Source organism: Bidens hawaiensis, unplaced genomic scaffold (genome assembly GCF_021521415.1).
Source record: "Bidens hawaiensis isolate Kalapana, Puna unplaced genomic scaffold, B.hawaiensis_p1.1 tig00000001_1, whole genome shotgun sequence".
Classification (NCBI taxonomy): Eukaryota; Viridiplantae; Streptophyta; class Magnoliopsida; order Asterales; family Asteraceae; genus Bidens; species Bidens hawaiensis.
In genome coordinates this window covers 718,991-791,079 of record NW_027491014.1, presented here as the reverse complement: position 1 = coordinate 791,079, position 72,089 = coordinate 718,991, and the positions used below count along the sequence as shown (strand labels likewise).

The 72,089-nt window shown below is 38.3% G+C and overlaps 2 protein-coding genes and 2 pseudogenes across 4 annotated transcripts; 3 read left to right on the top strand and 1 right to left on the bottom strand.

Moving 5' to 3' along the window:
- Positions 1-1,189: 1,189 nt before the first annotated feature.
- Positions 1,190-2,023, top strand: LOC143538546 (uncharacterized). Its single transcript, XM_077034494.1, has one exon. The coding sequence runs from the start codon at positions 1,190-1,192 to the stop codon at positions 2,021-2,023; it is 834 nt and encodes a 277-aa protein (XP_076890609.1).
- Positions 2,024-21,018: 18,995 nt separating this feature from the next.
- Positions 21,019-35,362, top strand: LOC143619138 (tropinone reductase homolog At5g06060 pseudogene; annotated as a pseudogene). The gene is made up of 3 exons (XR_013151670.1): positions 21,019-21,440; positions 34,488-34,766; positions 35,033-35,362. The product of XR_013151670.1 is annotated as a tropinone reductase homolog At5g06060 pseudogene (transcript).
- Positions 35,363-40,775: 5,413 nt separating this feature from the next.
- LOC143562457 (putative F-box/FBD/LRR-repeat protein At4g03220) lies at positions 40,776-44,099 on the bottom strand (annotated as a pseudogene). The gene is made up of 4 exons (XR_013140553.1): positions 43,154-44,099; positions 42,827-43,018; positions 41,569-41,892; positions 40,776-40,941 (listed from the first exon to the last, which is right to left on the bottom strand). The product of XR_013140553.1 is annotated as a putative F-box/FBD/LRR-repeat protein At4g03220 (transcript).
- A 2,194-nt stretch (positions 44,100-46,293) lies between these two features.
- LOC143561497 (FBD-associated F-box protein At3g49020-like) lies at positions 46,294-53,376 on the top strand. Its single transcript, XM_077049794.1, has 4 exons — positions 46,294-46,310; positions 51,608-52,595; positions 52,785-52,976; positions 53,218-53,376. Exons 2-4 carry the CDS (start codon positions 51,720-51,722, stop codon positions 53,278-53,280), a joined length of 1,131 nt encoding a protein of 376 aa, XP_076905909.1. The 5' UTR covers positions 46,294-46,310; positions 51,608-51,719; the 3' UTR covers positions 53,281-53,376.
- The last annotated feature ends 18,713 nt before the right edge of the window (positions 53,377-72,089 follow it).

The following is a 72,089-nucleotide window of genomic DNA, read 5'->3' as shown; positions in this document are numbered from 1 at the left end:
GAAATACTTTCCATCAGACAAAACCGCAAAGTACCGAGCCAGCATCACCGGATTCAGAACCGACGAAGACGAGTCGCTGCACGCAGCCTGGGAGAGATACAAGGGCTTGCTAAGAAGATGCCCACACCATGGGTTGAACAAATGGATCCAAGTTCAAACATTCTTCGATGCCCAATCTAGCCAAAACAAGCAGGCAATTGATCAAATCGCCGGTGGAGATCTTGGAACCAAATCTCCCAACGATGCATTCGAGGTTCTAGAGAAAGCAGCAAAGAAAAGCTTTGCATACAACCTACCACGATCAACCCCATCACACAAGGGTATGCACCATGTTGACTCCAACACTCTTGTTACTACACAACTCGAAGCACTCTCAAAGAAGTTTTAGCAACTACAAACAGAGTTAGTGAAAGAAAAGATTAAGTGAGACACTTGTGGGGGTGAACACAAAACGGAATATTGCCAGCAAAGCATGATGTTTGAAGATGTTAATTACGTGAGCCGACAAAACAACACCTTCGGGAACACATATAACCCTGGTTGGAGGAATCATCCTAATTTCAGTTGAAAGGACGGAGCAAACAATCAAACACCACCTGGGTTTGACAAGCATCCTTTTAACCAAACTCATCCAGCCCAACCAAAGCGTCAATACCACAACCAACGGCCAAGAACTAGTCAAAACCTAAACACTGGGGATACTGTGGAGATTCTTTTAACACGGCTCTTAGCCAGTACTGAAACTTCAAACAAATTGACCGAAGAAAGGTTCCAGAAGAATGAGGCAGAGTTAAGGAATCAGAAGGCGTCTTTACAAAATATCGAAAATCAAGTGGGTCAACTAGCCCAGTTGCTCTCTAAAAGACAACCCGGTGATCTTCCAAGCAACACAATAACAAACCCAAATGCGCAGGTTAATGCCATAACATTAAGAAATGGCAAGACCACTCAAGATGTGGTAACCCCATCGCAGCCAGTTGATGATGAGACTGAGATTCCTAACAAGGTGCATGATCGGCAAGTCCCAGCAAGTACCGCACAAGTCAGAGAACCAGTAAAACCATATGTCCCACCTATTTCTTACCCAAACCGTCTTAAGAAAGAAAAGATGGAGGCCTAGTATGGAAAATTCCTTGAGCTCTTCAAACAGTTGCATATCAATCTTCCTTTCATCGAGGCCATCTCACAAATGCCAAAATATGCAAAGTTCCTGAAAGATATGTTGACAAACAAGAGAAAGTTGGAAGAGTTGTCACACGTAACTCTGAATGAAGAATGTTCTGTTGTCCTTCAAAACAAGCTACCGACAAAGAAAACCGATCCAAGGAGTTTTACCATTCCTTGCTTGATAGGAGATCTATTTGTCAGCAATTCCCTAGCTGATCTCGGAGCTAGCATTAACTTGATGCCTTATGCGGTTTTTTCTAAATTAGGATTAGGAGAACCAAAACCAACCCGCATGAGCATCCAGCTAGCCGATCGATCAGTGAAGTATCCTAGGAGCATAGTTGAAAACATGTTAGTTAAAATTGATAAATTTGTTATTTCGGTAGAATTTGTAATCCTCGATATGGACGAGGACAAATCTGTACCCCTCATCTTAGGAAGACCATTTATAGCCACCGCTAGGGCTCTCATTGATGTTTGCACAGGCAAACTCACAATAAGGGTTGAAGATGAGGAGGTAACATTCGATATAGGCAGATCCATGAAACACCCACAACACACTGATGATTCAGTTTATTATATTGACGTGTGTGAGTCTATAGTGAGTTGTCACCTTCGTGAAACTATTGAAAAGGAAGCGTGCAACACTCAGATGATTGAGAAAAAGGCATACGCCATCCTCCATGAGGAGCAATCCATTGAGGATCAGGAGGCAAGTGAACATCAAGAGACGTACGAGACCATTGACCGCAAATTGGAACCAAAGGCGAAACCTTCAGTTGAAGACCTGCCAGTTCTTGAACTTAAGGAACTTCCCTCCCATCTCGAGTACGCCTTTCTCGATGGTGAATCTTAATTACATGTTATCATCTCTTCCTGTTTATCAAATGAGGAAAAGAAAAGATTGCTTGAAGTTCTCAAACTCCACAAGAAAGCAATTGCTTGGAAAATCATGGACATCAAAGGAATCAGTCCATCATTTTGCACTCACAAAATCTTGATGGAAGAGGACTTCAAATCAGTCGTGCAGCATCAAAGGCGTCTCAATCCAAACAAGCAAGACGTTGTAAAGAAAGAAGTCATTAAGTTTCTCGATGCTGGATTGATATACCCTTGGGTAATCTCAGTACAGGTGGTACCAAAAAAGGGTGGTATGACGGTTGTAACAAATGATAAGAATGAATTAATTCCTATGAGAACCGTCACAGGCTGGAGAGTTTGCATTGATTATCGCAAAATGAACGACGCCACAAGAAAGATCACTTCCCCCTTCCTTTCATTGCTCAGATGCTTGAGCGTCTATCAGGTAAGATGTATTATTGTTTTCTTGATGGTTTTTTTGGATACTTCCAAATTCCTATCTCCCCTGAAGATCAGGAGAAAATGACATTCACATGCCCTTATGGCACATTTGCCTACCGGGGAATGCCCTTTGGACTGTGTAATGCCCCGGCCACTTTTCAACGTTGTATGGTGGCTATTTTTCATGACATGATCGAGGACTCTATGGAAGTATTCATGGATGATTTCTCTGTTTTTGGAAATTCTTTTGATCACTGTCTTGAGAATTTGAGAAAAATGTTAACAAGATGTGAAGAAGCCAATCTTGTATTGAACTGGGAAAAATGTCACTTTATGGTCAAAGATGGCATTGTCTTGGGACACAAGATATCCCAGGCATGACTTGAGGCCGATAAAGCAAAGAGACCATTTCAAAGCTCCCGCCACCCACATCTGTCAAATCCATTCGAAGTTTTCTTGGCCATGCTGGGTTTTATCGCCGTTTCATAAAAGACTTTTCAAAAATAGCTCGGCCAATGACACTTCTAGAAAAAGATGCTCCCTTCGTGTTCTCCGAGGAATGTCTAAAAGCATTTCAATTTTTAAAGTATAAGCTTGTTGATGCCACAATCATGGTAGCTCCGGACTGGACACTCCCGTTTGAAATCATGTGTGATGCAAATGATTTCGCAGTTGGGGCAGTGTTGGGCCAAAGGAAAGATAAGCACTTTCATCCTATTTACTACGCCAGCAAGACTCTCAATGATGCTAGGATTTAAAGATTCAACCAACCGAAAGCGATAAACACATAGACATATAGCATAGAACACCAAATCAAGCAAGTATTTAAGTAATGTATACAATCACGTTTGTGGGTTTAAGATTCAAGTAAATAAAGCATTTAGTTTGATAAGTATGAAATGTCACCTCAAAACGGAAGATGGAAAAAGGGGTATGAAAGTACTCACCTTGATTGATGAATTGAGAACTAATTAATGATGGGCATATAGAAAGCTTGTGAACAAAACGAACGAATCCGACTTGAAACGATAAACGCCTTAGCTAAAAATAAATAATGTAATATATTAATGAACTTGAAACCATAATGAAACTATAATGGAAACATTGAGTGAGAAGGTTCGGTTGTTAATCAGATTACCGATTAGTTTGTTAATGATTATGGACTCGTACTTAATTGGTAATTTAAAATAAAATATTATTATTTTATTAGGCTTTTAAATAGCTAAACTAATATTAAAAGAGACAATACGGGTTTTAAATCAAGGGTTTGATTTTATAAAAATGAATTGATAATAAAGTTTATACTAATATTATTACTGATAAGATAGTAATGATAACAATAATGCTAAAAGATATGTTGGATATATATATATATATATAGGATAATGATGTTAATAATAATAACAATAATCATTTTTAATAATACTAATATAGTATAATAATTATAACAATAATTATTGTTAATAATACTAATATTAATAGTTATAGAATAGAAATCTTGGTATTAATATAATGTTGTTGATAAAAAAAAATGGTAATAATAGTAAATAATATTGATAGTAATAATGATATCATACTTGATACGGGTTCGATTTTTAAACGAGTTCACTAAATAAATATAATAATATCATTGCTAATAATAAATGATAAAAATATAATTTTTTTATAAATAATAATATGATCTTTAAATAAGAATATTAACAACTTTAATATTTATAATAATAATAATAATAATAATAATAATAATAATGATAATACTAATAATTATCTTGTTACTAATAATAATGATAATAATAGTAATAATAATCTAGTTAATAATAATAATTTGTTATGAGGTTTATAATAATAATATTCCCAAAAAAATACTCTCCAAAGTCGGTTTAGGGTGAAAACGAACTCGCGACTCGATTACTAGTTAAGAGTTAAACACAAAAACGATTAAAACTATAAATCTCCTTACCATGATGTTTGGCCGAGAACAAATGTCGGAGCCGAGCAACGGTCGTCGGAGAATGTTCCCACTAGAGAGAGAGATCGAGAGGGATAGAGACTGTGAGAGAGAGAGAGAGAGGCCGAGGGAGGTAGAGAGACCAGAGAGAATGAGAGGGAGACGGAGAGCAGAGAGAGCTGTGGATGGAGCGACCATGGCGGCCGGAATTTCGGTCGCCGGAAAAACGAAAAAGAAGAGGGAGCCCGCCGGAAGTCGCGTTGGAGGTAGGGGAGGGTGTTGGCGGAGTTATGGACCAAATGGGAGGTGGAAAGTGGTGGCTGGGGGTGCGTCGGATTTACGGGACTCGCCGGAAATGGAGGTTCGCCGGAAAACGGCAGAGGGGTGGGTGGCGGCTGGGTGAAGGTGTTCGTTGGTGGTGTTGGCCGGCAGGGGTGGCGTCGGCTGTGGCGGCGGCGGCCGGAAAATAATGAGAGGAAGAAGATGATGAAGGTTGTATGTTAATGTGGGTAGGGTTAGGGTTTTGGGTTGGGACATATGTTACATAATTACAGAAATGGCCCTCCAAGTTTCAATAATGGTTTAATACAAGTTTAAAGGTTCTAAAAGCTTATAACAACTTCATGAAAATTAGTTTGAACCCTTAATGTTTTTCTTAACGATACTATAATGTGACAAAACATCGTTTTATTTATGATCGAGGTCTAAAATATTATTATATAATAATTTAAATAAAGTTCTAAAAATGTTGTGTCGGTTTTACATAATTAAAGTTTACAACACAAATACTACTCGAGGCTCAAATTTGACGGATGTCACAGTATCCCTAACTTTTAGAAATTTCGTTCCGAAATTAAAATAAACTTAAAGAAAAAATAATTATTAATGAATATTGTCTTTGGTAAGATAATTGTATGAACAAATTTTTTAAGCAAAGAATAACGTCAAATCCTTGCATGATTTGAAAAACGCTACAAATGAGAAACATAATAAAGGCATTTATATATAGGATGTACCAGCGGCGTATCCACCATGCCCTTATCAAGATATCGCATTTTTATCGTTTTTCTGCCATCATCCTTACCATGACTTTCATACGGGGGATTTCAATAATTAAGTGTGCACCCATAATTATTTCGATCGTCGTATGGTCCACATGGTTCGTTCCATTGCGTGGTTTAAGAGGCATATTTATTTTGAAATCTTTAACTCTTAAATGTGTAAATAAATTTGTTGAATTTTACCAATATTGGTAAAACAGTGCAAGCGGTTGAAATTTTTTTTTTGGGATTGACTTTTTAATAGGTAATAAGATGGGATACATAGATGAAACAGTTAAAAATATTAGAGTATAATCAAGGTGAAAATAACTATTTTGGTTTAAATAAGTAAAGACGATCAAATAAATAAAATCCATGGTAAACAATTACGAAACGCGATTTAAAGTCAAATGTCATTAAGATAGTTACTAAAGTCTATAAGTCAAGGTACTAAATAAGCTTTATAAGATGAAACCTGATAAATAGAAATGAAAGGCCCAATAAATGATCACGTAAAGTTGGGATAAACGATTGTACAACTTGAAATAACGTCGTACGATGTGTTACATACGTGAACAAACTTGAGGTTATAAGTAATTCAGAATACGATTTCGTGAAATCACGAGGATGAGGTGAGTTTCTTTGGGGTGACACATACGTGCATCAATATAATTAAAATAGTATTTAGTTAACAACCAAAACAATCAATGAAATGTGATAAAACATGAATACGACCACTATTGTGAAACCATTTATATAATCGTCATTATAATAACGGTTTCTAAAAGTGCCAAAACTTGTAGACAACCACACATAGGCCGTTAATAGATTTGATGAAATGATATAGAATAATGTATAGAATCGCTTTGCATAAATGCGCAAATATAATAACATAGTCACAAAAATATCGTTTAAAAGATAGACGAGATTGTTATTGAATAGTTTGCATTCGGTCACAAAAATCAAAACACAAAAATGAAATCTCATGTGCATAATATTCTCATCGAAACATCTCATCAAATGAAAGTAAAATCGCAATAATTGTGAGACCCGAATTTAATGTCGAAATATGTAAATTGCGTAGCGTATAATAGACTAAAACTGAAAATGAGGTCCTAAGTAAGGCCGTTTTTATTGTTTCTAAGAAATGTACATAATAACAAAGCATCGCGGGTAACACATTGCTAGGGAAAAATATTTAAATTGTTATTGAATGTAAATCTTGTAACCCAAATTGTTAAAGGAGTTTGCATACATAAAGTTTTTTTGTGATGAAAGATAAATTATATAAAGTGATGATGCTTGCGATAATAAGAGGTAATAGTCGTGTAAATCGTTATTGAGCAAAAATTTGTGTAACCATATAAAATATTTATAAACGCGTCCCAAAAGATTTGTAAAACCATGGTCATTTAGTTTATGCAAAATGATGAAAGTTGTAATCTGTTACTAAATAAATTTTCGTATTCAACATTCAAAATGAAACCTCGATTTATAAAGTTATTAAGAGATTTATCACCTTAGGTGACAATATTTAAAATTTTGAAATCATACTCATAATCGTTTAACAACCTTTGAAAGCAATTCCTCATAATCAAATTTTGTTGTCATGGCGATACCATATATATGTATATATATTTTTTTAAAAAATGCTTCATAAAATACGAGCATGGCACGTAAACCATTATTATCACTTTTATTATTATTATTTTTATATAATTTAAGAGTGATTATTTGAACACATGAGGCCAATATAAATACATTAGTTGTATATATATAAATAAAAAAATTTAGGGAAAAGCGAAGCTTGCATGCGTAGGGGGGATCTTAGGCTTCGTACGGTAAATGGGTTGGAAATTTAGTAGTAAGTGAGGGTGTTTAGGTCGGCTTGGGTAGTTGAGTTTTCTTGAGTTGAATCGATGGGGTTTGTTGAGTTTAGGTCTTTTGAGTGGGTTAGGTTTGGATGATTTGTGTGAGTAGTGGTTGGGCTAATAGGTGAGGTTTGGCTTATTTGAGCTCGGGTTAAGTTGATAAGTTGGATAATTTGATATTGACTAGTTTGGGTTGAGACTCAGTTCATACATGTATTTGGTAAGGAGTGTTTGGGTTTGCTATTTTGATATCGAACTCTATGGTTAGATGGGAATGGTGTGGCGATATGGTTTGGTGAATCGACATAGCATGGGTCGAAAGATTTGAGTCATAGTTGGGTAAGCTTTGGTTATCGTATGTTCAAGGTATTTTGTGGGTGTGTTTGTCGGTGTCCTTGAAGTATTTGGATAGTGAGTTTGATAGGTTTTCGTGGCGTAGAAGTGTCGGTAGTCAGGGCCTTTTGTTGGGTTGATTTTTTTTTGTATATCTTGGACTTGCATGGGGTTTGGGTAGATGAGGGTATACTTTTGGATGTTTAGGTTTCGTTCATATTGAGGAAAGATTTGAGTGTGCGGGAAAATTTTGAAGTGTAAGGATGGTTCGATTTAAGGCGGTAGTTTGAGACGGGATACGGGTGTTTGGAAACTTGTGGTTGCGTTTAGGGAAATTTTGACTAATAGTAGGTATTAAATTGAAAATATCATAATTTATAAATAATGTTTGAAATGTCCATGAAAATTTTGATAATTAAAATTACATAATATATATATATATATATTAATATATATTTTATATAAAAAGAAATATTTTTTTTAGATCCGAGCGTGTGAATCATACAAAATTTTTTTTTATAAAGATTAAATAAATTTATTTATTTATTGCTTATGAGGAAATTTAAAATACGTAAATTGAATGTTAAAATTTGTTATGAGGTTTCAATATTAAATGATGAATGTCGTCTTTGGGAAAACAAAGTTGCGAAATGAAATTTTTTATCAAGTTCGTTATTTAATCTACTGTAATAAAAATATCATGGTAAGTTAAATGACCGGCATTGTAAATCGAGAAATAAATAAGTAAACGATTTTGATCTTTAAAATAAAATTTCTATGAAGTTTTGCATGAGAGTTTCAAGAAGATTACAAACTATAAGTTTGTGACTTTCTTGAAAGATCATGGCAAAACTATCATAAGAATTTTAAAACGCGTAAAGTCGTATGATGTAAATTTTTTTTATTTGCGAAAATTTATAACGAACCAAATATTGCATGATGAAAGTTGTTATGAAAATAAATTTGGATAGTGAAGATTTTACCACGTGTATTATATAATATAGTAAAATTAAAAAAAAATGTCGTGAGAAGTTTAAACAATTAAAATTTTGAAATGATCGTCCGAAATAAACGGAATAGTTATAAATAATTTTTTTATAAACTTTTTGTACCAGGACTTTAAAGACAATTTAAAGTTTATACAAAGGAAAATTTACTTAAAAAGTTGAGGTGAAATTTATTATACAACCTTCTTAATATGATGAAATTTATATAATAAGATTTTTGTTTGTAAATCGTCTTAATGAAAATAAATGGCATATTAAAAATTATTATGAATAGATCCAACTCTATATATACATATATTTATTTATTTATTTTCCTTTTTATAACGAATAGATTTTAATGAACGAAATTGCAATAAAAATCCTTGTGAAATCAAAAAGGAAAAATTGGTGTAAAACTTTACCATATAAAATCGTGATATAAAAGAGTTATTAACAATAAGAAAAAATATAACATTTATAAATGAAGACTTATGATAAGAATTTATAACAAAATAAAGGAAAATTGGTTTAAATTCTTGAAACGTAATAATAATATTTTAAGATTTAAAGGCAGAAAATCGTGCATGCACCACCATGACTTGATATTCCGACACTAAAAACCTTTATTACATAAAAACCATATTGGAGTCTAAACATGTGCACGTACCACCGCGACTTTTTCATGTTTTAGACTCAAATAACAATGATAACACAATAAATCGAGATACAACGTCATGCCAAAACACTAGTCCACGAAATCACCGTAGTCCTATTGTTTTAACACCAAATATTAGGATGGCGAGCGGAACGCTCGCATTCGACTACTTAAAGTGGTTATCTCATATGATACAATCTTTAAGGAGATTTGAAACAACGGGATCCAAGTTAAGTTCGTGAACCATAAAACACAATAAAAATCTAATGTTTTTGCGTTTTAAGGTAAGGATACCTTGGAGTTCTATGAAAGTGTATGTATGTGTATATTTATGATTGATAAAATAAATAAGTATATAAATAAACAAGTGCATTGAACAATCAAGTAGGGTAAACTCGTATAGGCAACACGTATAAGGACCCTAAAGTAAAGACTATGCTAGGTCGTTACGTCTAACCACCTATCCTATAGTCTTGTGGCTCTGATACCAATCTGTCACACCCCGATCAAAGACGGCAGAACATGCCGGTGTGCAACGTGATTGGACAAATACACAAGATACTATTTAAAGTGACAATATTTAATCAACTCATTTATTTCATAAATCAATAATCAACACATCTCGTTCACACAAACAATTTGAATACACGTAACATTTATATTGTTCGTTTTACTAATATCCTAAAGGTCTTGGTAACGTTTTCATCAACTCCTCGAGTCAAGTCAAACCTGTAACATTTCATAAAATAAAGTTTGTCAACACAAAGGTTGGTGAGCAATTTATAAGTTTGAGCATATAAGTTATATAGTAATAAAAAGCCACAAAACTTGTATACAAAACAATAAATAAAAGCAACAACTTGGATAAATTGACAATCACTAATAAAATTACGTTAGCGCCACCTAGCTACAATGGGTTGCCAAGTAGTCTAGGATTTAATAGAATATCGTTAATTGCATTACGTTAAAGACACCTTGCTACCAGGGGATGCCAAGTAGTCTAGGATTTAAAGATTCAACCAACCGAAAGCGATAAACACATAGACATATAGCATAGAACACCAAATCAAGCAAGTATTTAAGTAATGTATACAATCACGTTTGTGGGTTTAAGATTCAAGTAAATAAAGCATTTAGTTTGATAAGTATGAAATGTCACCCTAAAACGGAAGATGGAAAAAGGGGTATGAAAGTACTCACCTTGATTGATGAATTGAGAACTAATTAATGATGGACATATGGAAAGCTTGTGAACAAAACGAACGAATCCGACTTGAAACGATAAACGCCTTAGCTAAAGTAAATAATGTAATATATTAATGAACTTGAAACCATAATTAAACTATAATGGAAACATTGAGTGAGAAGGTTCGGTTGTTAATCGGATTACCGGTTAGTTTGTTAATGATTATGGACTCGTACTTAATTGGTAATTTAAAATAAAATATTATTATTTTATTGGGCTTTTAAATAGCTAAACTAATATTAAAAGAGACAAGACGGGTTTTAAATCAAGGGTTTGATTTTATAAAAATGAATTGATAATAAAGTTTATAATAATATTATTACTGATAAGATAGTAATGATAATAATAATGCTAAAAGATATGTTGGATATATATATATATATGATAATGATGTTAATAATAATAACAATAATCATTTTTAATAATACTAATATAGTATAATAATTATAACAATAATTATTGTTAATAATACTAATATTAATAGTTATAGAATAGAAATCTTGGTATTAATATAATATTGTTGATAAAAAAATGGTAATAATAGTAAATAATATTGATAGTAATAATGATATCATACTCAATACGGGTTCGATTTTTAAACGAGTTCACTAAATAAATATAATAATATCATTGCTAATAATAAATGATAAAAATATAATTTTTTATAAATAATAATAATATGATCTTTAAATAAGAATATTAACAACTTTAATATTTATAATAATAATAATGATAGTATAATAATAATAATAATAATAATAATAATAATAATAATGTTAATAATAATAATGATAATACTAATAATTATCTTGTTAATAATAATAATGATAATAATAGTAATAATAATCTAGTTAATAATAATAATAATTTGTTATGAGGTTTATAATAATAATAATCTCAACAAAATACTCTCCAAAGTCGGTTTAGGGGGAAAACGAACTCGCGACTCAATTACTAGTTAAGTGTTAAACACAAAAACGATTAAAACTATAAATCTCCTTACCATGATGTTTGGGCGAGAACAAATGTCGGAGCCGTGCAACGTTCGTCAGAGAATGTTCCCACTAGAGAGAGAGACCGAGAGAGATAGAGATTGTGAGAGAGAGAGAGAGAGAGGTCGAGGGAGGTAGAGAGACCAGAGAGAATGAGAGGGAGACGGAGAGCAGAGAGAGCTGTGGATGGAGCGACCACGGCGGCCGGAATTTCGGTCGCCGGAAAAACGAAAAAGAAGAGGGAGCTCGTTGGAAGTCGCGTCGGAGGTAGGGGAGGGTGTTGGCGGACTTATGGACCAAAGGGGAGGTGGAAAGTGGTGGCTGGGGGTGCGTCGGATTTACGGGACTCGCCGGAAATGGAGGTTCGCCGGAAAACGGCAAGGGGGTGGGTGGCGGCTGGGTGAAGGTGTTCGTTGGTGGTGTTGGCCGGCAGGGGTGGCGTTGGCTGTGGCGGCGGCGGCAGGAAAATAATGAGAGGAAGAAGATGATGAAGGTTGTATGTTAATGTGGGTAGGGTTAGGGTTTTGGGTTGGGATATATGTTACATAATTACAGAAATGGCCCTCCAAGTTTCAATAATGGTTTAATACAAGTTTAAAGGTTCTAAAAGCTTATAACAACTTCACGAAAATTAGTTTGAACCCTTAATGTTTTTCTTAACGATACTATAATGTGACAAAACATCGTTTTATTTATGATCGAGGTCTAAAATATTATTATATAATAATTTAAATAAAGTTCTAAAAATGTTGTGTCGGTTTTACATAATAAAAGTTTACAATACAAATACTACTCGAGGCTCAAATTTGACGGATGTCACAACTTCCCCCAAAACTTCTTATGTATATCCAAACAAACGAAGAGGAATGTCCATGGTTTGCTGACATTGCCAACTATCTCGCAAGTGGGGTCATGATTAAAGGGTTGACACATCAACAAAGAAGAAAATTATTTTCCGATGTCAAACATTATTTTTGGGAGGATCCACACTTGTTCAGAATCGGAGCCGATCAAGTCGTTCGTCGATGTGTGCTCGGAGATGAAGAGACAAAAATCCTCCAACATTGTCATGAAGGACCCATAAGAGGACATCATGGGGTCACGTCCACCGCAAAGAAGGTGTTTAATGCTGGTTTCTTCTGGCCCACCATCTTTCGAGATGCTCATGACCTTGTAAAATCTTGTGATGCATGCCAACGGGCAAGCAACATTTCTGCACGAGATGAAATGCCTCAAAAGGGCATACAAGTTTGTGAAGTTTTTGATGTTTGGGGGATTGACTTTATGGGACCATTCCCGACTTCGTTTGGAAATCGGTACATCCTAGTTGCAGTCGATTATGTTTCAAAATGGGTAGAAGCTCAAGCTTTACCCACCAACGATGCTAGGGTAGTTGTTAAATTCCTAAAAAAATTGTTCTCGCGCTTTGGTGTCCCGAAAGCACTCATTAGTGACCGTGGAACACGTTTCCGCAATGCCTAGATGGAAAAGGCATTATCTCGCTATGGTGTCCACCACAGATTTTCAACACCATACCACCCGCAAACCAGTGGGCAAGTTGAAGTCACTAACCGGGGCATTAAGCGAGTTCTTGAGAAAACAGTCGGACAAAATCGTAAGATTTGGCCTGAAAAGTTAGATGACGCATTATGGGTTTTGTGGACCGCTCATAAAACTCCTATCGGTTCCACACCATTTAGGTTGATTTATGGAAAAGCTTGTCATCTTCCTGTGGAATTGGTGCACCGAGCTTACTGGGCGTTGAAAGCCGTTAATCTCGACTTAGTCGATGCGAGCAAGACTCGGTTCATGCAAATTCTTGAGCTAGAGGAATTGAGAAATCAAGCTTATGCGAATTCCACAATATACAAGGAACACACTAAGTTGTTACATGATAAAAGTTTGAAAGAAAACAAGGAATTCAAAACGGGTGATCGTGTTCTACTTTACAACTCTAGGTTGCGTTTATTTCCCGGAAAGTTGAAGTCTCGGTGGTCGGGTCCATACACGGTTCAAAAAGTCTTTCCGTACGGAACCGTGGAGGTAGAACATGATGACGGTAGCAATTTCAAGGTTAACGGCCACCGCCTAAAACAATATCTCGACAGACCGGTCGAGCTAACTTTGGAGGTTGTTCACCTCCACCCCAAAAACGAATAAATATTGCTCGGGTCCCGCCAAGACCCAAATCAAAACTAGGCAATTGTAAGTAGTTATTTTAAGTTAAAAAGAAAAAAAAAATCTATCTAATTAGTTATTTAATTTTCATATTATATAAAAAATCAATCTAATTAGTTGATTTAATTTTCGTATTTTAAATTAAAAAAAAAAAGAAGAATCAATCTAATTAGTTGTTTTAAGTTCTGCGTAACAATTAAAAAAAATAAATAAAAAAGGTAAATTATTATTATTAATAATAAATAAATAAATAAATAAATAAGTAAGAAAGAAAAGACAAAGGTGCCTAGGCATAGGCTTGGTCTTATGTTTCAGAAGATCATTTTCCTTGATATGTGCTTCACTTGTTGCTTTTTCATCAATGCACACAACAGTGGAGCAGGCTTGGGGCATGCCTCGTCCAGGCATGAGGTTATGCCTACATGCATTTTTGGCTATAAAGAGCCATTTTCACATTCTGTTTATGCACACATTTCCCATTCTCTAAATCATGTCATCCAAAGCTAGCATTAACAGCCCAATTCCAAAGAAGTCCAGTTCCGAAATGAAAGAAGCAACTCAGACAGCAATGTTGCTTTGTCTGCAGGAACTCGTTAAGGAGCTCAGCTGCTTGGTGATGATGAATGGCCAAAAGCTCATCGAAGTGGGCAAGACAGCCAACGATGTCAAAAACGAGATCACTTTTGCTAATGCTCAAATCATAGAGCTCGGTTGTTCGGCTATCAAGAACGAGAAGAAGGTGGTGGAGATGATCGACACCATCAATGACCTCAAGAACGAGCTCCTGGCTGTGAAAGATCAAGTCAAGGAACTTGAAAGCCGCACCTTGCACTACCCGATTCCGTCGTTCCCAACCGACCCGTTCAGCGGAAACCTTTTTTAGGAATTTCGTTTTTATACTAGTATGTACTTATGTTTTGTGAGCCGTATTTTCCCGTGTTCGGCTCACCCAGATATGTAACCGTTATCTTTGAATGAAATTTTAGTTTCGAATTAATTTTTAATTTTGTTTTTATATTTAGGCTTCAAATTTTTATTGTTATTTTTATTTTTTATTTTTTAGCGATTAAGTTAATTTATTTATTTTGCATAATCGGGTTTACTTTCGAACTCAAAAGGTGTTAACTACTTTAGGATAAATATGAACAGGTTTGAATTTTGTCATATAAAGGCAAGCTTTGGGCATGCCTTATCCAAAGCATGTGGCTTGGTCAAATTGGAATCTTTTCTTTGATCATCGCTGAATGCCAAATCGTCCTTGTCTGAATCTGTGATATTATGCATCAGCATGGGGCATGCCTCTGACACACTTGGGTCATGCCTGAAGCCAATGTTTCATTATAAATTCATGCTGCTTCTTTTAGTTTTACTCACACCTTCAAGCACTTCTAAAAAAAACTGTCTGAGAGAGAGAATGGAGTGGCGCCCGGTAAAGAAAACTGCTAAAGAAAGACGTGTGCCAACTTCCGAAGAAACCTTTCTCGACTTGCTCGAGAAAATGAAGCAAGTGGCGGAAGCTAGTGTTGCAAATGAGAAGCGTTTAGTTGAGTTAGGACAAAAGTTCTAGCACATGAGGCTCGAAATCCATCTTCAAGCCGAGAGGCGTACGCTCGATCTCGACCAGAAACTCAATCGGTTGCGTACCGATTTTGCAAGCCTCACTAACCAACTCCATGAACCGCTTGACCGCAACCACTTGCACGCCGATCTCGAGCGCATTAGTAACCAGCTCAACGAGCCCGTCATTCGCACCGCTCACTTCCCAACTCCGCCTCCACCCGCCGAGTACGGGATGGGTAGGGGTCGTTTCATGTAGTATCTCGGTTGTAGTATCCTCTAGTGGGTTTCGTTTCTATTGTAATTTTTTTTTCTTTTTAGGATTTCGTATTTTAGGATTCGTGAGCCTAATTTTGGTCGTTTTGGCTCACTCGACATGTAATCGTGTTTACTTTTTCAATGAAATATAATGATGTTTAGTATTTTCTCTTCGTTCCCATTTTTTGTCTTTTTCACTCTTAGTATTGTTTAAAAATACAATTCTGAAGCAGTCCAACATGGTGCGCGCCTACCTTGGACACGGGCCATGCCCATCTTTACACCTGTACAAATTAATTAAATGAATATGTGAAGTGTTTAAAAGAAAGTCCTTTTTTCTTTCCCACACCCATACACCTGCACTTACTTTCTTAAACCCCTGGTGTTGAGTCACCTACTCTCTTGCACATATTATTTTAAATTCCTTCACCTGTGCACGTTTTTCAAACAATCGACATCTCCATTCCTTTTTTTTCTTCCTTTTCTTAATAGGTATGTCTCTTAGTAATTATTGATTTTATTTTTTTAAGGTTCAAGATTTTGGGGTCCCTTGAAATCGGTTGAAACTACATTCGAACTTGGCATGATAAACCCGGAATCGACTTGGTTTTGATTTTAATTTCAGATGTATAGCCGTTTTCTCTTTTTTATTAATCGTTTTACCAAAGCGGTTCGGGTTCGGTTCTGTCTAGTATACAGCCGTGGTTTACACCTCATTTGGGAACGGGCTTGAGCATCCTTTTCAAATATAAACCCATACCCGTTCTTAGCTGTGCTTTAACCTTTTTACACAACCCCGAATCATATTTTTTTTATCGCAGCCAACGCGAGCATGACCAATGCCCCGCCTAGGCACATCCCAGTGCCTTTTCATAGAATAGTTTATGTCCGTTTTTGTTGTATTCCTTTGTTGACTTTAATCATTTTTAGGAACATGGAGCACATGTACTTGGTCTTCGAACTCGATCACGAGAAATTTTGTCGTGATCGCCTCCGCATCCTCCTCAATCGTCGTGAAGAACCCAACTTTCGGGTTTGTGAAGAAACTTTAAGACAAGTCGGTCAAATGGATCGTTACAACGAGCTTGTTACGGGCCCGTGGCGCCGTCTTTTTGAACACTATAGTCAATCCGTTCGTGAACTTACCTTAGAATTTTTAGCTTCGTTCACTTTCGAAATTCAAAAGTTGGGCCCATGGGACGATTCTGTCATTAAGTTTCGCCTAGGAGGTTTGTGGAGATATTCCTCTATCGCCCAATTTGGAGTTGATTTAGGTCTTTACACAGTCGATGAGATCGAATAACCTATTTTCTACACTGCGAAGCATACTTTTCCCGACGAGGAAACCGGGGATTTTCACGGTAGTGGTGATCAACGAGCTGGGAATTGATTGGGACAGGGGATCATAATCCAAGTTCAACTAAAAGTAAGGCTCTAAAAGACCCTTTACATAGGTATATCCACCGTCTTCTTGCGCGTTCCGCTACCGCGCGTGGTTAGACGTCGGGAGTTGTCACATTAAGGGACCTTTTTGCCCTTTACTCCATGGTGACAAAAGAACCGTGTAACATCACTTATCTTTTTTGTCACATGTTCAAAACCAACTGCACCGCCGCCTCGAGCAAAACACCGTTAGTTGGTGGGTCTTGGATTGTCGAGCTTTATAAAAACTATGGAGTGTCGACTCAGGGCACCGTAAGGGTTTTTACCAAAAAATTGACCGTTGAGCTCTGTTCAAGTATGGGGATGATTTCCGACTTACCGGGCCATATTTGTCGTTTTAAAGATTCTAATGGTCAGGTTTGGGACCCGAATGATCCCACTCAAGCCACCATGCAAATTGTTGCACTTGATCAAAATGATGAGAACACTTCTGCTCCTCTTTCGCCACCCCGCTCTGAGCTGCGTGATACCGCACATTCATCTCATTCCATGGCGGATCTCATGACGGTCATTTGAATCGCCTCAAATAACGCTCGTTGGGCGTTAGAAATTGCACAATTAACTTCTCACCAGGTTAGCGAGCTTGCGACCACACTTCAACGTATGGAGCAAGACATCACTTTTATACGCCAACACATGGTTAGGAAATCGGGATCGGAGGAGGCATAGCCGAACCGTGTGTTGCTTTCTTTTGCTAACGTTAGCCGTTCCGTTTCGTTTATTTTTGTACTTTTCTTTTATGTTGTTTTGTACCCAGTTTTAGTTGATATTGTAGTTTTGAAACCTTTTAAGTTGTGTTTATGTTGACTGACTTGGCAGGACTGTCTTTTTAGGCTATCTATGTTTTGTTTGTTTGAATTTTTTGCATTTTAGGCTATTGTGGGCACCGACCGCACGCTTGGGGTACTACGACATTCAGGGGAGTCTCACTTTACCTAGTCTCCTAACACTTTATAACACACTTTATGCTTATTTCTTTTCACGTTGAGGACAATGTGAGATTCAAGTGTGGGGAGGGGTTTACTTGAACTTTGTTTTGTCCAATAAAATATTTTTGAAAAATCTCTCCAAATTTTAATTTTTGTGTCAAATATTAAAAAGAAGAAGAATATTAATAATAGATAAATAAAAGACCGTTAAGCCTTTTAATAAATTTTTGACAAAACCAAAGGTTAAGGTTGTATTTCGAAAAGCGCTCGTTCAAACCAACCACCGAATCAACTTTAACTTAATGTGAAAACCGAAAATATGGTTTGTATTTTTTGAGACAAACTTTATGCAAAATGTGGCTTGTAAACCCAATCCCTCCGTTTCCGTGAGTAAAGCTTCAAGCCTTACTACAATATATCATCGCTTACGTTTTGGCGGATTGAGTGAGTCATTTGTTTCGTGTGATTTAGAACTTGTCTTGGGAATGCTTTTCGAGATCATAACGAAATGTTGCATAAAAATGGAGGTAATATATAGCCAAACTTAACCCTTCCCTCAAACACCATATATAACCACATCCTCCACTTCACTTCATAACTTCCCACATAACAACCCTTTCAAATTTAGCCAACTCCCATTTTTATTTCCAGTTCAAGTCAAGTCTCAAGGATGACCAATGCTAGTCAAGAATTAATCTTCATATTTCGGTCAACAAATTTTATGTTAAAAAAAAGAAAAAAAAACAGAAAAAGAAAAAATGGTTTCAAGTAAATTACCCACAAAATAGGTGATAAAGAGAGCAAGAAATTGTGAACTCAAGACATTGAAGACAATCAAAAAGCTCCCAATTCAAGATTGTACAAGAGTGTTCATATACATACAACATTACATGTATGATCAGATATAAAGACGAGTGTGAGTGAACATTGTGAGAACGTGTAATTTTGCATAAAAATAAACTCATAAATACAAACCATGTTTTCTTATGTCACTATATATATTCATACAATGTTCGATGGTTGGGTTGTTCGTGTGTCTTTCTTCGAGGCCACCTTAACATCTTTGGGGTGTTATAGCTACGGTCTCGTTATCTGTTACAATTTGGAGAATTTTTATATTTAAGTTTGCTTGAGGTCAAGCAAAGTTTAAGTGTGGGGATGTTTGATGTATAATTATTTATACATCTTTATTGCATCATTTTATACCTGATTCATGTTATTTTCGTGATAATATTATTGAGAATCGGTTCTAATAAGCCTCTATTTGTTTTTGTAGGAAAAATGAGATTAGAAAACCAAACATGAAGAAAAACACAGAAAAAAATCAAGAAAAATAAAAGTCTGTCAGCTAAGCATAGGCCAAGCCTCAGCCAGGCATGCCCCAATTCCATCTAAATACACATCAGCTAAGCATGGGGCTGTGCCTCAGGCAGACATGCCCCACACCTCCTCAGAAGATGATAAAATAAAGTACACAGTACATTGCTCCCCTTTTTGAAGACACACAGGGTCATGCCTCAGCCAGACATGACCCATGCCAATCAAGTCTTCCAAGAAAGTACAAATCAGTTGCATGTGCATTAAATGATGAGGGACCAGCACAGCCCAAGCCTAGACCAGACATGCCCCGTGCCTAGCCATATGCCAAATGGTACATCAGGAAGCACGTGGTGTACTACAAGGGGACCAGCATGGCCATGCCCCTTCTAAGCATGGGTCATGCCTTGTGCACATTTAGCCTATATAAAGACCATGCATGTTGCTCATTTGGGGTGCACAATTTTGGAGAAAAACACACCCATTTCACTCTCATAATCCATAGAATTAAAGAAAGAGAAGCTCTTGAACCTTCATACAACATCAAGAAGAAGTCTTAGCATCATCATAATTATCTAGCTTGGTTAGATTATCTTAATATTAAACATGGATTCTATATTCTTCTATTTTGGTGTATCTTTTATAATATCATGAGCTAAAACTCTTTATATCACCTTAACTCATGATGAAACTTGACAACTTTTGATTGTTGGAATTAATATATGATAATTTTATATTAAAATAATGACTAGTTCTTGGTTATCTTTTGATGAAATATTGTGTTTAAACAATTGAAAGTAATATACAAGAATTATAAATGGTACATCTTGTTATGTTGAAAGACTCTTGATTTTATCATTTATTTATAAATGTTGTTCATGCAACTTTATAACTTTTAATCTAGAAATAGTTAAAATAATTCTTGTATGGTACATGAAAATTGGTTAAATACATATTCTCATGTTTAGATTTGAAAAGATTGAACATTTGTTATGAATTGATATTCTTGTTAAGTAATATTATAAATAATTTGTTAACACAACTATTTTAATATTACACTTGGGTTGAAAATTCATAAATCAAGGGAATACTTGAACTTAGTCTAACTTAATCAACCATAGGTGGGTTATGTGTTGTTCATGTAATCTTTCCGACCGGTTGTTAGATTTGAGTTTCGTAATTGAATGATAATCTATATCTTTAAATTTCAACATAAAGGTTCACTTACATTATAGTATGATTTGAGGTGATTAATCTGTATAATTCATCCTAAGTTTTCCAAAATATCATTTGGATACTAGAAACTATTCTTTTTAAAACAAAATAGTGAATTTATCATATATTTAAGATTACCATCATTAGGAGTCAAGTGGATTCTAAGTTAAGGTGATAGCTTCTTAATTCTTGTTTATCTTACAAATTGAGGAAAAACTTATGTTTGAAAGAATACACAATCCATTCGAATATTTTCACAATTATTTTAAAGGTTATCAAATTGGGGGAAAGATTTTGTTTTCTAGTGTACGATTCGTGTGAATGATGGATGAATTAGAATTGAATTTAGGATTAAATAACCATGAAAGACGAAATTACATAAAGAACAGTGGATTACATAAAGAAAGATCGAGGGATATGGGTTATTTTTGGTTAGTAACTAATTGATAAAATCATGCTTTATTATATGATATTTTAGTTAAATTAGGAATCTTTAATTAAAACTACGTAGTTTTGATAGGTTTAGCGTGTAGGCTTAGACGGTTAACAGCACCGTATTCACTTTCCTCATATTTTAATTAATGAAATATAATTAGTATCTTATGTCTTTAAATAGGACTCCATAGATCAGAAAAAAATTAAGAATCCAATAAAAAGCTGAAAGGTGGTACTAGCAAAATAGCCCAAGAACATGATCACCGAGGCGAAAATCTGTTATGCAACTATAACTATAAACCCCAGATGGTCTCTTGCCGGAATGTATGCTCTAGTCACTGGTAGTACAAGGGGGATTGGCTATGCTGTGGTTGGAGAACTGGCGGCACTAGGTGCGGTGGTGCACACATGCTCCCGAACTGAATCCGAACTTAACCAACGTTTACAGGAATGGTCTGCCAAAGGCTTCAATGTTACCGGATCTGTGTGCGATGTCGCTTCTCGTCCTCAACGTGAACAGCTTATTGAAAAAGTCTCATCCATGTTCAATGGAAAGCTCAACATCTTAGTAAGTTCTGTTATTGATTTTCTTAAATGTTGAAAATATGTTTTATGTTATCAACGTGAAAAACATATTGCATAATTACTCTCGTCCATATACATTAAAATTTCTAATAATTAGTATATTATATTTACCCATTTTAATTTATTTTATTGATAATCATATATATATATAGAAAAGGGTTCAACTAAGAATAAGAAGTTTCTTAAGAATGGTAAGAACCAATCAATTTTTGACATTTGGCATTACAAATTATGATGAAAGAATAATTCTTGGAAACTATGTCGGTTATAATGATTAAAGAGTAATTCTAGGAAACTATGTCGGTTATTGGTGATTTTAAATCTCAACCATTGATTAACATTGAAGAGGTATGTACCCGCCTCAACACCGAGCGAGGCGGGTCAACCCACAAGATATAGACAAGAGGCTTGAAATCAAGATATTATGAAGGCACAAAGCCAAAACCTATGCGCATGGCGCATATCACATATGCTCACGCATATCACATATGCTCATGCATCACATGCTCAGGCATCACATATGCTCATGCATCACATATGCTCACGCATCACATATGCTCACGCGTACCACATGCTCACGCACCATATATGCTCACGCATATCACATCTGCGCGTGACGTATCCGCGCGTGACGCATATCACATGCTTGTGCATATCACATCTGCGCGTGAGAATAAAGAGAAGACCTCGCGCATCCTCACGATAGGCGCATATCACACATGCACATAATCAACCTCGTCCTTATCCAAATCAGGATTAGGGCAACCTTGATTGTGCACGACAGACAACCTTCCAGAAGGTATCTTTTTAAGGAATAAGAATATGCTGATGTTGACAGCTGCCAATGAAAGGTGGACAACTCAGCAAAACCTATGTGCAATAATCAATGAAAAAGCACCAGGTGTCCCAAGGACACGTGGCGCGAAGCAATAGGAGGAGGCCAAAAAGGCTCTAATTAGGTCTGAGCCCAATCATTGGAAACCCTAGCACTATAAATACCAAATCAACTCCACAAGGAGAGACACCCAATTACACAGTATTCAGCTATATTAAGCAATACTCTCCAATTTCCTTACTCTCAGATTATTATCTTCTCCTACAAACTCTTATTCTCACACCGGAGGGTTACCCCAAAGAGGACCCCTCTGTCCCTTTCTGAGGGGTAAGTTTACGGTGCTGTTCATTTTGTAGGTGGAAGAATCCAGATCCCAGAGATCCATCGGTGAAATAGCATAATCACACCCGAGGAAAGTTGATCGTCTACCAGTGAGTCGATCTACGTTTCTTCATTGGCACCATCACCTGTTACAACGGCAACAAAATCTCATCAGATCTCTAAAAAAAAAATTTTTCACCATGGTTTCTGGTGTTCGTAACAGCGATCAAGTTCTGGAGGATATTGAGCGTGAGGATGTTAATGAGGGACAGCAGTTTCTGAGGGTGCCGCGTGATTCTACGCGCACCACCAGTAACCATCTCTTCATCACAACTCCTCATGGCCAGACTGAAACTCCTCCAGACGATCTCACGTTCCAAAATCTTACCTGCGGGAAACAAAAAGGGCCAATGGGTCCAGAAGATGAAACCAATGACCCTAAAGAATGGCTCATAAACGAGCAACGACGTCTAATGGACAAGTACAATGAGCTGGTCAAACACAAAAAATTAGCCGACTTAACACAAAGGCAAGCGTTTGATAAGCAAACTGTTCATGGAACAAAAAGGGCGCGCGCGCATGAAGATGGTCACTCTGTTCACACTGAACACGCTGAGTTTAGTGATGAAGAAGTGCACAGCATCAGGAAGACGCGAGATACTCATGCAGGAGGCTCACAGCTCCGCGCACACATGAACATGGCGCCTGGAGCCAGAGCCGATCTGGATCTGCACACACCGTACAGCCCACCAGTGAGAGGGAAAGTGGACGTAACCACACCGTACAGGCCAGCCATCTTGGTGAAACATTCAAAATTCACTGAGCGCATCGCGAAGGCCCCCATTCAGCACAAGACCAAGATGCCAAGTGGTTTGGGCAAATATGACGGCACAACAGATCCAGACGATTTCTTACAAGGTTTTTACAACACTGGAAACCTAGAAAGCTGGACGATGCCAACATGGTGTCACATGTTTGCTCGCTGCCTCACGGGCGCGGCGCGTGTCTGGTTCGAAATCTTGCCGACTGGGCAAATAGATGGGTTCGAGGAACTATTGGAAAAGTTCCAAGCTCACTTCGTACAGCAGCGCAGACACACGCGCGACCCTGATGACATCATGCACTGCGTGCGCAGGAATGATGAAACGATTGAAGACTACATAACTCGTTTCAATCAGGAGTCTCTGGCAATCGGAGGTATCACTGAGCAACTATTGCGCGTGGCCTTTATACAAGGCGCGCGCAGTGATCAACTATGCCGAGCTCTCGTGAGTAGAGATGGCATGCCCACCACTTGGGCCAAGCTAATGGAAGCATCGCGAGTCTTCGCGAGAAATGAAAAACAAATTGCCCAAGATAGAGCGAGAGAAAGAGGGCATCAAGCAAAGGCACCGCGCAACAACGAAAGAAGGGGCAAACAGAACTCTGTATGGTCCAGGTTGCAATCAACCAGTTTTTCTTCCGCAGAAAAGCAGGCGCAACCAAGCTCACCCCAGCCCCAAAAAGACGTTCGTAATCGCGGGGAGGGTGACAAGACGGAAGGCGGCAGAGATCCTAACAGACCTATGCCAAGAATATGGACTCCCCTCACTAAAACGCCTTCACAAGTGTTAAGCACTGAGAATGTCCAGTTCAAAAGCCCCAAGCCACTACACCACAAAGGACCATCAAACAGTGGCAAGTATTGTGAGTTTCACAAGTCCACAGGACACAACACTGATGCATGCGACCACTTGAAGGATGCAATCGAAAAAGATGTGAAATCAGGCAAGCTGGCTCACCTGGTGAAAAACTCAAGACCAGAAAATGAACAACCAGAAGGAGCCTCTGCCAGTAAAAAGTTCAAAAGAATCTGTGTAGCCGAGGGAGGAAGGCAAGGGCAAGGATCAAGAAAGAGAAACGCGCAAATCCAAGGAGATTGGCGCGAGCAACAAGTAATCTTCCCAAGAATCAGGGGAGGCCCTTCCATCAGCAGTCCTCTTGTCATCACTACACACATTGCTCATTATGAAGTGTCAAAAGTCCTGGTGGACACTGGCAGCGAATCAGACATCATGTATGAGCAATGTTTCAGGAAGTTGGATCCAGCAGACCAAGCAAGGCTCGAAATTGTGAATGCACCAATCTCTGGTGTTTCAAATGAAATCATTCATCCCCTAGGTCAAATACAATTTGAACTAACTATGGGGGATGAGAAACACAAGCGAGCCGAAGTTGTCAACTTCTTGGTCTTGCCCACCACTTCATGCCACAATATGATCTTGGGTAGAGGAACGATTGCCCAATTCAACGCCATACCGTCGCCAGCGCACGGCGCGTTGGGGTTCCCAACACCAGCAGGTGTAACTTTTGTATACCGAGATCATTTGTGTGCAGTGACAAGTACACCACGGGAAGGGAGAATGAAACTTCCAATGGCAGACAACGCGCCAGAGGAATGGATTCTCAACCCAAAATTCCCTGAGCAAACGATCACGATTGGCGCTACGATATCAGACGACACGAGGTTGAGAATGAAAAGATTGCTCACAGCATATATGTCGGTCTTCGCGTGGCAACACTCTGATATGACTGGGGTTCCGCGAGACCTGGCGCAACATTCTCTCAACACGTTCAAGTCTGTAGAGCCAATTGCTCAAAAGAAGAGAGTCATGGGGGATGAGAAGGCGAGGGCCATGAATGAGCAGGTTGAGGATCTATTGTGAGCAAACATCATCCGCCCGATACGATACCAGACATGGGTAGCCAATCCTGTGATGGTAAAGAAAAGTAACGGGTCGTGGAGGATGTGCATTGACTTCAAGGACCTCAACAAAGCATGCCCAAAAGACTGTTACCCCCTCCCAAACATCGACGCAAAGGTGGACTCCGTGGCGCCATTCAAGCTCAAATGTTTCCTGGATGCCTACAAGGGCTATCACCAGATTCAAATGGCACCACAAGACGAGGACAAGACTGCCTTCAGAACCGACAAGGGTGTTTTTTGTTACACAAAAATGCCCTTTGGTTTGAAGAATGCGGGAGCCACCTACCAAAGACTTATGGATGCCGTTTTCAGCGAGCAAATTGGAAGAAACTTAGAAGTCTACGTGGATGATTTGGTGATCAAAAGCAGGGAGGAAAAACAAATGCTCAAAGACATCGAAGAAACCTTTGGGCGCCTAAAGGAAGTTAACATGAAGCTCAATCCGAGCAAATGCACTTTCGGCGTACAAGAGGGAAAATTTCTAGGTGTAATGGTCACCAAGGATGGTTTCAAGGTGAACCCTGAGAAGGTGGAGGCCATCCTTGACATGCCCTCGCCATCCACCATGAAAGAAGTCCAGAAGCTGAACGGTAGATTGGTATCAATCAACAGGTTCCTAGCGAACCATGCAAGCAAATCTACCCCATTTGTCAACACATTGAGAAATTGCTTAAAGAAAAGCCAATTCAAATGGAATCCTGAGGCCGAGCAAGCTTTCAGTGAGATAAAAGAATGTTTGATAAATCTGCCCGCGCTCACAGCTCCACTTCCTGGTGAAATTTTGACATTGTACCTATCAGCAGGAGAGCGCGCCATCGGCGCAGTATTGTTGGTCGATCGCAAGGGAATCCAAACGCCAATATACTATGTGAGTCGGGTGCTGACAGATCCTGAGACGCGCTACTCCATCATGGAAAAGTTAGTTTTATCACTAACACATGCGTCGCGCAAGCTTCATAGATATTTCAATGGTCATCCTATTGAAGTTCTAACTGGTTACAACATCCAGCAAGTCTTGCGGCGCCCTGCGCTCTCGGGAAGGCTAACAAAATGGGCGCTGGAATTAGGAGAGCACACGATCGCCTATAAGCCCCGTCCAGCAATAAAGGGACAAGTCTTGGCTGATTTCATTGCAGAAGTCCCCGAAGGAAAAATTGAAGAGGCTCAGCGCGAGGTAGACCCTCCGCAAGCCAATGATGAAGAAAATGTTTGGAGATTATTCACCGACGGAGCTTCAAACAACGAAGGATCCGGCGCAGGCCTCAAGCTGGTGGATCCAGAGAATCAGGAATATACTTACGCCATCAGGTTGGACTTCAAGAGCACCAACAATGAAGCTGAGTATGAAGCCCTGCTGGCTGGCCTGCGCATCGCGCACAAATTCGGAGTTAAAAAGCTAGAGGCCCATGTTGATTCATACTTGGTAGCAGCACAGGTCAATGGCCTTTATGATGCCAAGGAGAACACCATGCCTCTGTATCTAGAGCAGGCGAAAAAGCTCATCGAGCAATTTGACTGCTTCAGAATCATTCATATTCCGCGCAGTGAAAACAAATCTGCTGACGCGCTGAGCAAGATGGCATCAACCAGCTTCGATCACTTTGGCAAAGATGTCAGGGTAGAAGTAATGAGCAACCCGTCGGTGGGAGCGAAGTCTGTCCTTGTAACTCATACAACCCCTTCATCATGGATAACTCCAGTAATGGAATTCTTGAAGGAGGGAAAAGTACCGGACGATCGCGCACAGGCGAGGAAGATAAGACACAAGTCGCAGAACTATGAACTGCTTGATGGTACATTATATCGACGCTCTTATCTTGGACCGCTCATGAAATGCCTAGATGCTGAGGAAGCAAGCTATGTGATCAGAGAGATACACGAAGGAATCTGTGGAATACATGCTGGCCCGCGCATGGTGGTTGCCAAGGCAATGAGCGCAGGTTACTATTGGCCAGGCATGTACTTGGACGCTTTAAAAGAGATCCAAAATGCAAAGCATGTCAGAGCTATGTGCCAAACACCATGCGGCCAAAGAACAACTTGATTCCGGTGACCTCCGCATGGCCTTTCCACAAATGGGCAATCGATATTGTGGGTCCCCTACCGCAAGCGCAAGGGCGAGTAAAATTTTTGGTAGTGGCAGTAGACTATTTTACAAAATGGGTTGAAGCCAAGCCATTAGCAAAAATCACAGCCGAAGCGATGAAGCAGTTTATCTGGAGCCACATCATATGCCGTTTTGGCTTGCCCATGGAAATTGTGAGCGACAATGGCAAACAATTCACTGACAGGAAGATATCCAGCTGGCTTAAGGAATTGCGCATCAACCAAATCTTCACTTCAGTATACCACCCTCAGGGGAATGGCCAAGTGGAGCGCGCGAACCAAAGCTTGTTAAATGGGCTGAAGAAAAGGTTGGAGGGAGAATTCCATTCTTGGGTCGAAGAGCTACCTAGTGTCCTGTGGGCACACAGGACATTAAGCAAAACCAGCAATGGCGAATCCCCGTTCAGCCTAACCTATGGAACGGAGGCTATGATTCCAGCAGAAATTGGATGCCCATCCCATAGAGTGCTCATGATGAACAAGATTGATAACGAGCGCGAAAGGAGGTTGGATCTCAACTTACTTGAAGGGCGCAGGGAGGCGGCTATCATCAGTGAAGCCAAGTACAAGAAAAAACTGGAAAAATATTACAATCAGCGCGTGAAAGAATGCCACTTCAAGAAGAATGATTTTGTCCTTCGAAACAATGAAGCTAGCCGCGCGATACCCCCGGGAAAGATGTCCCCCAATTGGGAGGGACCTTATCAAGTCTCGGAAGAATTGGGAAAAGGGGCATACGCTTTAAAAGATTTGAATGGAAAGAAGATCCCGCGCGCATGGAACGCGGCACAGCTTAGAAAATGTTTCATGTAAAAATTGTCAAATTTGTGATCAAGGCTCTTTAAGCCATTATGAATAATGATACGCGCTATCTTCTCTTAATGTGGATTCTATTACCTTTTGCATACATGTTTCACACTTCCCTTTATTAATTTTGAGCAATATGACAACATTGTATTGACATCAAAACAAAAAATAAAACGAAGTAAAACATACATGCGCGAGCTTCAAGATCAAACGCGTTAACGAGTCTTAACTCTAAAACGTCAGGGCCTTAGCCCAATAATATGAGCCTTAGCTCAGGGCCTTAGCCCAATAATGTGAGCCTTAGCTCAAATCACTCACAACATCCATCCTACATGCTGCGCAGCCTGACCATAAAAATACCTAAGCACAATTAAGGCAAAGCAAATGCCAAAACATAGTTGTTAAGGTCTCAGGTCGAGGTCGCGCATGAAATTGTAATGGATATCAGAGTAACACATACTGACACGTAAAGGCTAAAAAACTCATAATTCCCTATAATAAATGCGCGATAACGTCGCGCAAAAGAGGAATAATGAAGCGCCAAAGCACGTGTCAACATAGTCAGGATATTGCAAAATCACTTACAATATGACAAGGATTAAGTATAATAATTTCCTTACAACCTTGTTCTTATTTCAACGTGCAAGCATATCTTATATTCAACAAGCAAACATGCAATATAAAGAGATGAATGGGGAATGCGCAAGATGCGAATAAGGGAAAAACAAAATTTCATTCCAAAGCATTGAAATTTACAAGTTTACAAGATGATGAGATACAAAACTACAAATAAAAAACAAAAAACATGAAGGGCTTCTCAAGTCTCCACGTCGACGTCAACCTCTTCATCGTCCTCATCACCGCCCTCAGCATCTAGCGCAGCCCACTCCTCGTCATCTCCAAACTGACCATAGTCAAGATGTTCGTCCTGAATGGAGTCGCCTTCTGTCACAATAGTGTCAGGAGCGGGTCCTTTGGCCACGCCAGAGCCGCTAGCAGGGGCAGCATTCCCCGCGCCATCATCGCCGCCACCAGCCCCTTCGCACTCGTCAAGTAATTTCTTTAGCGCGCCGAGATCGGGCTGGTCAGCAAGCGCGGATATCTGCAAATCATAAGGAAAAATATTAGTACAAAAAGACTTGGAAAATAAGTCAAGGTAATCTCATTAAGGTTAAAATACCTGCGCAAGGATGGGAATGGGAGTATTCAAATACTTCTCCCCCATCTCGGCCATGTCCGCGCAGGCAACGTTGCTCTGATAAGGGTAGTCGGATGGGTTCTTCTTCAGCATGCCATATTCATAGCCATCCTTAAACCCTTCAGCTCGACCCACCAAGCGCGCGGCAGCGTTGCAATCCATCACAAGGGCCTGAAACTCGTCTGAGTATTTCATCGCGTAAGCGCAACGAGTCATACCCTGTGAGATTAGCCATTGGAGATCCTGCGCGAGGGAAGAAACAGACGTCTCAAGAGCAGGAATCTGAGAGTTTAACAACTCAACAGTTTCCTTAGTCTGTTTCAGCTCCTCTTTGTCGGACGCTGCTGCCGCCAAGGCTTCTTCCTTTTCCGCTCGCGCAAGCTCGAGTGCTTCCTGGCTAGACGCTGCCGTCGCCAAGGCTTCATCTTTCTCGGCCCAAGCGGCCGCCAGCTCCTTCTTCAGGCGCGCAACCTCACTCTCCAATGATGATTTGTCAGTTATAGACTGGACAAGAGCTTGGTCACGCGCCTCCGCGTCCAGCTCCAAGTCGCGCACTCTACGCGCGTACTTGGCCGCGTCCACCTCGGCCGCCTGTAGCTTCTCCCGCGCAGCCTGTAGCTCATGCCCGCGCTTCACGAAGGCGGTGTTGGCACTTGCTCTGTTCTCGCTGAGCTCTGCTTGGAGTTTCTCAGCTCTCTCTCGAGCATCAGAAAGATTCCAAGCAGACACTTTTGCTTCTTGCTTGGCTTCCGCAAGAGCATCACGTACCTTTACGTAATCATAGCGAAGCTCTTGGGAGGCAGCAAAGAAAGCCGACCCAGAAAACAGATGATCGTTGAGCAAGTCATCGCGAGCGCGGTCCTCCTGAAACCTCCTTTCAGCTGGAGGCACAGAATGAGCCCAGAAGTCCTCACACACACCCATGGACTGAAATGAGCTGTCCTCAGTAATATTCCATCTCGGGCGGTAAATGTGATCGGCTTCCTGCAAACACAAAGTAATGATCTAAGTCATCAAAACACTAATATGGAAGTCCGTGCAGCGGAGCAAAAACAAACTTATACCTGCGGGGATGAAGCAGAAAAGTCAGCGCCAGGCCCACGAGAAGACGGCGCCGCGAAACCTCGTGGCGCTGCAGGGCTGGCACGGCCGCTGTCGGAGCCTTCAACTTGAACCTCCTCATACTCCTCTGAAACAGGCCTTTTCTCCTGCGACCTAGAACCAAAATCAGTATCGCGAAGAGGGCTACGCGCGGGAGGAGGTGAGGGAGGTCTCGACACCGCCAGGTCGGCGCGTAAAACGGCCTCCTGCTCCTTAGTAATCCCGATGAGGGGAGATTCAGCGCTTGCAGGAGCAGGAGCAGAATCAACGGCGCTAGCACCGGCGCCAGCAATGCCGCCAGCAGCTTGTACGCCAGCAATGACTCCTATGAAAAAATCAACAAAAAGAAATGGTTCATGACTTGATCTAAAAGAAAAAAAAGTCAGAAAATAAAAGCGCAATACATACCTTGGCGCAACTCCGTTCGCGAGTCAAACATCGCCATGAAGTCCATTCTCCCCTTTTTTGAGGGTAAAACAGGGGACTTCGAAGCGACCTCCGGCGCAGGCTCGGCACCTTGTTGCGCCTGAGGTTGATCCACCAAGGTCGCCGGCTCTACAAACATTTGAGTGAGCAAAGATTCATTAGTAATTCTATCAGAATCGCGCTCATAGAACCATAAAGGATAAGCAAAGTATACCTGTCGAAGAGGAAACGGCAGGCGCAACGCCGCTCCCCTTTTCCGCCGCGCGAAGGGAGGAGGTAGTGCCACCATACCTCGTGTGGACAGGAGGTCGGCCCACTTTTTGAGGCAGGGAAGACAAGGAAAACTTGGTGGTAAACACTTGGGTTTTCTCAAGTCCCTTCGCCTGAGTAGGAGGATCCTGAACAACAGGGGCATCATCTTTCTTCTGTTTCTTACTGGCCCCTGCGCCAGTTTTCCCTTTAGCTTTACGCTTTAGTTGGGGCACCTCAGCCTCCTCCTCCTCCTCCTCTTCCGCGAGCTCTAGCTCGTAGTTCTCAAGCGCGTCTACAATACACGCAACAGAAAGGTTAGCCAAATCTTGTATTATAAAGGCATAAGCATAAGTAAAAAGGCTTACCAGGCGCGTCGCTGTCAAAGCGAAATCCAAGATCAACAGGGATGAACATGTCATCGAAGCGATCGGGGAAGCCAACCTCCCCAGCGCCCAGCGCGACGGAGTCACCCTCCATGTGCTCATCATAGGCGGCGTGGACATACTCCTTGCTGACTGCACAAAACAAGTCAAATGATATCAGAAAAACGATTTATGTTCGCGCAGAAGTAATGCAATGAGTTAACTTACACAAGCCGTCAACTTGGATAACGGGCTCAGTCGCGCTGTCGGCCCACCTCCTGCTCATACCAACCCCCACCAGCGCCTCCTGGCAAATATTCTTGGCGGGGGATGGTTCGGCAGTCAACTTTTTTACCCAGGCGCCAGTTGGGTTCTTGAAGACACCCACATCCGCAGGCGCAGAAGAGATCGCGCGCATGGTCATGCGGATGGGGATCACACCAGCCCTGATATAGAAAAATCTCTCAGACCAGTCATGAAGGCTCTTGAATGAAACAGTGCAGCACTTCACCTTCTGACTGCGAGGAATAAATGAGAACCAAGAATCTTGGATCTTGGGCTTATAAAAAAACTGAAAGCGCCGAGGGGTGGGCTCCTCGCGCTGAGATTTGCACATGAACTCAAAATGAGTCATGCGCACGAGTCCAAACGGATGGACTTGGGATATATGAATCCCATAAAACCTAAGCAGCGCACCCACAAACCTTGTCATCGGGAGACGAAGGTTGCAGTGGGTGAAAAAATGGCAATAAAGGGATATATAGCCGGTGGGCGGGTCCGCCGCCGTTTGCCCAGCCGCCGGCAGCATGCAGCCATACTCAGGGAGAAAACCCTGAGAGGCGATAAGGCTGTCAAAATCGGACTGCCTCAGTTTACAGGGGATCTCATCCCACTTCTTCACTGCCTTGGTTTTCCCTACCTCCTCCGATGAGGTCTCAGCAGCCCTCTTCCCCTTGCCGGTCTTCTTCAATGTAGACATTACTAACGATTTCACACGGCGATGGATAGGGGAGATTGTGTTGTCTGAGCTATCAGACATACAACTATAAAATCGGACAAAGGATGCTTCTGAAGAACAGAGATCTGGAAGCAGAAGACAGGTAATCGGAATAGAATGAAAGAAAGGAAAGCTCTGAATAAACAACAAGGAAGATGAAGGATAAAACTCTAAGGGCTTGCTTTTATAGGCCCAGGAGAGAGAAAATTTGGTACTGATCGGACTTCACGCGCCTCCACTCGCAGGTGTCAGCCAACGCGAGCGCGACACGTATCCCTGACACTGTGTGAGGGGACACGAAAAGAAAAGATACAGGGGCTGCCAGAGTTCATGCGCCACCACTCGCAGGTACGGACCAACGCGAGCGCGACACGTGTCCCTGACACTATGTGAGGGGACATGAAAGGCAACTGTAGCACCTCGAGCACATGAAAAGTCTGACACGTCTCCATCACTGACGCATGTCAGCAACAACCAACCACGTACATAGACGATTCGTTTCAACCAAAAGGATAGAATTTCGCGCAACGACGAGTAATAAGAAGAATAAGACAAAACCCTACTAAAAGAGCAAACTATTAAGTCTAATATCTATCTTACCTCGCTCGCGCGAGACAAGACACACATTAGACTGGGGGGGCTTGAAGAGGTATGTACCCGCCTCAACACCGAGCGAGGCGGGTCAACCCACAAGATATAGACAAGAGGCTTGAAATCAAGATATTATGAAGGCACAAAGCCAAAACCTATGCGCATGGCGCATATCACATATGCTCACGCATATCACATATGCTCATGCATCACATGCTCAGGCATCACATATACTCATGCATCACATATGCTCACGCATCACATATACTCACGCGTACCACATGCTCACGCACCATATATGCTCACGCATATCACATCTGCGCGTGACGTATCCGCGCGTGACGCATATCACATGCTTGTGCATATCACATCTGCGCGTGAGAATAAAGAGAAGACCTCGCGCATCCTCACGATAGGCGCATATCACACATGCACATAATCAACCTCGTCCTTATCCAAATCAGGATTAGGGCAACCTTGATTGTGCACGACAGACAACCTTCCAGAAGGTATCTTTTTAAGGAATAAGAATATGCTGATGTTGACAGCTGCCAATGAAAGGTGGACAACTCAGCAAAACCTATGTGCAATAATCAATGAAAAAGCACCAGGTGTCCCAAGGACACGTGGCGCGAAGCAATAGGAGGAGGCCAAAAAGGCCCTAATTAGGTCTGAGCCCAATCATTGGAAACCCTAGCACTATAAATACCACATCAACTCCACAAGGAGAGACACCCAATTACACAGTATTCAGCTATATTAAGCAATACTCTCCAATTTCCTTACTCTCAGATTATTATCTTCTCCTACAAACTCTTATTCTCACACCGGAGGGTTACCCCAAAGAGGACCCCTCTGTCCCTTTCTGAGGGGTAAGTTTACGGTGCTGTTCATTTTGTAGGTGGAAGAATCCAGATCCCAGAGATCCATCGGTGAAATAGCATAATCACACCCGAGGAAAGTTGATCGTCTACCAGTGAGTCGATCTACGTTTCTTCAAACATGATCCAATGACTATGATTTATTCTTAGTTTTCCTAGGAAACTATCTCTTTTTATTTTAACCTACCCCTATATATATAGCAAGTGGACCCATAGATTACTGCAACGTGGCACCAAGAGCCAACAGAAACCAATGAAAATTGAATAGTAACTTGTGAGGAGGAACAAAACTTGCTAAATAGAGTAATTCATCAAAAATAAATAATGACGATAAAATAGTAGTTATCTTAAGTTATAACGAGTCAAGGCTCATATACTAGATATCGATCTATCAAGGTTTATTGTAGATAAATAATGTTGGGACGAACATGCTTAAGACTGTTACCACGGAGTTTACCGCTGAGGAGTATTCGATGTTCATGGCTACCAATTTGGAATCTTGTTACCATCTATCTCAGCTTGCTCACCCTCTTTTAAAGTCTTCTGGAGTTGGTAGCATTGTCTTCACTTCTTCTGTTGCTGGTCTAATTAACATTTCTAGGGGGTCTATCTATGGAGCCACTAAAGATATTCAATTTTTTAAATGGTTTGGAAAATGGCTAGGTGTTTGTACAAATAGGCGGTTGGTATGGGACTATGGGTAGTGAAGTCATGCAAAAGCTGGCATTGAAATGTTAGATTTAGCTTGTCAGGAAAGCAATCTCAAAGTGACAATGCTCGAAATTTTGTATACTCGAAAAAAATGTATATAAAGGCCCATGGTTTCAGTACTCATTTTGTATACTCGAAATTTTGGAGACAATGCTCATGAGTTATAAACTTTAAAAACTTTATACATATACAGGTGCAATAAATCAGCTTGTGAAGGATTTTGCATCTCTTTTTATTATAGTTGTTGTCTAATCAAATATTAATGGGATATTTAATTGGTTTGGTGCAGTTGCTAAGTGATAAGAAGTTTTTGGATCAATTGGTATCTAGAACTCCTTTGAAACGACCTGCAGAACCATATGAAATTTCAGCAGTGGTGGCATTCCTTTGCCTCCCGTCTGCTTCTTACATCACTGGCCAATTAATCGCTGTTGACGGAGGATTTTCAGTCAACGCATTCCCATGATCAAGAAATTCACCAAACAATTGTGTGTCAATTTTACGTTGTTTTTCAATAACAAAATTCTTATATTGGTTGCTTGTGTGTGTGCGCGTGGTGTGGTCTAAAATTGGATTTATTATCAAGTTTGAAGTTCAAATAAAGAGGTTGTTTGCAACGTTGGAGTTGGCCTATTCCATCACTAAAGATCAGCCTGGTTTGCTATTTTCTGATTCAGTCTTTGTTTGCGTTCGTTTGTAGCCTATATAAGGCAGTGTTGCTTATTTCCTTGTATATAATCGTGCAATTCTTTAATAAAAATCACAAGCCTTATAATCGTGCCTCTCTTTCTTGTTAAAGTTATCCGACCAATCCAAGTTTCTGAATATCAACAGTGGTATCAGAGCTAGAGCTTTGGTTCAATACCTAACCCGAGTTTACTCCCCTTGATCGATCCTATGGCTTATTAGAATGAATTATAAACATGATATGTATTATTAGTTCTTTGTACTTATGAAATATTTGTATTCTTAATTAGTAAGGATAAAGATAAAAGGGAAGGATATTATTTTGACATATCGGAGCTGCTTAATAACCGTCATAAACGATCGTGGCACCAAGAGTTGCGATGGTTGGAATAACCGTGCCTTAAGCCGCCCTTTCATCTTGTATAAATATTATCATTATTCACATTGTAAGATACGAGGTTCATTTGATCTATCGTTAATGAAATTGTCGATTACTTTATCTGTTGTTTGTTCTTATTTTCCAGTATTCATGTTGGTCTGCACATTAGTAGGAATATCCGAATATCAAGATATAAATGATAATTTCGTGGTTTTACTACATCTCAATGAAGAAGTTGAAATAAAGAGTTAACCAACAACAATTGGTGTTGCGTTATTACGTTACAAAGTGCCAAAAGGCGGGAAGAAAATGAAATAAAGAGCTCATTTCATGTTATAAGTCTATTGTATTTTGTTAGTTAACTGTCGGTTGTACTTTATGTTTTCGTTTATCTTGTTATCTATGTTTGGACCTTAGGCCATTGTAAATTCGGCCCATTTGGGCCCAAGTAATGAAAAGAGGGCCCAAGTAATGAAAAGAAGGCATGACATGCTTAACCTTTTGACATAAATAGCAACCCTCAACAACTCTATCTCAACCTTATTTTCTTATGTTTCCTTTATTGGAAATAATTCAAACACATTCAAGAACCGAGATCGTGGTTAACTTGTTGGTGATTTTCTCTAACCAACAACAGAGTTTGATTCAAGAAAAAGTTGTGAGATCCAGTTTAGGGACCTACAATTGGTCATGGAAACACAAAAGCTGATAAGGCCATGCTCACTCACTTAGAGGAATCACCTGATCCTGACTAGATAAATCAAATTGGTAAGCTAATGCTAGCCAATGTCCATTTTCATCACCAGTTTTGGTAATAAAAAAGAAAGATGGCTCATGGTTTCCTATTCCGACTATTGATGAGTTTCTGGATGAACTTCATGGTGCAACATTTTATTTCTAAAATTGATTTACGTTCCGGCTACCATCAAATTCGGGTTTCACATGAAGACATTCACAAAACCGCGTTCCGCACCACCGATGGTCATTACGAGTTTCTTGTCATGCTGGTTGGACTCACCAACGCTCCATCGACATTTCAATCGGCCATGAACGATTTGTTTCGTAAGGTACTACGTCAATTTGTCTTAGTTTTCTTCAATGACATTTTGATATATAGTTCCACCACTCAAGCTTACCATTATGAGTATCTCAAGTTTGTTTTCAATACCCTTATCAACAACCAGTATGATGCTAAGGCCTCAAAATGTGTTTTTTGTGTTTAAGAGATTTCATTCTTAGGCCACAAAATCTTGAACGCCGGGTTGCTCCGGAACCGGATAAAATCCAAGCCATCCAGCAGTGGCCACCGCCATATTCTTTCACTACCTTACGAGCTTTCTTGGGTCTAACCGGCAATTATTGCCGTTTTGTTCGGGGTTACACTCGGCTTGCATCTCCCCTCACCAACCTTTTGAAAGCCAAAGAGTTCGCATGGAACCCCGAAGCCAACCTAGCATTTAACTCTCTCAAGTCCCACATGAAAACCTAGCATTTAACTAATTCAAGATATTCAGGCTGATCCTTCGAGTTTTCCTCATCATCAGTTCTGTGAGGGTCTTGTTTATATTCATGGGAAGCTATTGGTGCCACCAATTTCGGATATCTGAAACTGTTTGTTACCGGAGTTTCACTCTTCTTTCGTCGGTGGCCATGCCGGTATCAATTCAAAAGGAAAAACGGCCATATGGGTGATCGTTGATCGTTTGTCTAAGTTCGCCCACTTCATTGCACTTCCAACGGGGTACACTTCTATTTCTTTAGTGTTATTTTCATGCGTGAGGTGTACCGTCTTCATGGGTTGCCGAAATCAATTGTCTCGGACCGAGATCGTGTATTCATTAGTAGTTTTTGGAAGGAGTTATTTAAGCTCATGGGTACTCAGTTACTACATTCCAGTGCATACCATCCAGAAACGGACGGTAAGACCGAGGTAGTCTACTGGGCCTCAAAATGTATCTCCATGCATTCGTTTTCAACGAACCAAGAAACTGGGAACGATATTTGTAGTTAGCTAAATTTTCCTACAACACAGCTCATCATTCGACTATTCAAATGTCCCCATTTAAAGCTTTATATGGCCGAGATGTTTCTTCGATCCATGACTACATTCCGGGTGAAACAAAAACTGCATCGATTGAGAATTCCCTTCTGGAGCATCAGCCCATAGTTGACCAATTAAGGTTTCCATTGAAGTTGCTAAGAAAAAAATGATCAAGTATGCAAACAAGAAAAAGAGTTCTAAGTTGGTGATTATGTGTATTTACAATCGTCGGTGGCAACTGGTTCGAATCATAAACTTTCACGTCGTTTTTATGGTCCGTATAAGATCCTAGAGCGCATTGGTAAGGTGGCGTACAGATTGGAATTACCACCGGAGTCTCGCATTCACCCGGTGTTTCATGTCTCTTTGTTAAAGAAATGTCATGGAAACAACAGAGGGAGTCTTGAGAAATTCGGATATGAAATTGAAATTAGTTTCCTGCCTGAAACTATATTGGACGTTCGTTTGGATGCTCGTGGAAAAACTCAGTTGTTGATTAAATGGGAGAAAAAACCACTTGAGAAGACAAAGACACATTGGAAGAGATGTTTCCGACATTGCGAACAATGAAGTTTTTCAAGGAGAGGGGGATGATACGGACCAGATCCAGCCCAACAGCATGCTCCGCCCAAACGAGAGATTAACAGGCCGACCCGTTTCCAAACATGAAGACATCGTTCCTGTTTTATTACTCTTCTTTAATTAATTTGTTGCCTAGTCTTGCATTATTTCCATGTTCCTAACTTAGTGGTAGTGACATAAAATAAGGATCATGGGTGGTTAATCCATTGATCTAGTGCATGTTTAAATTTTGTTTTGCATAATGAAAAATACCGAGAAAATTGTCCCAAAGCGTTCTCTCTTTTCTTTCTATTGCTTGGAGCCTAATCCCCTCTAAGGATTACCGATCACATACCTCGTAAAAGAAAAGAAATTAGCTTCATAAAGGAAGAAGGTACTTTTTTTTATCAGCTAATTTTATATACTTGTACTTTATCTCACGTATTAATATTAAAGAAGTCGCGCAAGAAGAAGCAAGCAGTCAAAGACATGCGGATATGGACATTTTTTGATGCATTGGATTTAGGAGTTTTACCGGTTAGCACGCAGGTTTGAAAGTTATTAGTAAAGATTGGAGTTTATGACAGTAAGTAGTGAAATCTAATATATCATGCATTTCGGTATGTAGTGATAGTTTTGGATCATGCCTATGATGTGCTGACTAAACATATATAGGGATCTTTTGTTTAGTTACTCTTCAGATGATATATCTTTGGGCCTTATTTTATGGTCGGGTCAACTCGAAAGTATCATGTTGATTCGATGAAAATGGGTTTTGAGTTTCCACCAAAGGGGGTTAATGAACAACGGACATTAATGGAATCAATGTGCCATATGGTTACTCATTACAGTGTATAAAACTTAGTTCATATACACTTGTTTATCAGGAAATGAAGAGTTGTTATTCAATACAGGAAATGAATAGGCAAATGAAAAAGGAATAATCAAACTATAAAACTTTATATGCTAACATTATCTAAATAGAAACTTTTCTCAAAACCCATAAACTTAAAACGGCTAGTCTTCGAGGTCTCCGATTTTGTTATACGTTTCATGTTAATTTGTGTAACAAATGAGTTATATTAGCCAACCCATCATCATCGTACCCGGTATATTTCACCAATAGCCAGAGGCTGCATCCAACGAGACCCAGACTCGATAGTAGTTTTACATCAAGCCTTGGACATAAGGCACATAGCACTCAACCATCGGTCGATTGGTGCATGTACTCTTGTCTTTCGGCTATCAACGCAACTACATGATGCGTGATTACCTTCCGCCATTTTTAACGTTATTTTCACGATATTAGCCAACCCAAAACCTGATTAATCTTCACTTTTGAACTTGTCATTGTTTAACTCGTCTAATCATCACCCCTTATCAGGGTTGGGTTTATGGTTGCAAGTAGGGTTGTGCAGATATTGATCCTACATTCCTACCCGAAAACCTGAAACCGGACCAACTTAGTGAACGTCGGATTGTCATCAGTCTTATTTTTATAATTCTCAGTCTCGGGTCTGATTACACCCGGCCGGTCTCTACGGTATTTAAATTATACCAAACCGATAAAATCGCAACGGTATTTAAATTATATGTTCACTTGTTAAATCAGTGTTGCGCTACCGGTTTGGTATCAATCTCATTCCTAGTGTGCATGACTTATTTGGCCAAGGCATCGATGACATATGTAACCATTGGATTGACGGAAAACCCTTTCAGCTACCGAATTGTTACATGCCCTGCACCATCCGACAATAGAGGTGCACAAAATACCCAGTTACGGCCCGACCCAAAACCGGAATCTACCCGTACCCGACCCACAGAATTTCTTCCCGGAATCAGAAATACCCGATCAAAACCTGACCTTACCCTACCCGAATCCCAAAAAAAAAACTAGAAAACCTGGTCAAATACCCGACTATACCCAGAACCGGTTTTGACTTTCGTTGACCATACCATAACCGGTTCCTGAAAATACCAACTTGTGCACCTCTGTCCGACATCATGTCCGAATTTATATATGTTTCATGCACCTCTTTCAGTTCTTCACCAGTGAAAAATTAGTTTCGTTTTGCTGTTTCAACAACCTTAACTATTACACTGGTCCAAATCCTTGTAGGATGCATAAGCGAAATTCATTTCTCTAAAAATACAAAATGACACCTGCAGACTCCAAAACAGGGTACATGATTTCATAAAAATATTCAAAATTAAATTTGGAGCAAGACTACAAAATCCTGTCCAAATGATTTTGAATCTTCAGAATTGCAAAGTTGACTACCAAAAAGTCAAAAACTATTAAAACTTTACATAGTGTGATAGGTGATGAGTAAGCATCATAACTAGAAATATTACAAGCCAAAAATCATAAGTAGCAACACGCGCACACACAATAAAAAAAGATAAACTGTCCCACAAGAAATATAAAACTTCGTCATCCTAGGAAGATAACTCGATGCCTCGATCTAGGTCAGCTAGGAACCTGAAAACATTACAAAAAATTTGTAAGAAATTAGCACCACCCGCAATGCAAGAGGCCATCCCCGAGAATCCTAAATAATCCAAGGGCCTGGGGTGAGTAGAAAAAATGGACCATAAAATAAAATATTTTAAGAAAAAGTAAAAAAAAAATACATATAAAAAGTTGTATGCATAATTTTTCAGTAATGGGATGTAGTAGCTTGTATCCATTATTAACTAGACTCATACATGAAGTGAAGTATCACAAACAAGCATTTTCCATTGCATCATTTTGTAAGTTGTTTTTCTTAAAAATTATTTAAAACAAAACCATAAAGAGTAATTTAAAATTTACGGCCCCTAAGGAGAGCGGGCCTTGGGCGGTTGCCCGCCCCCTGAAGGCCATGTGCGGGACCGACAAATTGAACGCCTATGTACAGGTGCTTGGAACAGGGTTAGGTTTAAAAAAATATCCCTTTTTGTAACTCATTTTTTAAAGTTATTACATAATCAGTTTACTTACAACTTTCATAAATAATATATAGATATTTATATATTAAATAAACATATAAATATATGCAAATTGCCATAAAAGAAAATTGACAGATTTTCAGACGTGAGAATATGAAATGAAAAATCAAAAACTTACTATTTTTCATGAACACGGTTGTGATGATGTAGTAGGTTCATGTAAGTTGTTATCACATTGAATTTTTATCCAATCCATCAAATGTTTCATGATATGGTTCGCCTTTTTCCACAAACCCAAAAACCTTGTTACCATCTTATCCTTATTCCGATGGGATGTAGGCACCTGTTTCAATAATGCTTCAATCCTCTCCACCATTATATGTTTGCGTCGCATATCAACCAATAGCTCTTGCACTGTTGCCATGTGGCTCTCCATTATACTTTCTTGCAATTCTCTCGTAAGGTTTTGTATTAATGTAACATTCTTCACAACTCTGATCTCCTGCAAGGTTTGCATGGATCATATATTAAATTCTCTTCTTTTGTCATCATAAATTCCAATACTAAATAGAGTTGTAAATGAAAGTTCGGCGAGCTATTCATCAATACTCGCTCGTTAGAAAAAATTAACAAGAAATTTCGTTCAATTAACCAAATGAACAAACACGAACAGAGGCCACGGTCGTTCAATTGTGTTTGTGAACGTTCGATAATGTGTTCATTAATGTTTTTTGTTTATGTTTATGTTTGTTGATTAAAGCTTTTTAATACTTTTAATGACTTTTCAAATCTTATCATATAGATTTAAGCAAGATTATTAACTGTACAACAAAAATAAACATGAGTATTATGTGATCAATTTGTATGACACCAACACAAACTTGATAGCCGGAACGAACCGATAACACTAATCATTCTCGGTTAGCCAAATTATATCAAACATTGTTTTGAGTTCATTTGTGCTCGTGAACAGTTGACGAACAAGTTCATTTTCTTAACGAACGTACACGAACAAGAAATTCCGTTTGGTTAGCTGTTCGTGAATCGTTTGCTTGTTTGATAAAAGCTTAACGAACAAACGTGAACAAGGTGTTTTTCAATTCAGTTTGGTTTCGGTTCGTTTACAACCCATATATTAACGAATGGTTCACATATTAGAATAGGCTCTACTTAAATCAGAGCGTCAAGTAATCAAAATGTTAACTATATTCATTTTAATTTTATTGTTAGGGTTTACTTGTATTTAGCTGACGAGCCCAAGATAGTAATCAAAGTGTCTTATAGAGCCCAAGTTCACCATTCTGGTTTTTAACTTATATACATCAAGGGTTTTCTCTTCACTGTAACTACACGATTCAGTTAAACATGTAGTCACTTTAGACAGGGCGATAAGTAGAATGTGTAAATAATAATATTATACTTCGTAATGCCAATACCTCATATGAAACCATTGTGAATGTGGCACCTGGAGAACCACCAAGCAAATAACTTTTAACTTCATTAGGCATAGTTATTTCATTTTGTGTTTGCTCTCCTGAGGTAACATAAACTGGATAAACTTTTAGACTGTTCAAGTTGACAAATGGATAAACTTGATTCGAGATTAGTTCCATTGACGAAGAAAAAAACTGCAAAATATCAAACACACACACACACCATTTTATAGAGTATGCAAACACAAATAACAAGAATATTCCGTTGTCTATATTGGAAACCTTTATTATATGCGCATAACAAACGTTAAGGGACCAATAGCAGCATACCTTGACAAGTTCCAAGTTAAGTGTAAGAAATTTGACACGATGGAGTTGTTGAATTAGACAAATAATTTTGCAGGTATATGCCTTTACATCATGGTGATGATCAATACATATATCAACCTTCTCTAGATGATGAAGGTCGGTAGGAAGCTGCAAAGGACCATCATCATTATCCTTATAGGAATAATAATTATCTGTATGCATCAAGGAGGAAAGGTTGGGTGCGGAAATCACATGTACCCCTCGCCATTTTTTTATAGTAAGATTCTTGAGTTGAGGTGTAACCACATTGACACGTCTATAGTTGTTTTCAAGTATTAGACTAGCGAGTCCAGGATGACTTATACTAAAACTATTCAACATTACACAATTCTTCAAAGTGAGATTTTTCAAGCTTGCGCAGTTGGAGAGAAGACCGGCACACTTGTCATTAAAGAACGTGAGAGTCAATGTTGTTAAAGCTGGCAGCACCCAAATAGGCATGGTCGTAATATGGTACACGTGGCCAGGCAAGCACGTTTAAGAGACTGAGAACTAAATATATAAGGTGGGAACTCGACCAGATAGTACACGTGGCCAGGCAAGCACGTGATATTCAGTTGCTGGACGTTGTGGGAGAATGCATAGTCCAAAAGCTTTGAACAAACTCGTGGCTAACCTTTCCGCGAAAAGTGAGATTGACAGTATGCACTTGTGTTTGATTATTTCGACCGGACAGTAACCCTTTAACGAATTTTGAGAACCTGGGCAGCCTACGAAAATCCTGGGTGGAGAAATTGAGGTAAGGCATTGAAGTCCAGATGTACCTCCATCGAGATGACAACGCGCTTGTTTGGACAACGTGTTTGATGCTGACATGAGATAGGATTTTATGGATGAGATCGTCTGGCAAGCTGCTTAGTCTATCATCTTCTACATTCTCCATTATTTCATTAAGCCCGGTATCCATGTCTCTTAATTCTGCCTTGAAAAAGAGAAGAATTCACATGTATTTTGGTTGTTTTGTGTTTCCTTTGCTTCTGTTTGCTAAACCAGATGCATAATGTCTTAGTCTTTTGAACCCATAAGCAGCTGCAGCTGCAATTTGATTGCATTCAACAGTTAGGACATACCAAACACTCAAGATTAGGGATTTGACCCGTCTGCTCAACCTGAACCGATCAGAGCTACAATAGGGTGAGGTTCCGGGTCCTTAGAATACCAATAAACGGGTGGGGGGTCTGACCCGTTAGCACACCAATCAACCATTTAATAATAACAGTAGTTAAAAGCCAAACACGAACTAACTCACTCAGATGAAAAGCTGAGAATAAATAAATGTAAATGAATTTGTAAACCAAAAAAAAACCTAAACCTGATTAACAGATCATACAAGCGTAAGTGAATGTGTCAAAAATCAAACTGTAAACCTGCTTTAGGGGAAGAAAAAGAGACCGTACAATTGTTTTTCGATGTAACCATGCTGGGTGGTGCTCTGCTCTGCTCTGGCCTTTGCTTTAAACCCTAAAATGTATAATTTTGGGGAAAACTGCTCTCAACTCTGTTACTTCCCGCTATAAAATTGAAAAAAGAAAACTTCTTTTCTGTTTTAAAAGTCATTTTACAATTTAAGAAACGTAACTACTCGTCGCACCCGACTTTCAATTTCTTTTAACAATTTTATTTAATGTATTACTAACGTCTAGTCTAATATTTTCTGTAAAGCTTATCATAATAGTAATATTGATTTTCTTTCTATTTATGTTTATTATTCTTTATCATTAACTAACATTTATTATCATTATAAAAATATATTTACAGAAATAATTATATAATCTCTTTATAAAAACGATAAAATGATTTGTATATTTTTATCTTATTATATGTATTCCGTCCGACAAAAAAATCCGTTGTTTGTTAGGTTTGAACGTATAAGATTATTGGCACATTAGAAAAGAACCAACTTGTTTATCAAGTCGATAGTGTTTAATCTCTTTATAAAAACGATAAAATGATTTGTGTATTTTTAAAAACTATGCGGTTTTTTTAAGAAAATGTAAGCTTCTTTAAAAAATATTTAAAAAATACATACTCTAAATATTAAAACGTCCTTTTTAGATAAAAAAAATGTTGCTTGCATAAACAATTTCTTTATTGAAAAAAGACAAAAAAAAAGTTTCATTATATAAAAAAAAAGAAAAGAAAAACTCTTTAAATAATATAAAAAACTCTTTAAAATAATAATGATAATAAAAGATAACCAAGGATTGATGCAAAACTACTATCGAGCCGGAGGTCTCACCGGAAGCAGTCTCTATATCCCTATGGGATAGAGGTAAGGTTGTCTACATCTTACCCTCCTCAGACCCTACCATAGCATTGCTATTGGTGGGATATACTGAGTACGATGATGATGATGATGAAATGTTAATCGAAAAACAAAATGGTTTAAATCGTATTTAATGCAAAAACGTGAGAGATAGGTACATTTAGTAAAAATAAAAGGAAGGATTATAACCCATAATTTAATGTGACTAAATGAAACCATTACAAATCGTTTGTTGTCGTTGTTCACTTATTTTGTGAAAAACTACGAATGTCTTTACAATTACTCTAATAGATTTCAATGCTAGTGATTGAAATTACAACTATGTTAGACCAATGACGTCAAAACAATATGTTTCATATAAATTTGACCTAACTCGATTTTAAGTAGAATTTATATGGGCTCGTAGATAAAGTTAGGCAAGTCTCAACGATATATTTGAAATTTTATAAAAGTTTATGTATAAGAAAGAAAAACATGAGTTAAAATAAATTATGATAATAAAATATAAAATAAATTCTTCGAAACCCACATTCACGACTAGTTTTGATGGCATGTGTTACCTTCTTACTCGACGTTGAATCTCATCGTCACTAGAAAAAATTGATTGTGACGATGGGTTTTGAATGGCCATTTTGACAAAAAAAGAGGGGTCATTATTGTAATCTCTCTTGTACTTACGATGGGAGTGAGTTTTTATCTGGTCGGGTCTGGGTCTGGGTCTGGGTCTTAACTATAAATAAGTGGACCGAATACGTTTTTTATAAGGAATTGAAACCTGATTAGGAAAGGCCTTTCAACGGCGAACGAGATTTAGGGTTTTCTTTGGTTGGTGTATCAATTTTGCAGCAGAAGGTTCTTACTACCAATCCAATGCATAATATTATTATTATTATTATTCAATTGATCTGTTGTTGAAAATTTGCTAAGCTTTATTAAGGGCTTTTTCTGGTTTGAATTCTTAAAAATTAATAATTGACTATTGGTAATTAACTATGGATCTTAGAACTTACAATTAATTTTCTCCAATGGAGAATTTGGTAGATGATTGGGATTTAGGAATTAGGATTAAGTTTCCGTTGCTTTTAAAATTATTGTATGGGTTGGGTTTTGCGTATCTGACCCATTTGCTCCTTACATAAACCGGACAATTGGACCCGGTTATTTACAGTAGGGTCAATTCCATAGTACTTGAGTGTTTAGTGTAGTCAGTCCTAACTGTTGAACATATGTGAATTCATTTATGTAGAATTATGGATTTGAAAGGAATTAGGGCAAATACAAAGTTTATACTCCAATATAACTTACATGTATTACCTTAAAAATTAAGGTATTTGTTCCACCGGTAATTTTGGATCTTAGAACCTACCATTAATTTTATTGTCTCTATTAGACTATGTCGGTTATAGTTTCAGTTTATTATTATTAAGTTCTAAATTGTATAGGGTATCTAAGTGTATTTAGTATCTCTATATAATTGGTTGTAATCATATCTCATGAATTCAATAATACTGATTATCTTTTCATAACTGATTTGGTATCATAGCCAAATTCAGCTCCTTTTTTTTCTCTAACCCTAATATGCCGCCCAGTCCCTGCTGCCTCCTGCCGACGCAACTTCCGGCCAACATAATCTTCAATGGCAGCCATAACAACCTTCTCCAATCAAGAAAAGACTACCCACAAATCTCATAAATTCGCCTTTACCCTAAAGCCTACCAACTATGGCTACTGGAGGTCGATGATCGAATCCTTCCTGACATCACATAATCTATTTGGTTATGTTGACGGTACAATTCCGTGTCCAGAACAGAAGGTCACCGTTGGAACTGCAACAACAGATAATCCTAGTTATACTCCCTGGATTTCCAACGATGCTCATATCCGCACGTTGCTCATCTCCACTGTTTCTGAAGACTCGTACCAGAGCAAGACATCTCGTGAAGTCTGGTTATCTCTGGAACGGGCTTATGCACCAGTCACTGCTTCTCATGAATTTACTCTCCGTAGCCAACTACTACGCATCACTATGAAGGGTGATGAGAAACCTATTGACTACCTCTGTAGGGTACAAGAATATGCCACTGCCCTTGCCAACATCGGAGAACCGGTAAAAGATAAAGAACTTGTTATGCTTACTCTTGCAGGGCTACGGGAAGAATACAACGGTCTAAAAGGAACATTACTGGGTCGTCAACCACCTGTCGCCTTTCATGAAATCTTTGCCTTATTAAATGACCATGGTTTTGTGGTCACCAAACTTGTGCAAAACAACCCGCAAGCACTTCTTGCTGCTGCCTCTACTCCCCCACAGCAGCCCTACACTGCTCCTGGTCTCTTAAAAACTCAACCAACCCTTGAACAACTACAACAACTCCAAAATATCCAGTTGATGGCCTCTCAGTTGGGTCACCAACTGAATCCGAATCTTTCACCACAACCCAGGCCTATTTTGGATCTCGATCATACAACACAAATCGCGGTAACCGGAACAACCGTGGCCACTCTCGGGGCAACTCACGTGGCTCTCTCAACTAACGTCCTAGAGACAATGGTGGCAGCAGACAATTTTTATGGGCCTCCACTCAAAACACCGTGTATGGTCACTGCAATCGTTGTGGAATTGGGCATCTACCTTCTCAATGCCCAAATCAGCCCAATCAGCAAAATCGGCCTGCTCCACAGGCCAATTTTTCCACCTTTTCGGATGGAGCTTCTTCTTCTGGAAGTGCTTGGAAACCCGACATGGGTGCAACCCATCATGCCACTCCAGATTTAACTAGCTTGGACAACTCTTGAGGCATACTATGGTAATGATTCATTATTTGTTAACAATGGTAATTCCATACCCATTTTACACATTGGCTCATCTAAATTCCACTCTTCAAACAGAACCTTTAACCTTTCAGATATTCTTCATGTTCCTAAACTTAAACAAAACCTTTTATCTGTGCAAAAATTTTGTCTTGACAATAATGTATTCTTTGAATTTCACTCTTCTCATTTTGTTGTGAAGGACGAGTCTACACGCAGTACCCTCCTCACGGGCCCCAGTGAACAGGGTTTGTACTCTATCCGCCTTCCGCAACTCAAGTCTCTACCCAAGGTTGCCTTCACCGCTGTCAAAGCTTCCTCGAATATTTGGCATCAACGTTTGGGACATCCTCACACTCAAGTCTTTAATTCTATTGTTTCTTATTGTTCTTTACCTGTTTCGGACAAATTATCAAACACTTTATGTTCCTTTTGTCAAATGGGAAAATCAACTAAATTGCATTTACGAGATTCTAATTTTCGTAGTTATAATATCTTGGATCTTGTTTATTGTGATGTTTGGGGTCCGTCACTGGCACCATCGCTTGATGGTCACCGGTATTTCCTATTATGTGTTGATCATTGTACTCGATATATGTGGTTTTATCCCTTAACTCAAAAATCGGATGTTTATGTTATATTAACAAACTTTATAACCATGGCTGAACGCCAATTTAACACTAAATTAAAATGCATCCAATCCGATTGAGGAGGTGAATTCCGCTCCCTCACCAACCTTTGTTGCAACCTTGGCATCATTCATCGCCGTTCTTGCCCACACACCAGCGAGCAAAACGGAATGGTTGAACGCCGACATTGGCACGTTGTTGAAACGGGTCTCTCTCTATTGGCTCATTCATGTCTTCCCCAACGTTTCTGGCACTTTGCCTTCGAGACAGCCGTTTACCTAATCAATCGGCTTCCCTCACGTGTCTTCTCAAACAAATCTCCATTTGAAACCTGATTACTCTTTTCTAAGAGTTTTTGGTTCTCAATGTTTTCCTTATCTCCGCCTATACAACCGTCACAAAATCGAGTTCCGTTCTACTCCTTGTGTCTTTCTTGGCTATAGCCTTTCTCATCATGGCTATCGGTGCTTTGATCCTTCCATTGAACGTATTTACATTGCTCGGCATGTTCGATTTAATGAACATGTCTTTCCGTATACACCTTCACCAAAGCCGAACCCATCTCCATCTACATCCTCCACGTACATCTCTATCTTTCCTAATCCACCGCCCGGTTTCTCACCAGAACCTAACACACCAGCCCCGACCTCGTCCCCAGCCAACGAACCATCTCCACCACCTTCACCATCTCACCCGTCTCCTGCTAACCCTACCCCCACGGCCCAACCCTCTGCTGCCCAAACTGCCCAACCCTCGGCTGCCCAAATAGCCCATCCCTCGGCTACCCAGCCTGCGTCCACAGCTGCTCAACAACCACCAGCCTCTCCCCATATGGATGCTCGTTCAAGACCCCCAACCTCAGACAACACCCTAAACGACCAGATCGGTATAACCTGGCCGCTTACCTAGCCAAGACCACCTCCTCCTTACCCATTGAACCAACTAGCTTTACTATTGCCAACAAATATGCTGAATGGCGTCATGCTATGTCCGAAGAATTGGACGCGCTTCACAAAAATCTTGTGCCTCCTGTACCTAACGCTAATATTGTTGATTGTAAATGGGTTTACAGGTTAAAAACTGATGAACATGGTAACATCAGCAGGTTTAAAGCCAGATTGGTTGCGAAAGGCTTTCATCAACAACAAGGTGTGGACTATCATGAGACGTTTAGTCCTGTAATCAAACCCGCCACAATTCGGACCATATTGTCATTGGCTGTTACGAACAAATGGTCCCTGAGACAACTGGATATTCAGACTGCTTTTCTGCATGGTGATCTTGAGGAAACCGTTTATATGCGCCAACCGCAGGGGTTCGTTGATCCTACAAAACCGGATCATATTTGTTTTTTGCACAAATCCTTATATGGCCTCAAACACTCCCCGTGCCTGGTTTAACAAACTGTCTGGTGCTCTTCATCAGTTGGGGTTCATTGGGTTCTCTGGTTTATCTCCTGGTTTATGTGGATGACATCATCATTACCGGTAACAATCCTGACACGGTTGACAAGCTCATTACCCGCCTCAATTCACTTTTTGCTCTTAAAGATTTGGGGCAACTACATTATTTTCTCGGGGTGAAGGTTCACAAGAAATCAGATTTGGTTCTTTCCCAACGAAAATATATTTGCGCTATTTTACATCGGGCGGGCCTGGCTGACTGCAAACCAATTTCCACTCCTATGCACACCTCTCATGTCTTACTTCCTGATGATAGTCCTCTCTTGGACGATCCATCTCGGTATAGACAAACAGTTGGCGCCCTTCAATACGCGACCCTTACTCGTCCTGACATTTCGTTTGCAGTCAATCGGGTATGTCAGTTCATGCATGCTCCAACGGAAAATCACTGGGCTGCTGTCAAGCGCATCTTGCGTTATTTACAGGGTACTATGAATATGGGTCTTTGGTTTCATCACAACACGGGATATCGGCTACAAGCCTTCTCTGATTCTCACTAGACCACTAATGTGCAGGCCTTCTCTGATTCTGACTGGGCTGGTTGTCCAATCGACCGTCGCTCCACTGGGGGATTTGCTATATACTTGGGTTCAAACCTCATCTCCCGGTCAGCTCGCAAACAGAAAACAGTTTCTCGCTCCTCTACTGAATCAGAGTACAAGGCCATTGCAGATACTGTTGCAAAATTAATTTGGCTAAAGTCTCTTCTTCGTGAACTTGACTTACAAAGCGAGGCACCGACACTTTGGTGTGACAATCTTGGTGCCACATATCTCACCGCCAATCCGGTGTTTCATGCCCGTACTAAACATATCGAGGTTGACTACAACTTTGTTCGTGAACAGGTTACTCAAGGCCATCTCAATGTCAAGTTTATTTCAACCAATGATCAAATCGCTGATATCTTTACGAAGCCCTTGTCTTCTCAAAGTTTGAGTTTTTGCGGTCCAAGTTGCAGATTGCTAACCGCCCTGAACTTGCGGGGGAATATTAGACTATGTCGGTTATAGTTTCAGTTTATTATTATTAAGTTCTAAATTGTATAGGGTATCTAAGTGTATTTAGTATCTCTATATAATTGGTTGTAATCATATCTCATGAATTCAATAATACTGATTATCTTTTCATAACTGATTGTCTCCAATGGAGAAATTGAAGGTTACCTCAGTTGATTGGGATTTATTTAGGAATTGGGATTATTATTTAGTTTAACTACCTTAAAGGCATTATTTAAAAAAAATTGCAGGTTGTGTCTAAAGACAAGACATGATGCTGGTGGTTTAGCAAACGACAGACCAACAGAAAAGAACCAATATACCCGTGAATTCTTTTCTTTTTCAACGCAGAATTAGAAGAGAATGGATACTGCACGTGATGAAATAACAGAGAATGTAGAAGATGATAGACTAAGCATCTTGCCGGACGAGCTTATCCAAAAAATCCTATCTTACATCAGCATTAAACATGTTGTCCAAACAAGTGCTTTGTCATCTAGATGGAGGTATATCTGGACTTCAATGCCTTATCTCAATTTCTCAGCCAAGGGGTTTCGTAAGTTTCCCAACCTCTCCAAATTCGTCACACATTTACTATCCGGTCGAAATAATCAAACACAAGTCATTTCTGTTAGTCTCACTTTTCGTGGAAAGGTTATCCACGAGCTTGTTCAAAGAATCTTGGACTATGCATTCTCGCACAATGTCCAGCAACTGAATATCACTTACTTGCCTGGCTACATGTACTATCCAGTCGACTTCCCGACTTGGGTGCTGCCAACTTTAACAACGTTGAGTCTCACATTCTATGATGACGCATGTGCCGGTCTTCTTTCCAACTGCACAAACTTGAAGAATCTCACTTTAAAGAATTGCAAGACGTTGGATAGTTTTAGTATTAGTCATCCTCGACTATCTAGTCTAACGCTTGAAAATGGTTATAAGTGTGTCAATGTGACCACGCCTCAACTCAAGAATCTCACTATAAAAAACTGGCGAGGGGCGCATGTGATTTCCGCACCCAACCTTTCCTCCTTGCATTATACATTTTATTATTATTCTCACATGGATAATGACAATGGCCTGTTACAGCTTCCTACCGACCTTCGTCATATGGAGAAGGTTAATATGTGTATTGACTGTCTCTATGATTTCAAGGAATATACTTGCAGTTTTTTTTGTCTGCTTCAGCAGCTTCATTGTGTCAAATTTCTTACACTTAACTTGGAACTTGTCAAGGTATGCTGGTACCATTCCATAAATGTTTATTATGTACATATATATATATATATATATATATATATATATATATATTATAAAGATTTCAGTATAAAACAACGAAATGTTCCTGTTATATGTATTTTTGTGAGCGAGATAGACTTATATATCTTTACTTTCTATTCCTGATTTTTTGGTATTTTTTTGCAGCTTTTTTCTTCATTAGTGAAATTAATCTCGGATCAAGCTTCTCCATTTGTTAACTTAAAGAGTTTAAAATTTTATCCGGCTCGTGTTTCTCTAGGAGAGCCAACACAACAAGAAGTAACTATGTCTACTAAAGTTAAAAACTATTTTCTTGGTGGTTCTCCAGGCGCCACATTCACACCGGTTTCATATAAGGTATTTGCACCGTGAAGTATATTTTTATTTTTCACACATTATACTTGTTGCATGGTGTAAAAATGACTATATGTTTAACTGAATCGTGTAATTACAATGGAGGGCGAAATCTCAATGTATACAAGTTAGAAACCAGATACGCTAGAACAACAAACTTGTGCACATGGGCTAAACCACTGTAACAATTAGATATTATATATATGTTCCAACACTCTGACGACGGCGGTCTTATTTAATGTAGGGCCTATGCACCAAATTTGGAAATGTTGAGGTGTGTTCTAAAGTAAACGATTCGTTAATATAGGAGCTTATATGATCCATGGAAACTCTATATCCAATAGGGACAAGGATAAGCTAAGCGAGGGATTATTATTGTAAATACAGTGCCTGCATCAAGACCAGTTTGGCTTGACACCCCTCGGTGGGATGGGGTTTGCTCTATGTATTAATGTATCAGTTATTGTGTTTTAATATAAAGATTATTATTCATTCTGATTAACATAGACCCATTTATGATGCAATCAAGATTTTAAATTCAATGATTTAGAAAGGGTGTGAGCCAAATGCGAGTATTTTTAATGCGATGTGAATGGTGCTCACAGATTGTTTGGGAGAATGAAGGGGTTGAAATGTAAACCGAATATGGAAATATATAACTTAATAATGAGGATGATTTGCTGATTCAACATCTGCAGGAAAAATAAATGGTTTAGGGGCTGTCTGTCAACAGGGGACGGGGCACCCTATAACAAGCTTTGAATCCATGTGGTAGCACCGTCACCACCCATGTGGGTATGCATGGCTTTAAACTCATAATAAACCTTTGCCAAGTAATCAACCTATGTTTATTTTGTGTTTATTTAATTTTAATTAACAAAAGATAAAAAGTTTGGGTAGGGTTGTAGGTGATTTTCTGGTTTGTGAGTACTTAAGAGTATAAATGAGGTGACAATACAGGATTGGCCGATGGATGGGTAGTATCTATAAGTGCCCCTTCTGCCCTAGGAAGATAGCGTTGATCAAGAAACATGAAGATTTGGTTATATACTTTTTTTTGCAGAATTAATACTGTTTGACCTGCTATGTACTTGTTTTTTTTTGAACGACCAACTAAGTAACGCCGGGTACTCCGTACGCGGCCCCATTGGCTAAAGGTAGCCCGAGCCGGCCATGAGTCCGGACGGACGGAGCCCCTAGCGGTCCACCTATTGAGGGATTCCCCAGATAAAACCCGACCCCCACACCCGTCAAACGGCACGACAGCGAGCAGCCGGTAAAACTGGGTGAGATCAGGACTCGAACCCTGGCAAGCCAGGGTCATCCCTCGTATCTCCTATATAAATTGGTGATAGTGAGGTTTGAACCCATTATCTCTTACTAATAAAGTGAGTACTTTACCATTGAGCTATGTACTTGTAAATGAGTGAGTACTCTACCATTGAGCTATTTACTTGTAAATGGGTTGATTCCTGCTATATTTTAATTTTTAATGGTGAACTAGGTACAATAATTCATTCTCACCACTAAGGAAACATATCAAATGGATTGAAAGTTAGGAGTCATACTATTAAAGCATAAAACTTTATATAATTTAATCAACTATTATGTTATTGTTCAAATGTTAAAAGTTCTATGAACATATTTGACGTGTGCGCGTGTGTATTGTTTGAAAAAGGAAAATCTAGTTCTTAAACAGGAAAAAAAATGGAAAGAAAAGATTTATGTCATATGTGTGAACCAAAACCAAGCTCACATAAAAATACCCATGAACATGTAACAATTAAAAGAAAATCCGTAAGGACTAAAAAACAAAACATGTTATTTGAACTTGCTACAAGCTTGAATTCAAATATACATCAAAACTGCAATCACTGGTGTCGAGGCCACCAAAACCATGGACGAGTTTCTTCTTGACAACACCTTGAGAATATGTCGTAAAAACTTCGCTTTCACTCTTTCAATCTCGTTTATTTTTTCTAGAAGCTGTAGGACATATGTCACATTTATCTAAAAAATAGAATAAAATAAACACTAACGATACTCTCGTTAGTAATGAGAAATATTCTAATACGATACCGTTTACAAAACTATACAAACTTTTATATTCAAAAATGATATGATCCAAAGTCTTTAGGGGTAGTTTAACGGGTCTTCATGTAGTATCCTTGTCTTGTGTCTACATCACATTTGATCTTCGACTAAGCGCCTTGACTACAACAAAAAGCAAACAAAATGTTGACGGTTGAGGCTGAGGCACGTGTTTAACACGTTTCCATTAAAACAAATTATGAGCCTCTACTTAGACAACACGTCTGTTTCCCAGGGTATAACAGCCAAAGAAGTATGTACTGCCGGGGAAGGCTACGCACCCAAGGCTACACCGGATACTTTAGTGTGCTTGAACTTGATATTATAAAGATGGAGTTTAGAGAGTTTTTGATCTCTAATATTTCTTGAAAAGAATTATACCAAGTCTTCTTGATGATCATCATTTTTTGTTCCAAGTCTTCTCTCATTCACTTTAGGAAAACTTATACAAGAGACATGGATGAATGAAAAGTCTCACTTAATTTGAGACATAAACTCTAATAAAACACATTAAGTGACATAAATAAACCTCTACTCAAGAGTTTATTTTTAATTCACCATATTAAGAGTTTTATTAATAATTTTACTAAAATAATAAATAATATCCATTCATCTTAAAATAATTTTCCAACATAAGCTAATCGTTCTAATCATCGTATATTTCTTTCAACATAAATTTGAGCATGGGTGTACATAAATTGCACTCCCATAACAACTTGCTTTAAACAAGTTGTTCCACGTTACTTTTAGAAACCTCGCATTTTTTGTTCGTAGTAGTTTTAAAATAGACCGAAAAGTCAACAAGGCCCAGCAGCTCATCTAGCATATCTCCTGTGTAGGCCTGTGCAACGGTTCAGAACCGTGAGAACCAAACCGGAATCGGAACCGAAAATGAGTGATAAATAGAACTGGGCCCGGAGCCTATTATAGTAAACCGGTTCGGTTCCAGAATTGCTAAAGCCTGTTCTAGCTAATCGGTTCTGGCTAGAACCGGTTCGATCATTTATTTATCAAATGAGTTATGCAAACTTTGCAAGTTGCAAAACAAGTTTATACAATTGTATGTCTTCTTTCACGGTAAAACTAATTTAGATTACAACATGAACATGTGTTATACTTTTTATTAAAACCTAAGTGTTGAATTTAAATAAATCATTAGCAACGATTGATTAATTGAAGATCATATTGTTTTATATTAAATTACCTTGATAGCTTAAATCAAAATTGATCATGGTTGCTAGTTCTTGAACATAAAGAAAGAAGATTTGAATTAAAAAATGATTTAATGGATGCCGGTTAATAAGTTACTCTATAAAAAATAGGGATTGGTAAATTTATTTAATACGTTTTGAATATTCCGGTTCTTCGGTTCCAAGTCTAGAACCGCTGGTTTACCCGAAACCGAACCGGGAAGCGTTTAATGCAAATTCTAAGAACCGAGAACCGAACCGGCACATACATTAGCGGTTCTGAGGCACCGATTCGGTTCCGGTTCCTCGGTTCTGACAATTCCAAACCGTTTTTTTGCTCACCCCTACTGCAATGTAAAAAGGAAGAACTCGACCTGTCGTGTTACATAGATTTCCTATAATCTCCACCTTCCTTATAAGTTATCATCTCTTTGTATATGAGTACCATTTTTAAGGTGATTTCCAAACTCGACCATACCCTACTCATAATACGCCTTTTAATAACTTTTTATGTTTCTATTTTAAAAAATTTTGGGCAAATGAAGTTCAGAATGTTTAAAACCTTGGTCACGTGGTTATGATACATGGTGCCCAAAATGATTGCATTCTTAGAGGTAGGGGTGCATACGAGCCAAGCCACTCGCTAGTAACTTGAGATCAACTCGTGAAAAAGCTTAATCGAGCCGAGCTTAAGCAAGCCTAAATCTAAAAGTAAGCTCATTTTACAACCGAGCCCGAGCTTCACGTATCAAGCTTGAGCCGGCTCGCGAGCCTAAATAAGTCTGATATATATAGGGGAAGGATATTTTGAGAATCTTAATAAGTTGTAAGAACTTTAAGAACTCAATATAGACCACACATTTAATTAAATGAGTAGGGAATACGTGGTTGAGAATAAATCTGATTAAAAAATGAATCAGGAGAAAGAATAAAGATTTTTTATCATTACACAAGTTTAAATGTTAGTTACAAATGTGTAATAAGTCGATTCGGTGTGTAATAAATACTGTAATTTTTTTTATGTTACTTACACTTAAGTTGAGTTCAAAAAATTCAAAAAATAAATAAATTGTTACGTTGAGTTCTTTCGAGTTCTTAAAACTCAAAGTGGTTCTCAAAAGAAATCTATCTATATATATATATATATAGGGGTGGGTTAACGTACAATAATGGCTTATCGTACATTAGGTACGCGACATTCCAGAACGTTTGATTAAAAAACGCGTGGTGGCAATTTCGTAAATAACCCAACAGTAATTCGCGATCAAAATTCGTCGATTACAAATCAACTCTGATCCAAATTCGGAACTTGTCGCTCAATCCAATCCAATTTCTAAACTCTAATCACAGCTTACAGTATGAAATCTCAAAAGTAAAAAACCAAAATTGAAATAGAACGTCACTGAACATTAAAGATTTTCAAATTGATCAAAAATTGATGATTAAATCAATCGAATTGATGTGTAAGAGGCTTTAGAATCATCAATCGATTATGAAAATACAGATTAACACACTTAATTGAGCTATGATTAGGGTTCACGTTTAAACGTTCTACTCAAAGTTTATACGTTCTGATCAATATAAACACCAAAATGATGATTTTAATCAATCGAATTGATGTGTAGAAGTATTTAGAATCATCAATCGATTATGGGATTGCAGAAATAACGCGCTCAATCGATCTCTTATTAGGGTTCAAAATGTTATGTTTAAACGTTCTGAAACAAAACTGAAGACCTATAAATGTTCTGATACGTTCAATGAAGTTCTGGGTGTTAAAAAAATGAACATCTTTAAACGTTCTAATACTTTCAATGAAATTCTGGGTGTTCAAAAATCAGGAACATCTTTAAACGTTCTAAGAAGTTCTGGGTGTTCAAAAAAGTTTAGAAGTTCAGAACTTTTAAACAGAACTTCTAAACTAAAAAAAAAAAATTAAACACCTGAAGTTAAGAACTTCTAAAACAGAACTTCTAAACAGAACTTCTAAACTAACAAATGTTAAATGTTGTGTTTTTTCAAATGTTAAACCTTTAAACGTTCAGGCAAAGAAGTTTAAACGTTCAGGCAAAAGAGTTTAAACGTTTAGACATAACCCACTAAAAATTGAAAAAATTAATCGACCGAATCTTCAAATTGATGATTAATTAGATCAATTAAAGGTTAATTGATGAATTAGGTTCATTAATTTCAATTTCAATTTCAATTTCAATTTAAATTTCAATTTTATCAAAATATTAACAAACCTGTGAACAAATAATAAACGACGATGTATGATGATTGTGGATGGTGGCTTCGACAATGGACGAAATCGTTGTACGATGAAGATTGCTGAATGGTGACGATGAAGGTGGACGAAATCGATGGGAGCAGTATATCAGATTTGACGAAAATTACAAAACTGCCATCGCGTTAAATTGAAGATCGACGGGTATACGAGTCGCGTACGTATTGTATGATAAACCATTATTGTATTGGATCCTTTATCTATATATATAATGAAAAGGTAACTAAATAATATGAATAATGTTATATATAGAGTTATAATTGAAAAAAATGTATATAAAAAATAATTATAAATATATAAAAAGTAAACAAGCCGATCCCGAGCTTAAAAAACTACTCATTACCGGATCGAGCTTTAGAAATAGAGATCGAAATGAAACCGAGCTCTATGCAAGTTGAACTAGTTAAGCTCGAGTCATCCACCCCACTCCACCCCCCCCCCCCCCCCCTCTTACATAGGACTTTGTTATCTAGTTCGGATCAGTGGAATTGTTTGTATCTTTTTATTTCCTAGGGTTTAACCTTGTCTAGCATAAGGAGTGATGGGCAGATAATCAGAATTATTGGGTGCTAACAGTTTTCATTAATGATATGTGCAGGGGCGGATCTACGGTAGTAACGGTGGTTCCGCGAAACCACCCGAGTTTCGAAATTATAGTATATTTATATATAGAAAATAATAAAGGAACCACCCTATAAATTATACAGGAACCATCTTAAAAACATATAAAATGCTTGCCCGGATGGTAGTTTGTGGGTTTTGTAACCCGGAGGTCGCAGGTTCTATTCCTGTTTTTATAGTTTTTTTTTGTTTCTTACTAAGTTACCCTAACTGATGTTAGGGTTTTTTTATAACAAACATAAGCAAAGCAGCGCCTCTCTTCGCAAACAGGCAACAGCAGTCGTCCACCGCCGTATATGACCACCGTAAGCCACTGACCACCGTCCACCGCCGTCCGCCGGCGCCAACAGCCTCCCTCAGCCACTCCCGATGCCCGCCTGCCCCGCACAACCCCTGACCAACCAGTCTATCAGTCTATCAGCCACTCACTCTATCAGTCTATCACTCTATCAGTCTATCACTCTATCAGCCACTCAGCCCGTCTTTGATCCCCGTCCTCCTGCCACTGCCTACTCTTACTCGGAGTCTCGAATCCTCCCACTTTGAAGGTAATAATTCATTGTTAAATGTTAATTGTCCATAATTGTTAAGTGTTAACTACTTAATTGTTAAGCTATTTGTTAAATTTAGTTTTAGTTTGTTAGGTTATCGGTTTTAATTTGTTAGTTTTAGTTTTTGTTAGATGACGGTGTCTCTTTTATTATTTTATCGTATTTTTATTATGTAATAAACTTTTCCCGAACCATCGAACCGACCCGAACCTCAAACCGACCCGGAATTTTATATACCCGACTCGGTGAAATTGAAACATATAAAAATAGTGCACCACCCAAAACAAATTCCTGAATCCGCCACTAGATATGTGACAATGATACAAGCCCAACGTTCGCTTACTGTCAAAAAATACTAATTAACTGCCCGTCAATCTAAGAAAACAAGATGACCTATATATAAGATTGGGGAAAGGCCCCCTTATGGTTTCTTAGCGATGTGGGATGTCTTTTTATATATATATATATATATACCAAACTTTTTGATTGAGCGACGTTGGACAAATAATATTGCTATCAATCAAACTATATATGAAAAACATACGAATATTCATAAGACTTCGATTTGTTTACTTTGTAATTTGGTAATAAATCTTCATATTCAACAACTTTTATATAAAAAAATAATGATAAATTTAACTAAGATATAAACTCATAACTTTCAACAAATTGAATTTAGAAAGTCTCTGAAACTCCTCATCGATTGAACTGCTAAAATCAAAATAATCTTCATGTCACATTTAAACACATTGAAAGAAGAGTCTTTATGCTACAAATGGAAATTAGTTTCATTGGAAGAATCCATTTCAAAAACAATAAATAATTCGGTACTTTGTATGTTAGAATTTTTAAACTATTTTTGGTAAATTTAATATAAAACTATTTAAAGCTTATATTTATCTTTAAAACCATGTATAGTGGTGGCATCCCATTAGGGCTGTTCAAAAAGCTCACGGCTCGAAACTCGCTCGAAAAAAGCTTGAAGAAAGCTCGCTCGAAATCGGCTCGATTGTAAACGAGCCGAGCCTAGCTCGAATCGATTTCTAAACGAGCCGAGCCTGAGCTAGCCCCGGCTCGACTCGAGCTCGCTCGATTGGCTCGAACTTTTTTATTTTAATTTATTATATATATATATATATATATATACATACATACATGCGTATAATTATCGAGCCCAATTATTTTAACACATGAGCTTTCCTTTAATCCAGCCCACTTTCCTTTCTCACTCCATAGTTCATATTCATAATTCCATATACTGAGTAATTGAGAGATGAGACTTCATAGTTCACGCACTCAATAATCAGTATACGTTTCATTTTCCACCCTAACCCTAGCCGCTCATATTCACCTCCGCCATCGGCCGTCGCTCATAAATAATACTTCTCTGCTTAATTTTGTATTTGGTTTGGTTTAGACTTGTTGAACATATTTTGTTTTCGATGGTGTTAAAAGACGTATTTATTTAGTTTGTATTTGGTTGGTGTTGATCTTAACGTCATATTTATTTAGTTTAGCTTGATGGTTGCATATAATTTTTATTATTACAGGTAAACTCGAGCCAAATCAAGTCGAACCGAGCCTGCTCGATTTAAAACCGAGCCGAGCTTGAGCTCAAATTTTTAGCTCGATTAAGAGCTCGGGCTCGGCTCGATTAAAACCGAGCCGAGCTCGAGCTCAAATTTTTAGCTCGATTAAGAGCTCGAGCCGAGCCAGCTCGATTGATTATCGAGCCGAGCCAGCTCGATTGATTATCGAGCCGAGCCTGAGCTTGCCTTGGCTCGGCTCGTGAACAGGCCTACATCCCATAGCATCACCATCTTCTTCTTTATTGGCTAGAAAAAAACGTAGTCCCACCTTCTTCTACAACATGGTGTTATGTACAAAGCGCCTAAACCATTTTTGGCCCCAAAGTGCGCCCATAACGCACGCCTTAGGGAGCGGTGTGCCCGACGCTATGTGGCTTTTTCTTCCACTATATCACCCTGTTACGTGTGGTCATATAAATGAATTGAGATTAAATGCAACACAAAAGTTAGATTTTCTAACTATTTTCATTGGTTTTCGCTTTTTTTACATTTTGTAGTGTGTTTGTCACACCCTAATCAAAGGTGACAGAACATGCCGAGGTGTAACGATTGCCCATAAGCGCATGACATTATTTAAAGCGACTATATTTAACAAACTCATTTCATTTCATAACATCGAAAATGTCACATAATAATGTTCATAAGATGGTCACAACAAAATATAGCAAATCAAATATTGTTCATTTTCTAATAACTTAAAGGTCTTGGTATCGTTTTCTCCACAAGCTCGAGTCAACCTAGATGCAAACCTGTAACATTTCATAAAATAAAATTTGTCAACACAAAGGTTGGTGAGCAATTCATGTTTGAGCATATATGTATATAATAAGAAAAGTCACAATCTTGTATACGAAACAATAAATAATAGCAATAATTCGGATAATATGAGGTCGCTAATAAGAATAGATTAGCGGCACCGTCTATAAGAGAATACCAAATATATTCGGATTTCATGAGGGTCGCTAATAAGAATATATTAACGGCACCGTGCTATAAGAGAATACCAGATAGATCACAGATTTATGAATCAATCTTCCAAAAGCGATAAACACATAAGCATAGAACACCAAATCGAGCATTTATTTAAGTAAAGTATACAATAACGTTTGTGGTTTAAGATTCAAGTATAAAGCATTAAATTTGAATAAGTATGAAATGTCACCCCATAAGGAAATATGGAAAATGGGGTATGAAAGTACTCACATTCAATTAATAAACTTGAAAGATCGGTGAGTTGAATATTAACCGGTATGACGAGGTTTAACGAGCAAAGCCTAAATAAACGGAAGTCTTGAATTAGAAATGTTTTCTTGAAAGTCTTTAAGTATAATATATAATGAGAAATGTAAACAATTAAAGTTTAAGGTTTAAAATGTAAATAATTAAGAAATTATAACAATAGTCCTTCAAAAATGTAAGTTTGCTCGAAACCTGGTTAAAGTATCTAGCCTTAATATTTACTCAACCTATGTTAAGTAATAAGGAGGGTAAAAATGCAAGAATGCAAGTCCCTTAATGATAAGATACTAAAATGGGTTTTTATCGAGTGTTCGGGTTGTTGGTTCGGGTCTTGATAATTGGTCAAACCCAAAGTCTACTTTCCAAAATATTAAATGTTATGAGATAACTCATAAAAATCTAGTAAGCCTTAACCAAGTATGTAGTTATATTATTTTAGAACTAACAACGCACGTTAAGCGAGTGTTCGGTTTTGTCGGTCCAAACTTTGTTATGAGATCAAGTTGGATCCAACATTTCCAAGTACTTAAGAAAATAATTAAAATCATTTTATAAATGATTTTTAAAGAAATATACAAGTCTTGATAGCTAAAAACACACTTGTGTGTTTATGCGAGTAAAAATCGGTTTAGTTCGGTTTGGTTCGGTTTCCATCTCACAATAAGTTCCTAGATGGTTTCCACATACCCAAATATCAAAGAACTTGAATAATAATTTATAAATGGTTAAACTTAAGTTTTACAACCAAAAAGTTAACAACACGGTCTTTAAACGAAAGTTCGGTTTGGTTCGGTTTCCATCTCACAATAATTTCCTTGATGGTTTCCACATGCCCAAATATTAAAGAACTTGTAAAAATGATTTTTGAAACTTAACTATAACATAAAGCATGTTTAAAACAATTATTTAACAAAACTAGTAAGAAGTTCGGTTTACGGTTTGGACTTTTTACGGTTAAATCGAGGCTAGTCTCTACAAACCCATAACCATGGAACTTCATAAATATGACAAACAAACTTAAAAGAGCAGAAGTTAAACAAGATTAATATGTGCAAAAAAGTTATCTAAGTGTATATATCAAGTACCACGAAAGTCCTACATGAATCTTTGCCTTACTAAGTCCGAAAATTAACCAATCGGAGTCGGAGAAGTAACTACCAAAGGTAACAAGGGGTGCGTATTATATATATGTTGCAACATCAAGCTTCAGGAAATAAGAATTAGTTAGAACAAGGTTGGCTTTAGTTTGACCTTAAGTAGTCAAAATAACAAAATGTTGAAGATGAATACTTGGATTTGAGAGAGAGTTTGGAGAAAATGAACAACCAAAGTGGTGTATGGAGCCTTGCTTTTATAATGGTAAGAGTATGGATAATTCAAATAGGGTAAAAATGCATGTGATGGTTGAAATGGTCAAACAAGTTTTTGGTAATGACAATAATAGTCCCCAAAGTTTGTTTTAAGTCATTTTTAAGGCGTTTTAAGGACCGAAAAGGATGTTTTCAAGACCCAACAAGTGCAAAAAAATATCGTAACATAAAATACATCATTTTGATTATAACATAAGCTTCGTTTTACGAAACGAGTCGGTTTACACAATAAAATATTACAAAACGAATACAATTCGAGGCCCGAAATTGACGAATGTCACAATATTCCATACTTTAGGAAATTTTGTCCCGAAATTAAGACGAAGTCGACGATTCAAACAAATGTCGATACTTCTCTTTCATTGTGTCTTCTCGTTCCCAAGTAAACTCTGCGCCGCGCCGTGATTCCCATCGAACTTTGACTAACCGAATACGACTACGCTTGGTTTTCTTCTCGTTGCAATCCATGATCTCAACAGGTCGTTCAACCATGATCATCGACTTATCAACATGTACTTCGTCGAGAGCTATATGGAGATTACCCTCGGCTAAGAACTTTTTAAGATTCGAAACATGTAATGTCGGATGAACACCGACAAGTTCTTGCAGTAGTTCAAGTCGATAAGCTACCTTCCCAACGCGTTCAAGAATTTTGAAAGGGCCAACAAACCGAGGAGCTATCTTACCCTTCTTACCGAAAAGGACTACCCCCTTCCAAGGAGATACTTTTAGAAGGACAAGATCATCAACATTAAATTCGATTGGTTTTCGCCATTTGTCGGCGTAACTCTTTTGACGACTTCTAGAGGCTAAGAGGTTCTTACGGATTTGATCAATTACATCGGTTGCTTCTTGGAACATTTCGGGTCCCGTGATTTGAGCTTCACCGACTTTGTTCCAACTAATCGGGGAACGACACTTACGGCCGTAAAGATCTTGAAATGGAGCCATATCAATGCTAGAATGATTGGTATTGTTATAAGAAAACTCGATGAAAGAAATGTGAGAATCCCAATTTCCACCGACATTAAGAACACATGCTCGTAGCATATCATCAAATGTTTGAATAGTACGTTCGGATTGACTGTCCGTTTGAGGATGATAAGCGGTGCTAAGATCGAGACGTGTTCTCAAGGCTTCTTGAAGTGATCACCAAAAATGAGAGGTAAAACGAGCATCGAGATCGGAGATGATAGTCAAAGGTAAACCGTGTCGGCACACAATTTCCCGAACATAAATTTGAGCAAGCTGCTCGACAGAATACTTCTCGCGGATCGGAATTAAATGAACAGATTTGGTCAAACGATCAATGATCACCCAAATACTATTGTTGCCTTTTTGGGTGTTGGGTAATTTGGTGATAAAGTACATAGCAATGTCTTCCCTTTTCCAAACGGGAATCGGTGGTTGCTCGAGCAGACCAAAGGGTCTTTGATGTTCGGCCTTGACTTTTGAGCAAGTAAGACATTTTGATACAAACAACGCTACGTACTTTTTCATACCCGGCCACCAAAAGGTAGCACGAAGATCGAAATACATTTTATCCGCACCGGGATGAACGGAATACTGCGAATTGTGAGCTTCGTCGAGTATACAAGTACGAAGATCATCGCGATCGGGAACCCACAAACGATTGAGAAAGTACAAAAGACCATCGGATTTGGTTTCGAGTTGAAGTTCGGCGCCACTTGACATTTCGTCATACATTTTACCTTCTTCAAAGGAGGTACGTTGAGCTTGGAAGATACGAATTTGAAGATCGGTTTGAACGACAACGCTTAGGAGCATAACGGATTTAACACTAACCTTTCGACTTAGGGCGTCGCCAACACTATTCGCTTTACCGTGATGGTAGCGAATCTCGCAATCGTAATCACTAAGTAGTTCGGTCCATTGTCGTTGTCTCATGTTGAGATCTTTTTGGTCGAAAATATGTTGTAGACTTTTATGATCGGTAAAAACCACACATTTTGTACCATAAAAGTAATGTCTCCATATTTTGAGAGCGAAAACGACGGCACCAAGTTCGAGATCATGAGTCATATAATTCTTCTCATTGACCTTAAATTTGCCTTGATGGGTAAGCGATGGCTTGACCTCGTTGCATGAGAACACAACCGAGACCTTGATGGGAGGCATCACAAAATACCACAAAATAGTCGTTTCCATCGTGAAGGGTTAGAACGGGGGCATTGCAAAGCATGTCCTTGAGAGTACAAAAGTCTTCTTCTTGCTTCGAACCCCAATCGAATGGTTTCCCTTTGTGAGTGAGGGAGGTAAGAGGCAAAGAGATCTTGGAAAAATTTCGAATGAAATGCCGATAATACCCGGCCAAACCGAGGAAGGATCGAATTTCCGTGGGAGTCGTTGAAGTCTTCCAATCCTTAACGGCCTCAATTTTAGCGGGATCAACATGAATACCTTTGTCGTTTACGATATGTCCCAAAAATTGAACTTCCTCCAGCCAAAATTCACATTTGGAGAACTTGGCGTAGATTCGTTCATTTCTAAGGAGCTCGAGAATGGAAGCAAATGATGTTCATGTTCGGCTTAGGTTTTAGAAAGTATAAGGATGTCATCAATAAAGACAATGACGAATTTATCAAGGAATGGTTTGCAAACGCGGTTCATGAGCTCCATAAATACCGCGGGTTCATTTGTTAACCCGAATGGCATGACTAAAAATTCGAAATGTCCATATCGAGTACGGAAAGCAGTTTTCGGAATGTCTTCTTCGTTAATATGTAATTGATGATAACCCGATCGAAGATCGATTTTGGAGAAAGAAGTTGCGCCTTGAAGTTGGACGAATAAGTCGTCGATTCGTGGCAAGGGATAACAATTTTTTATAGTGAGTTTGTTAAGTTCTCGATAATCGATGCACATGCGAAATGAACCATCCTTCTTTTTCACGAAGAGAACGGGAACGCCCCAAGGAGAAGAGCTTGGACGAATGAAACCTTTATCGGAAAGTTCTTCGAGTTGGTTCGATAATTCTTGCAAGTCCGACGGGGCTAGACGATAAGGAGCCTTGGCCACAGGAATCACGCCGGGCACAAGATCGATATGAAATTCAATCGGACGAACGGGAGAAAAACCAGTGACATCATCGGGAAAGACGTTGAGGAAATCACGAACAACGGAAATATCTTGGATTTTCCTTTCCTTTTTGTCTTTTATCATCGCGAGAGTTAAAAACAGAACATACTTTTGGCGTAAGTACTTTTGCGATTGTGAGCACGACATGAGATTAAGTCTTCTAGAAGTTGTGTTGCCGAAGACTTTAAGAATTTTAGCGTTGACAAGCGGAATGCGAATGAATTTATCGAAACAAACGACTTCGGCATGGTGCAAAGATAACCAATCCATGCCTACTATGACATCGAAACTTCCCATTTGCATCGGGATGAGTTCGATGGAGAATTTATGTTTGGAGAGGATGAGAGAACAATCACGGACGACGGAATTGATGGGAATGGAATTGCCATTGGCAACTTCAACAGAAAACGGTCGGGAAAGCTTAGTTCGAGGCATAGCAAGTTTCGACTCAAATTTTAAAGAAATAAAACTTCTATCGGCACCATTATCAAATAAAATGGAAGCCAAATGATGGTTCACCAAAAACATACCGTTCAGAACATTGTTTGCCACTTGAGCTTGATTTGCATTCATCATGAAAGGTCTCCCTTGATTACCATGGTTGACTTAAGGGGCTTGTTGGGGAGGAGGAGGTTGTGCTTGTATGGATTGGATGGGTTGGATGAGTGGTACATTGAGTTGGGGAAGTTGGGATTGGTAAGTTTGAACTTGGTAAGCTTGGGTTTGGTAGTAGGGTACAGTCACGGTTTGAGCTTGGTTTGCAAAGTTTAAACGTGGGCAATTGTTGCGGAAATGGTTAGGATCTCCACAATTGAAGCAAGCTCGGGGTTGGTTTTGCGGGTAGGTTGCATATCGGTTTTGGGAATTTTGGGGAGTGGGTCTTGGTTGGTTAGGTTGGGTTTGTTGTGCGGATCGGCATGTGGTGTTGAGGTGACCGAAAAGGTTACAAATAGTGCATTGGCGACATGGCAAATGTGATGGATGGTGACGGTGGCAATTGTTGCAAAGTGGGAAAGTGCCAGTATAGGGTCTTCGGGTTTGTGGAGGAGTTTGAGTTTGTTGTTGCGGTTGGGGTTGAGTAACGGCAAAGTTTTGGTGGTTGGTTTTAGGCTTCTTCTTGTTGTTGTTGTTGTTGTTGTTGTTGTTGTTGTGTCGGGATGAGTTGGAGCAGTTAATGGCTTGGGTGTGGGTTAGCCTTGGCTTGCGGTGCGGGCTCGGGTTTGGCTTTCTCACTCGGTTTCTTGAGGGTTAGAGTACCCGCCTTCACGTGATTTTCTGATAGCGCACCGGCTAAAGTGATGGCGTCCTCAAGATTCACGGGTTTGCTACTCATAACGGAGTCCCGGATTTGCATCGGTAAGCCCCCAATGTATTTGTCAAGTTCACGTTCGGTTGGGGTAACCAAATGAGGAACAAGGATGCGGAGTGAGTAAGCGACATTATCGCCACTTTCTTGCTTTAGGTTCCATAATTCCTCCTCGAGCTTTTGGAGCTCGTGTTTGGGACATAACTTCTTCATCATGAGTGCCTTGAGGTCGGACCATGGAAGAGCCATAGCCGTATCCGAACCTTGAAGGTGCATAACACTACCCCACCATGTAAGAACGATCTTTCTTAACACGCTTGACGCGAAATTTGTCCTTTTCTCTTCGGGGCATTCGCTATGTCGAAACACACTCTCGATCGATTCGAACCATTGCAACAAGGTAGTCGTACAGTTGGTTCCAAGGAACTTGGACGGGCTGGCACTAGTAAATTTCTTATACAAGTAAGATGCGGGTTTTGGTTCAACGGGTGCAACAAAGGATGGAGGCTGGGTAGCTTGGATTTGGGTTATAAGTTCGGGAATCACCGCGGCCATTTGCTTGACGACAAAAGCAGCCATACGTCGGTTGGAGTTCTTGCGTGGATGACGGCTAACCAGAGGTATGCTAAAAGATTATAAAGAAAATAGGATAAGTTTGAGGTAAAAGAAATGAATATAAAGGTGTCTAAAATAAAATAAGATTTCGATTTCTGATTGTGAATCCTAGAGTTAGTGAGGAGAAGATGTTAGTGTTAGATAAAATATAAAACCTTGTATACAAATAACAACCGAAAACAACTGTAAATCATTTTTGAGAGGTTAAAGCTTGAAAATTTGAGATTTTGAGATTTATAGTCTCGGAAAATCGTACATGAACCAACATAATTTGATATTCCAACTCTAAAAAAAGTTTTAAAAAACACCACGTTGGAGTCTAAACATGTGCACGAACCACCGTGACTTTTTCATGTTTTTGACTCTAATAACGATAATAACACAATAAATCGAGATACAACGTCATGTCAAAACACTAGTTCACGAACCACCATGATTATATTGTTTTAACACCGAAAAATTAGGATGGCGACCGGAACGCTCTCATTCGACTACTTAAAGAATTGACATGTATAACACGATTTGTGGCATATATATAGATATATGTATATATATATATAATGAAAAAACTAAATAATATGTATCATGTTATATATAGAGTTATAATTGAAATAAAATGTATATAAAAAATAATTATAAATATATAAAAAGTAAACAAGCCGATCCCGAGCTTGAAAAACTACTCATTACCCGGATCGAGCCTTAAAACAAGAGATCGAAATGAGCCCGAGATCTATGCAAGTTAAACTAGTTAAGCTCGAGTCATCCACCCCCCCCTTCTTACATAGGACTTTGTTATCTAGTTCGGATCAGTGGAGTTGTTTGTATCTTTTTATTTCCTAGTGTTTAACCTTGTCTAGTATAAGGAGTGATGGGCAGATAATCAGAATTATTGGGTGCTAACAGTTTTCATCAATGATATGTGACAATGATACAAGCCCAATATTCGCTTACTGTCAAGAAATACTAATTAACTGCCCGTCACTCCTCATACGAGACGAGGGACACACACCACAAGAAATAAACACTCAGTGAGGATGTAAGATGTAAAATCTAAGAAAACAAGATGGCCTATATATAAGATTGGGGAAAGGCCCCCTTATGGTTTCTTAGCGATGTGGGATGAAAGTACTCACATTCAAGTAATAAATTTGAAAGATTGGTGATTTGAAGATTAACCGGTATGACGAGGTTTAACGAGCAAAACCTAAATAAACGGAAGTCTTGAATTAGAAATGTTGTCTTGAAAGTCTTTAAGTAAAATATATAATGAGAAATGTAAACAATTAAAGTTTAAGGTTTAAAATATAAATAATTAAGAAATTATAACAATACACGGGTGAAAAAACATGTCTACAAACATAATAAATTTTAACAACAAATTTAAGCAACACAAAACTTCTTCAAACTTTCCGACCAAAACGTTAACCATTTTTGCATTGTCTAGATATTAAAAGTTAAAAGTTACAATAAGTTAATGTACATCGAACAACCAAAAAACATCAACAATAGACTTAAACATGTTCTTTCATATTAAACCATCATTAACTTCTTCAAACATTCTATCAAAAGAAACTCATTTTGCTTCACCGCCTAAAAATGTAATAAAACAATAGCATCTTAATTAAATATTCCATAATAACATATTTAATAATGAGTAACATTTGAACATTAATAAAGTTTTTTTTATTAAATTGTTGTTTTTATTAAAAAAAATAACATATAACAACAAATAAAGTAAAATGACAACATAAAACATCTTTCTAACTTAAACCATTAAACCAAAAAGATATATCAATAAAACCTTTTTTTGGCCATCATTTTTAACTATCAAATTTGATACTATTTTAAAACAACCCGTTTTGAAATATTTTCAAAATAGTTACAAAATATAAAAAATTGGAATTAGTCAACTTCAAAAAGTTATGATTTTTTTAATTTTTGACCAATCTTGCAACAAACTTTTAAATCACTGACATTAATATTTTGTTAAATTTGCAAAAGTTAAAAAAAGTTTTATAATAAATGAATTTTCAAATAACTTTGGAAAAATTAAAAAAATTTATGTTAACTTTGAAAATAGTTAAAGCTGAAAAAATATGATACAAAATCAATGAAAACAAAATATAAGCTTATATTTTTAAGAAAACAAAATAATTAAAGCTGAAATAAATTATCAAATATTTTTAATATTCTTTAAAAACATTATGAAGACTTACACTATCATATTGTTTGGATGTTATAATTAGAAGATTTATATTATGTTTAAAAAACTTATTAGTTAAAATGGGTAAAAATATAATACGTGTTTATTATACATTATTGAGAAATTTAGTGACATTAACCTTTGTGAAATGTATATTAATAATTCGGTGAAGAAATTACATGGTTGCAGCGATAATATTGCAATTTTGATGTAGTTATGATGGAATATCTGTGAAGAATACGATATCGAATGGAAAACTTATAAGCGACCAAAATTTAAGTTTAAATTTGGTCTTCCATGTAAAGATAGAAATAATTTAAAATATCTTGATTCATGGGAATAATAATATTAATAAATTATGAAAAGTTGTCATGTTTAATAATAGTCACTAAATCATATGTACCGAATAATATTTATAAATGATGATAAAACGGTTATTTAATTTATGATATATTAAGTATTGATTATTAGAAATTATGTCAATTTGAATATTGTGTCCTAAAATAACGGGGTTATTATTTTAGTATTAATTAATAATTAATATTCAAGTAAACTAAATTAAGATTACATTACAATTAGAGCAAGTATTTTTAGTTTGACAATCAGTTTTTTGAATATTAAAATGATAACTTATTCTAGTTAATGCCAAATCACAAAAATTAAAATCAAATCTGTTCTAATTTTACTAATATGACCAATTAATTTAGAAATAATTACAAAAATGAAAATCAAATCGGTTAATTTGAAAACTTCAAAAAATTATGGAAAGATTTCGAAATGAGTTTAAAATTATGGAGAGTATTAAAACCTTTAAAACTTTGTTGAAAGATTGGTCAAATTCCGAATTTAAAAGGAGTTTAAATATGTTAATTAAATTGTATTAAAACCATAAATACAATTTATTGGGTTTAACTATCCTTATTAGTTATTTAAATAAATAAGGATAGTCAAA

Excerpts from the sequence above, each read along its gene's own strand:
- LOC143538546 (XM_077034494.1), top strand. The coding sequence starts at position 1,190 with ATGCCAAAATATGCAAAGTTCCTGAAAGATATGTTGACAAACAAGAGA.
- LOC143561497 (XM_077049794.1), top strand. The coding sequence starts at position 51,720 with ATGGATACTGCACGTGATGAAATAACAGAGAATGTAGAAGATGATAGA. Across the intron at positions 52,596-52,784 it reads TTAACTTGGAACTTGTCAAG|CTTTTTTCTTCATTAGTGAA; the intron begins GTATGCTGGTAC and ends ATTTTTTTGCAG. Across the intron at positions 52,977-53,217 it reads TCACACCGGTTTCATATAAG|GGCCTATGCACCAAATTTGG; the intron begins GTATTTGCACCG and ends TATTTAATGTAG.